At 54.1% G+C, this 66,245-nt stretch overlaps 3 protein-coding genes across 3 annotated transcripts; 1 reads left to right on the forward strand and 2 right to left on the reverse strand.

Annotated features, from left to right (window-relative positions):
- Positions 1-6,540: 6,540 nt before the first annotated feature.
- LOC135666209 (uncharacterized) lies at positions 6,541-14,468 on the reverse strand. Its single transcript, XM_065177779.1, has 2 exons — positions 12,929-14,468; positions 6,541-6,725 (listed from the first exon to the last, which is right to left on the reverse strand). Exons 1-2 carry the CDS (start codon positions 14,466-14,468, stop codon positions 6,541-6,543), a joined length of 1,725 nt encoding a protein of 574 aa, XP_065033851.1.
- An 11,297-nt stretch (positions 14,469-25,765) lies between these two features.
- LOC135666210 (uncharacterized) lies at positions 25,766-28,492 on the reverse strand. The gene is made up of 2 exons (XM_065177780.1): positions 26,649-28,492; positions 25,766-26,528 (listed from the first exon to the last, which is right to left on the reverse strand). Exons 1-2 carry the CDS (start codon positions 28,490-28,492, stop codon positions 25,766-25,768), a joined length of 2,607 nt encoding a protein of 868 aa, XP_065033852.1.
- A 5,380-nt stretch (positions 28,493-33,872) lies between these two features.
- On the forward strand, positions 33,873-41,470 carry LOC135666161 (uncharacterized). The gene is made up of 4 exons (XM_065177734.1): positions 33,873-34,327; positions 34,629-34,760; positions 35,079-35,138; positions 41,320-41,470. Exons 1-4 carry the CDS (start codon positions 34,139-34,141, stop codon positions 41,329-41,331), a joined length of 393 nt encoding a protein of 130 aa, XP_065033806.1. The 5' UTR covers positions 33,873-34,138; the 3' UTR covers positions 41,332-41,470.
- The last annotated feature ends 24,775 nt before the right edge of the window (positions 41,471-66,245 follow it).

Raw genomic sequence — 66,245 nt, forward strand, 5'->3', positions numbered from 1 at the left:
TATATCTACATCGCATGCAAATATATATACATATCTAGTATGTGTATAAGCAATCACACCAGATGATCATGGACCACAACCTAATATGATTAGCCCGAGCCAGTAGGCCTAATCACTCACATCAAGATCTATGTGTGCAACGGTGCATCTCCATGCCTTGTGATCGTCCATCTCGTCCTCGTCGGTTCCGTCGACATCTTGATGCATCTCCATGCATCACGATCGTCCGTCTCGTGGGTCCCGCTATGGCATCCACGCTCCCGCTGCGCCTCCTCATGTGATTACAACTTAATCATAGGCACGCAGGCCCGACAATAAAACGAGAAATATAATGGAGGTTCGCAGACCTCAATAGTAATAATCACAAGTACACACATCACACGGTCCATGATCATCCGTCCACACATCATACATCACATGTATAAATAATCATCATCATGTAGGACTACTAGATAATAATAAAAATAATAATCAACTAAACCTTTTAATTAATTAATATTTTCTGAAATCAGGGATATATAGGGAATTTTTCAATTCCCTAAGGGTATTTTCATAATTTGGACAAAAGACAGAAATTGGAATTTCTCAAATTCCGAGGGGTAAAACTGTCTTTTGCCCAGAAAACCCTAATACCCTTTGCCCTTTTTTGTTGCTGCCGCCGCCGCCACCCTGCCGGCGGCGGCCTGTGCGGCGGGGCGAGGGCACTGCCCTCGCCTGCAGGCGGCACGCCCGCTGGCGGCGATGCCGTTGCGGGTGGGCGCCCCCTTCGGGCACCGCTGCCTCCGCAGACGGTGCTGTACCGCCGGGCGGCCGCCCCTGTGGGGGGTTTCGCCCGCGGGAGCAGCGGCGGCAGGCGCCGCTTCCTTTCGGCGGCAGGCGCCGCTTCCCTGCGGCGCCTCTGCCCGTGGGTTGCCAGCCCCGCCAGCAGCAAGCCTGCTGCAAGCAGACCGCCGGCCGGCTGCTGCAGGCACAGCGCTTGCGCATGCGCCGGCGCTGTGCTGCCTGGCTGCGGCTGCAGCTGCGGCTGCCGCAGCAGGTGGCTGCAGGTATGCAGATCGAGGGCAGCAACTGTAGCTGCCCTTCCTCGCTTTTGCGTCAACGATTTTGACGTCAATATTCTTCCTAAACACAACATACGCAGTTCAAAACCAATCATTCGCACGAACAACCTGGCTCTGATACCACTGTTGGGAAATCATAGGGGGGGCGACATCATATGCGCAGCGGAAGAACAAGAAAACAAAAATCCCCGATTCCCAAAAGGATGTTCATCGTCGTGCGAAGATTGGTGCGCAAAATCCGCAAAAACACAAAACTGCGTATAGAGATTGTGTTACCTAGGGAGATCGTATATCCCTGTTTCCTTGCAGATCCTTAGGAGAGGGTGAAGGAGGTCAAGCGTCCTCCTCTCTAGCGGTGATCCACACAGCAGGGTTGCGACGACGCTCCTCAAAACTCCAGGCCTACTCTGAGGTGGAGAGGGAGAGGAGAATAGGAAGGGCAAGCAAAGACTCTAGCCTATGAGGCTGTGAATCCCTCCTATTTATAGAGATCCCGTGTCAAAACCCTAATGGGTCCTTCCCTAGTGGGTATTGGATCTGCATCCAATAAGACAAGGGCTCCGTCGGATATCTCATATCCGAACCTCTACTCATCGCAATGCCTACCATATGTGTGTGACCCTCTAGGCCCAATATCGAGCTGGCCGTGAGTCATACCTGTCAGAACTCCTTCTGACTGAGTGAATTATTATCTCTGTAATAATTCACTCGACTCATCGACTACGGAAGTACTAGGCCACTACGCCGTAGTCCCCAGACGATACAGGGGAATCCAATCCATTGGACCTGTCTGTCCTCAGTTACCATGTACCTATAGTCCCTCATCCATCTAATATCCCAGAGACCGTATATCGAGCATGGTGCTGTCAGACCCATACGGTTTCTACTCGAGTCTCGCTCTAATCGGATTCTCCCGGAGAACTCTTTCTCTCTCAACCCGAATGACCCTGGCCAGGGATTTGTCTGAGCAAGAGCACATAGGATATTCCTCTCATGACGCCGAGAGTGGATGATCCTCTATTGACACTCAATAGCCCTCGTAAGGTCGACTACCACTCCCAATGACCAGCTGTACTAGATCTGGGGACAGCCAAACCTATAAGTCTGGTATCAAAGAGTGGAGCACTCATACAGGACATCCTTGGTGTCTCAAGTCTAAGGACCAGATACACCACTAGGACTACGGAATCGCTGTCTGACAATAAGGCATCATCAACCATCCAGCATTCCGTAAGCTGATCAATCAGTGAACTCATTCTCCAATGAGCACCTGTACTGTATCCCTAGTGTCCCTACACGAGCAGCTATGAGACCAGCTGCATCCATCATATGGACGGGTATACAGCACACCAGTCTATCCGGTTATCACGATGTCCCTCTCGAGTAACCTATGACTGGGATTATTTAGGATATGTGTTTAAAGGTGAATCGATCTCATTATCGTGATCTCATCACGATCCGATTCCCATTGCACAAATCCAAGGACATCACAATATATATGCATTTATGCAATAGTTATAAAGTGATATACGCCAAAATATAATAAGCAAAAAGATTCTGTATCAAGTCACACGTGCCATCACTCACGTGATTGGCTTGCTGGGCACCTATGACTAACAGATCTGGTTGTATCCTGAATAGGCGTCCATGAAAGAGAGGCGCGCGTGCCCTGCTGTCGCGTCGACCAGCTGGTCGATCTTCGGGAGGGGGTAGCAGTCTTTAGGACACGCATCATTGAGACTGGTGTAGTCAACGCATATCCTCCAGCTTCCATTGTGTTTTTTCACGAGAACTACATTGGACAACCACTGAGGATACTTGGCCTCTTCTATGAAGCTTGCCGCCAAGAGTCGGTCCACCTCTTCTTGTATGACATGTTGCCGGTCAGGTGCGTGGCGCCGGGGCTTTTGCTTTACCGGACGGGCGTCATGTGGGATATTGAGATGATGCTCCGCGACCTTGGGATCGACTCCCTTCATGTCCGATGGAGACCAGGCGAAGATGTCGGCATTCTCCCGCAGAAGACCGACGAGCTGTTCCCGTTCCCACTCGGGCAGCTCTGATCCGACCTTGACCGTCTGATCCGGCCGTGCTTCCCGTAAGGGGATGTCAACAGTGGACCCCCTCGGCTCTGGGTGAGGGGCCGGCTTTTTTGCCTCCCGGGGATCTTCTAGAGGCGCCTCTCCCCTGGTCCTTTTGCCCAATGAGACGGAGGTAAGGTAGCAGCGCCTGGACTCTTGGGGGCTTCCGGTGACTTCCCCGACTCCCTCCCGTGTCGGGAATTTGACGGTCCGGTAGTAGGTCGAGACGACGGCTCTGACCTTGTTGAGGGTCGGCCGACCAAGTATGGCGTTATAAGCGGTGGGAAGGTCGACCACTAGAAAAGTGGTCATGGCAGTCTTTGATTTCGGCGGGGTCCCCAGAGTCAGAGGTAGGGTAATGGCTCCCAGAGGTGATATCGAATCTCCCGTGAAGCCGGTGAGCGCCGAGCACATCGGGCTTAAATTTTCCCTGGCTAGGCCCAGCTTCTGGAAGGCGCCAAAGTAGAGTATGTCGGCCGAGCTCCCCGTGTCGACCATGATTCTTCTCACTCGCGCGTTGGCTACCCTGGCCGATATCACCAGGGCGTCGTCGTGGTGGGGCCGCTCAGTGGCTCCGGCTGGGAAGGTGATCTCGGGCTCAAGCTTGCTAGTCATAGGTGCCCAGCAAGCCAATCACGTGAGTGATGACACGTGTGACTTGATACAGAATCTTTTTGCTTATTATATTTTGGCGTATATCACTTTATAACTATTGCATAAATGCATATATATTGTGATATCCTTGGATTTGTGCAATGGGAATCGGATCGTGATGAGATCACGATAATGAGATCGATTCACCTTTAAACACATATCCTAAATAATCCCGGTCATAGGTTACTCGAGAGGGACATCGTGATAACCGGATAGACTGGTGTGCTGTATACCCGTCCATATGATGGATGCAGCTGGTCTCATAGCTGCTCGTGTAGGGACACTAGGGATACAGTACAGGTGCTCATTGGAGAATGAGTTCACTGATTGATCCGCTTACGGAATGCTGGATGGTTGATGATGCCTTATTGTCAGACAGCGATTCCGTAGTCCTAGTGGTGTATCTTGTCCTTAGACTTGAGACACCAAGGATGTCCTATATGAGTGCTCCACTCTTTGATACCAGACTTATAGGTTTGGTTGTTCCCAGATCTAGTATAGCTGGTCATTGGGAGTGGTAGTCGACCTTACGAGGGCTATTGAGTGTCGACAGAGGATCATCCACTCTCGGCATCATGAGAGGAATATCCCATGTGTTCATGCTCAGATAAATCCCTGGCCAGGGTCATTCGGGTTGAGAGAGAAAGAGTTCTCCGAGAGAATCCGATTAGAGCGAGACTCGAGTAGAAACCGTATGGGTCTGACAACACCATGCTCGATATACGGTCTCTAGGATATTAGATGGATGAGGGACTATAGGTATATGGTAACTGAGGACAGACAGGTCCAATGGATTGGATTCCCCTGTATCGTCTGGGGACTACGGCGTAGTGGCCTAGTACGTCCGTAGTCGATGAGTCAAGTGAATTATTACAGAGATAATAATTCACTCAGTCAGAAGGAGTTCTGACAGGTATGACTCACTGCCAGCTCGATATTGGGCCTAGAGGGTCACACACATATGGTAGGCATTGCGATGAGTAGAGGTTCGGATATGAGGTTCGGATATGAGATATCCGACGGAGCCCTTGTCTTATTGGATGCAGATCCAATACCCACTAGGGAAGGACCCATTAGGGTTTGACACGGGATCTCTATAAATAGGAGGGATTCACAGCCTCATAGGCTAGAGTCTTTGCTTGCCCTTTCTATTCTCCTCTCCCTCTCCACCTCAGAATAGGCCTGGAGTTTTGAGGAGGGTCGTCGCTCCTCTCCCTCTCCACCTCAGAGTAGGCCTGGAGTTTTGAGGAGGGTCGTCGCTAGAGAGGAGGAACGCTTGACCTCCTTCACCCTCTCCTAAGGATCTTCAAGGAAACAGGGATATACGATCTCCCTAGGTAACACAATCTCTATACGCAGTTTTGTGTTTTGTGGATTTTTGCACACCAATCTTCGCACGATGACGAACATCTTTTTGGGAATCGGGGATTTTTGTTTTCTTGTTCTTCCGCTGCGCATGTGATGTCGCCCCCAATAATTTCCCAACAGTGGTATCAGAGCCAGGTTGTTCGTGCGAATGATTGGTTTTGAACTGCGTGTGTTGTGTTTAGGAAGAATATTGACGTCAAAATCGTTGACGCAAAAGCGAGGAAGGGCAGCAACAGTTGCTGCCCTCGATCTGCATGCCTGCAGCCACCTGCAGCGGTAGCCGCAGCCGCAGCCAGGCAGCACAGCGCCGGTGCATGCGCAAGCGCTGTGCCTGCAGCAACCGGACGGCGGTCTGCTTGCAGCAGGCTTGCTGCTGGCGGGGCTGGCAGCCCACGGGCAGAGGCGCCGCCGCTGCTCCCGCGGGCGAAACCCCCCCACAGGGGCGACCGCCCGGCGGTACAGCACCGCCTGCGGAGGCAGCGGCATCGCCGCCAGCGGGCGTGCCGCCTGCAGGCGAGGGCAGTGCCCTCGCCCCGCCGCACAGGCTGCCGCCGGCAGGGTGGCGGCGGCGGCAGCAGCGAAAGGGGGAAAGGGTATTAGGGTTTTCTGGGCAAAAGATAGTTTTGCCCCTCGGAATTTGAGAAATTCCAGTTTCTGTCTTTTATCCAAATTATGAAAATACCCTTAGGAATTGAGAAATTCCCTACATGTCCCTGATTTCAGAAAAATATTAATTAATTAAAAGGTTTAGTTGATTATTATTTTTATTATTATCTAGTAGTCTTACATGATGATGATTATTTATACATGTGATGTATGATGTGTGTACTTGTGATTATTATTATTGAGGTCTGCGAACCTCCATTATATTTCTCGTTTATTGTCGGGCCTGTGTGCCTATGATTAAGTTGTAATCACATGAGGAGGCGCAGCGGGAGCGTGGATGCGATAGCGGGACCCACGAGACGGACGATCGTGATGCATGGAGATGCATCAAGATGTCGACGGAACCGACGAGGACGAGATGGACGATCACAGGGCATGGAGATGCACCGTTGCACACATAGATCTTGATGTGAGTGATTAGGCCTACTGGCTCGGGCCTAATCATATTAGGTTGTGGTCCATGATCATCTGGTGTGATTGCTTATACACATACTAGATATGTATATATATTTGCATGCGATGTAGATATATATTAAATATGTATATGTGTGACATGTCATATTAGGAGACTAAATTATAGAAACATCGCTCGATAATATTAAGTCGGTAAACGTGAGGCAATTAGATTGACCCACGTGGCCTTCCATCGTTATGAGTAGGAACCTGTTAAGGGAAAAAATGGCAAACAGTCTCAGCTGCTCCAAATGACATCATGCACCTCGGAATTGATCAAAACGCTGACCGAGGCACACTAATATCCTGCAAAAGCCAGGTCCAACACGCTGACCGAGGTACATCCTGCAAAAGCCAGGCCGAACACGCTGACCGAGGTCCAACACGCTGATCGAGGTACATCCTGCAAAAGGCAGGCCGAACACGCTGACCGAGGTGCATCCTGCAGAATACTCCCCTATAAATACCCTCTCATCCATTAGGAGAGGAGGAGGACACACTCACAAACCACACTTGTATGGAGGCATTTCGTCCTCCAAAACCCCCTCCACATCTTCCTCTAACTTGTTCGTCGGAGGGGTCGGGCCGAGCTTCCGACCCGACCTGTGTGCAGGAACGAAGACGAAGTGACCTCTTCCTGGCGCTGCTGCGGAGCTGCCGACCCGATCTACCGCCCCGAACGACCGATCCCGACCGGGAGACCCCGAGGGAGCTAAGCCCGAGATCCCCGACATTCCGAGCCCCAGAACCGAGCCGCGTCGGCCCCGAGGCCACGGCTTAAAAAGTTACTCACCGTAACAGAACCGATTCCCGGTGTAGGTTGAGTTGGTCGAGTCTCTCGAGACTCACCTATATCGCGATTCGCTATCTTGCTTACAACATAGAGATGTCACCGGTGACCTGAGGGCATGGTATGCTTGGTCGAGTCCCTCGAGGGTATATCATCAAATCAGACTCATCTTGTAACGAAGGTGTTGACTTAACCGAGCATCATGGTTGGTCGAGTCCCTCGAGGCCATGGTGATTCGGAGGCCGAACAGGACGGGAATCACAAGGAGTTGTGATCGGCAAGAGTTGCCTACCTTTTAGGCTTAGTGTGATTGGTCGAGTCCCTCGAGGTTACACTAAGACGCTGATTGGATCCTGATCCTCATTAGAAGTATGCCGGAGACTTCCGTTTCACATGCTTAGGGTGTCGCGTGACTCGTTAGTAAAATAGTGGGAGCATATTAAGATAGAAGTCCATATCTTGATAGTTTATTTCTTGCAAAATCTGCATGTTATTCATTTTTGCTACATCTTTATTTTCAGAAAATGTCGCTTTCAAATCCCTTACGTGGCATACTTGATGTCAACCGCCTCACTGGTCCAAATTATACGGATTGGCTCCGTAACTTGAGAATTGTTCTCACAGCGGAGAAAATCGTGTACGTCCTTGATACAGTGATGCCTACGCCCGAAGAAGGGGCAAGCGAGGATGAGATCGCTCGCTACGTGAAGTACATTGATGACTCCACTCTTGCTCAGTGCTATATGTTGGGCTCTATGACTCCAGAGTTACAGAGACAACATGAAAAGATGGATGCCAGATCCATTCTCCTACATGTCCGCAAATTGTTTGAGGAACAGGGAAGGACTCAGCGATATGAGATATCCAAGAGCCTCTTCCGCGCTAGGATGACTGAGGGGACATCGGTTCAGAACCATGTCCTAAAGATGATTGAGTGGATAGAGAAACTCACAGGTCTAGGAATGGTCCTAGAGGATAACTTGTGTGTGAACATTGTGCTTCAGTCCCTACCAGATTCCTTTTCACAGTTCATAATGAATTTTAATATGAACAAGCTTGAGGTGACTCTCCCAGAGCTCCTCAATATGTTGAGGGAGGCAGAGAGTACTATTAAGAAAGAGAAGCCAGTTCTCTACACTGGTGAGACCAAAAAGAAAAGGAAAGCAGAAAGGTCCCTTAAGAAGAGAAAGGGCAAGGGCAAACCAGGTAAAGCAAAGGTTGCTAAGAAAGACCCAACAAAGGACAAAGGCCAGTGATTCTACTGTGGTAAAGATGGGCACTGGAAGAGAAACTGCAAAGAGTACCTTGCAGAAAGGGCGAAACAAAAGCTTGATGAAGCTTCAGGTACATTCATGATCAGTCTCCATTTGTCAGACTCTTATGATAACACATGGGTATTGGATACCGGTAGTGCTTATCATATATGCAATTCGTTGCAGGTTCTGGCAAGGCCTAGGAGACTAGAGAGAGGCGAGATGGACCTCAAGATGGGTAATGGAGCAAAAGTTGCTGTATTAGCTGTTGGCGAGGTCGCCCTACATCTGCCTAGTGGAGCTTTTATTGCATTAGATGCATGTTATTTTGTTCCTTCTATTATCAAAAACATTATCTCCATTTCATGTTTAACAGTTAGTGGATATAAATTTGTTTTTGAGAACAATGGTTGTTCGATATTATTAGATGATAAGATCATCACGAAAGGAACATTGCATAATGGTTTATTTATGTTAGACACCACTCCACATATCATGAATGTAAATGTGTCCAAAAGGAAACGAGATGAGTTGAACAGTGCATACCTGTGGCATTGTAGGCTAGGTCACATCCATGAAAAAATGATTCAAAAGTTGCTAAATGATGGATATCTAGATCCATTCGACTATGTGTCTTATGCAACTTGTGAGCCTTGCATTCGTGGAAAACTGACCAAATCTCCATTTAGTAGAACTGGAGAGAGAGCCAATGAGTTGTTGGAACTCATACATAGTGATGTATGTGGACCCATGTCAACTCATGCCATTGGAGGTTACTCCTACTTCATTACATTTACTGATGATTTCTCAAGGTATGGATATGTGTACTTAATAAAGTACAAGTCCGAGGCTTTTGAGAAATTCAGAGAGTATAAGAATGAGGTGGAGAACCAGACTGGAAAGAATATCAAAACTCTTCGATCAGATCGAGGAGGTGAATACTTAAGTACAGAGTTTACTCAGTTCCTCAAGGACCATGGGATATTATCCCAATGGACACCTCCTTATACACCTCAGCTCAATGGTGTCTCTGAAAGGAAAAATCGTACGCTATTAGATATGGTACGGTCCATGATGAGTTTCGCTGACCTACCCATCTTATTCTGGGGATATGCCCTAGAAACCGCATCTTACCTTCTGAACAGAGTTCTAACTAAGTCGGTAGTGTCTACACCATATGAGATATGGAAAGGGAAGAAGCCTGATCTTAAGGTTGTTAAGATTTGGGGCTGCCCTGCCCACGTTAAAAGACACAACCCCGATAAGTTAGAATCAAGGACAGAGCGATGCATATTTGTGGGATACCCCAAGGAAACTTGTGGGTATTACTTCTATCATCTCGAGGACCAAAAGGTCTTTGTAGCTAAGAGAGCAGTGTTCCTTAAGAAGGAACACATTCTTGGCGGAGACAATGGGAGAATGATAGAGTTGAGCGAAGTTAGAGAACCAAGCTCAAGCACCACTCTACAGCCCGAGTCTGTTCAGGTACCTAATACACAAGTTTCAACTTTACGCAGGTCTGATAGAGTATCCCATCCTCCTGAGAGATATGTGGGACATATTAGAGCAGAGGATGTAGAGGATATTGATCCTCAGACCTATGAGGAGGCTATTATGAGTATAGACTCCGGGAAGTGGCAAGAAGCCATGAATTCTGAGATGGATTCTATGTACTCCAATAAGGTTTGGAACCTAGTTGATGCGCCCGAAGGTATTGTACCCATCGGTTGCAAATGGATCTTTAAGAAAAAGATCGGAGTAGATGGAAAGGTAGAGACCTATAAAGAAAGGCTAGTGGCTAAAGGGTATCGTCAAAAGGCAAGGTGTTGACTACGACGAAACCTTCTCACCCGTAGCAATGCTAAAATCCATCAGAATTCTATTGGCTATTGCAGCACACTATGATTATGAGATCTGGCAGATGGATGTGAAAACCGCATTCCTCAACGGGAACCTCGAGGAGGAGGTGTATATGATGCAACCTGAGGGATACGTGTCCAAGAACTGCCCAGATAAGGTGTGTAGGTTGCTTAGATCCATTTATGGACTAAAGCAAGCTTCCCGAAGTTGGAACATAAGATTTGATGAGGCAATCAGATCTTATGACTTCGTTAAGAACGAAGATGAGCCTTGTGTATACAGAAAGGTAAGTGGGAGCGCTATCACTTTTTTGGTGTTATATGTGGATGACATCCTCATCATTGGGAATGACATAGGAATGCTATCCATAGTAAATGCTTGGTTATCTAGAGACTTCTCCTTGAAGGACTTAGGGGAAGCATCATATATCTTGGGGATTAGAATCTATAGAGATAGATCCAAGAGGATGCTTGGCTTGTCCCAGTCCAGGTACATAGAAACCATTGTCAAAAGGTTTGGCATGGAAATTTCCAAAGGGCAAACATGAATATGATACCTTTTGCCTCAGCAATAGGGTCTATCATGTATGCCATGCTATGTACTAGGCCTGATATAGCGCATGCTCTGAGTGTCACGAGCAGGTATCAGGCGGATCCAGGCTTGGAGCACTGGAAAGCAGTAAAGTGTATCCTTAAGTACTTGAGAAGGACTAAGGATCTTTTACTAGTATATGGAGGTAATAGCCTTAAGGTTGAAGGCTTCACTGACTCAAGTTTTCAGTTTGATGTCGATGATAGCAAGTCGAATTCAGGGTATGTGTATACCTTGAATGGAGGAGCAGTGTGCTGGAAGAGTTCCAAGCAAGATACCACTGCTGACTCGACAATAGAGGCGGAGTACATTGCTGCATCGGATGCAACAAAAGAGGGAGTCTGGGTGAAGATGTTCATCACAGATTTGGGAGTCGTTACGAATAGCGAGAACTCGACTTCCTTATATTGCGACAACTATGGGGCGATTACTCAAATAAGGGAACCCGGGTCTCATCAGAAATGTTCTGAGGAGGTTCTAGCTTATAAGAGAGATCGTAACCCGAGGAGATGTAGCAGTGGAAAGAGTTCCATCCGAAGATAACATTGCAGATCCACTGACAAAGCCGTTGTCTCAGATTGTCTTTGAGCGTCACAGGGGTCTGATGGGGATCAGACACATAGGTGATTGGCTTTAGGTCAAGTGGGAGATTGCTAGTCATAGGTGCCCAGCAAGCCAATCACGTGAGTGATGGCACGTGTGACTTGATACAGAATCTTTTTGCTTATTATATTTTGGCGTATATCACTTTATAACTATTGCATAAATGCATATATATTGTGATATCATTGGATTTGTGCAATGGGAATCGGATCGTGATGAGATCACGATAATGAGATCGATTCACCTTTAAACACATATCCTAAATAATCCCGGTCATAGGTTACTCGAGAGGGACATCATGATAACCGGATAGACTGGTGTGCTGTATACCCGTCCATATGATGGATGCAGCTAGTCTCATAGCTGCTCGTATAGGGACACTAGGGATACAGTACAGGTGCTCATTGGAGAATGAGTTCACTGATTGATCCGCTTACGGAATGCTGGATGGTTGATGATGCCTTATTGTCAGACAGCGATTCCGTAGTTCTAGTGGTGTATCTGGTCCTTAGACTTGAGACACCAAGGATGTCCTGTATGAGTGCTCCACTCTTTGATACCAGACTTATAGGTTTGGCTGTTCCCAGATCTAGTACAGCTGGTCATTGGGAGTGGTAGTCGACCTTACGAGGGCTATTGAGTGTTGACAGAGGATCATCCACTCTCGGCATCATGAGAGGAATATCCCATGTGTTCTTGCTCAGATAAATCCCTGGCCAGGGTCATTCGGGTTGAGAGAGAAAGAGTTCTCCGGGAGAATCCGATTAGAGCGAGACTCGAGTAGAAACCGTATGGGTCTGACAGCACCATGCTCGATATACGGTCTTTGGGATATTAGATGGATGAGGGACTATAGGTATATGGTAACTGAGGATAGACAGGTCCAATGGATTGGATTCCCCTGTATCGTCTGGGGACTACAGCGTAGTGGCCTAGTACGTCCGTAGTCGATGAGTCAAGTGAATTATTACAGAGATAATAATTCACTCAGTCAGAAGGAGTTCTGACAGGTATGACTCACGGCCAGCTCGATATTGGGCCTAGAGGGTCACACACATATGGTAGGCATTGCGATGAGTAGAGGTTCGGATATGAGATATCCGATGGAGCCCTTGTCTTATTGGATGCAGATCCCATACCCACTAGGGAAGGACCCATTAGGGTTTGACACGGGATCTCTATAAATAGGAGGGATTCACAGCCTCATAGGCTAGAGTCTTTACTTGCCCTTCCTATTCTCCTCTCCCTCTCCACCTCAGAGTAGGCCTGGAGTTTTGAGGAGGGTCGTCACAACCCTGCTGTGTGGATCACCGCTAGAGAGGAGGACGCTTGACCTCCTTCACCCTCTCCTAAGGATCTGCAAGGAAATAGGGATATACGATCTCCCTAGGTAACACAATCTCTATACGCAGTTTTGTGTTTTGTGGATTTTTGCGCACCAATCTTCGCACGACGACGAACATCTTTTTGGGAATCGGGGATTTTTGTTTTCTTGTTCTTCCGCTGCGCATGTGATGTCGTCCCCAATAATTTCCCAACAAGGCTCACGCCCCGAGGCTTCGTCGGGGGCGGTCCGGGCATAGGCCTTCCTGCCCGACATAGAACTTCCTCCGGATGCGGGGCCCCCGGCTATGACATCGATGTGTCGCTCAACAGGGCCCTCCGGACGAGGAGACTGCTCTTTGCTCGACCGGAGGTACTGGCCGAGATGGCCTCTGAGGATGAGCTCCTCGATTTGTCTTTTTAGCTCGTAACACTGCTCCGTGTCGTGCCCGTGCTGTCGATGAAATCGGCAGTACTTTGAGCGGTCTGCGAGCTCCCGCGGGTTCTTCATCGGGTGGGGGTCCCTGAGCAGCCCCTTCCCCCTTTCGTGTAGGAATATCTCCGTCCGGGAGGAGTTCAAGGCGGGAAGAGGAGGCCTTGGGTCAGGCCTGTCCAACTTTCGCCGGGAGGTGGTGGGTTGCTGGTGTCGGGGCGGCTCCGACTTGACCTTTCTGTGCTCTTCTCGCTTTCCCACCATCCAGGTTTCTGCGGCGATGAACTGGCTGGCCCGTTGGAGCATCTCAGGGACCGCGACGGGGGGCCTTTCCACGAGCGACCAGAAGAACCTGGAGGGTCGTAGGCCGGTCATGAAGGCCTGCATCAAGAGAGAGGGGTGAGCATCCGATAGTCCACGGATTTGCGTCGTAAACCGGTTCACAAAGTGAGAAAGGGGCTCGTCCTCCTTCTGGTTGAGCCCCAAGAGCAACGCCATAGATGGCTTCGGTCGGGAGTACGCTAGGAAGTTAAGCTCAAAATCCTTGGCGAGCTGGTCGAAGGAGGCGATGGTCCCTGGCTTCAGGCCGCTGTACCATGCGCGGGCTGGTCCTCGCAAGGTCGTCGGGAACGCCCGGCACATCAGGGCGTCTGAAGTCCCGAACAGCGCCATCTGGGCCCGAAAAGCGGCCACATGGTCCGCGGGGTCGGTTGCGCCGTCATACGCGTCCAGGGCAGGGAGGCGGAAGTGCGGCGGGATCGCCTGATCCTGTATCTCGGGGGTGAACGGAGATCCTTGGTGTCCGTCCGTCCCGGGTTCTCCTTTTGACTTACGAACCTCCTGTTGTACCTCGTCCAGCCTTTGACTGACGAGGCGCAGTTGGGCCCGTAGGGCGTTCGTCGAGTCAGCGGTCGGGGCCTCGGGCTCGGGGTGGCTCACCGTGTCCTCGGCTTCCCTGCTCCCCGGTCGGGTTGTGGGGTTTCGAGGCGAGCCCGGAAGTTCTGGGGGTGGTGCGTGGGTCCGGGCGAGAGTCTCCTGTTGCTGCGAGGGCCTCGCCGCACGCGGAGGGGTTCGTTGGGAGATAATGGTCTGCACCATGCTTGTCAGAGTTCGGACCTGGTGGGCGAGGTCATGAAAGGCCTCGGGCGACACTTGCGAGGAGTTGGCGGGTGCGCCGCCAGGGGGTGACAAGCCCGGGTTGTTGAACAGTCGCCAGTAGCGTTCTGACACCGCTGCGGGGCGTTCGTCGTGGGTCTCGTCACGCCGTTCCCCTAAGGCGGGGAGCTCCGCATTTGAGGATCCGCCGGGGTAAATTTGCTGATCGCTTGACATTTGGACGCCGGCCCTCCTTCTAGCGCCAATCTGTTACGGTAAATAACGTTCTGGCCGCGACTTTGGGGTTGACGCGGCTGGTTCAGGGCCCCAAATGCCTGGGATCGGTCGTGTCTCCCTTTGTAGGGCTTGAGATGGCGGATGCAGAGGGTCTTGCTTGAGAGCTCCGCCTTGACGAATCGGGTTGACGGTGGTCGGGTACCTGCACACAGGTCGGGTCGGTATCTCGGCCCGACCCCTCCGACGATCAAGTTAGTGGGAAGGAGTATTGTATTGGGTTCGAGATCCCCCTTGTGCTGGGAGCCGGGGGGGGTATTTATAAGGGGGGTTGATGTTACCTGATGGGCCATCCTGCCAGAGCATGACCGTACCTCTGACGGCGTCTGTCGCCGCCGTGGGCGTTGCGTGGAGAGCCGAGCTGCCGTAGGGTATGGGGGGTGTCAGCTGGCGCCTTTGACTGCCTCGGCCGGCCGTGATGGGTCAACCGAGGAGGTCGTTCGGGTACGGCGGGTATGAGTGCGTGTCGTGTCGTCGTTAATGCTATTTCTGGGGCAGCGCGTCGTACTGGGCGTCCGACGTGGGGGGGGTGTATTACGTCAAATCCGGGGGTTATGTCAAGTCAGTTTTTTACCCTTATCAGGCAGCGTCGCAGGCCACGCCGTCCCACGCGGAGCAACAGTCCGTGGCCGAGTCCCAGGAGCGGAGGAGGCCGGAGGGGTCGGCGGTGATGCCGGCCTTGAAGGTGAGAAGGGCCGAACGGTCGTGGGGGTGACATCCCTGCGACCACTGCAGCAACAGGGTGGAGCAGAGGAAGAGGAAGACGAGGCACAGCGGCTGCATGTTATCCATCTCTTACGTGAAAGAATCGACGAGGGTCGACAGATGTTCTCCCCAGTCGAAGAACTTGTGCAATGAAAAGGCGGTGAATCAAACTGGAGTAAAAAAGCATTCGTTACTGCCATGAAAGTGGCAGCAGAGGGTCTCTTAAGAGACCATTTCCTCGCAGTTTCTACTTTCTTTAATGGGCTCTCAGGTCGGCAGAAATGTGGAGATGCAGCAGCAAATTAGGCGTGGAAATGGAGTCTGCTGCTGCAGTCATGAACGGTCTCCAAGGAAACTGGGGTGAGGCCCCATGAAGCTTGCCTGGGTTCAGACGCCCCATGATGGAAGTGGCGCTGCTGACTTTAATGGGACCAGAGAAGAAAGAATAGGGGCGTCTCTCTGTCCCAATGGAGTATTTTATATCTCCTTCCTTCTCACCTAATGAGCTGTCGGAGTCGATGGGCTTCACTTGCCTTCGCCTGCCTTTCCAGGGTGTGTACTTGTGATGGCGCACGAGGCTGTCAACCACTCACCACAGCAAACTGCAGGTTGGGGGAACCTCAACTCATTGTATCATCTGGCTGTTTCTACAAGGCTTTGATACTGATTAGATATCGTTGCACACAGGCATTTAGGAAGCGAACGATTTCTTCTGTTACAAGGCAAAGGAGAGGAATGGCAGACGGCTAGCGCCCACAGGTCAGAGGCTAGATGCAGAAATCAAGGTAATGCGTGCTTTGATATGCACGAAAGCAATTCAATTCGAGTGATATGAACTATAAATATGGTTGGTCATTTGACAGTGATCCTCTCTTTGACCGAATAGATTCCCTGTGCCATCTCAGTAACACTGATCTATTATTTCTCGATTGCGCCAGTTCTATAATGCCTGTTGTTACGGTGAGTAACTTTTTAAGCCGTGACCTCGGGGCCGACGCGGCTCGGTTCTGGGGCTCGGAATGTCGGGGATCTCGGGCTTAGCTCCCTCGGGGTCTCCCGGTCGGGATCGGTCGTTCGGGGCGGTAGATCGGGTCGGCAGCTCCGCAGCAGCGCCAGGAAGAGGTCACTTCGTCTTCGTTCCTGCACACAGGTCGGGTCGGAAGCTCGGCCCGACCCCTCCGACGAACAAGTTAGAGGAAGATGTGAAGGGGGTTTTGGAGGACGAAATGCCTCCATACAAGTGTGGTTTGTGAGTGTGTCCTCCCCCTCTCCTAATGGATGAGAGGGTATTTATAGGGGAGTATTCTGCAGGATGCACCTCGGTCAGCGTGTTCGGCCTGCCTTTTGCAGGATGTACCTCGATCAGCGTGTTGGACCTCGGTCAGCGTGTTCGGCCTGGCTTTTGCAGGATGTACCTCGGTCAGCGTGTTGGACCTGGCTTTTGCAGGATATTAGTGTGCCTCGGTCAGCGTTTTGATCAATTCCGAGGTGCATGATGTCATTTGGAGCAGCTGAGACTGTTTGCCATTTTTTCCCTTAACATATTCCCCCCCGGAAAGAAGCTATGCGTCGGTCGTTGTAACGGGAGTCCGAGGCATAGCTTCAGCTTTAGGCGGGTTGGCCGCGTGGGCGCAGTCCCGGGGAGCTGGAGGTCGAGGAGCACGACGCAGGCGGGTGAACCGCGCGGGTGTGTCCTGAGAGCTGGAGGTCGAGGAGCACGACGTAGGCGGGTGAACCGCGCGGGTGTGTCCTGAGAGCTGGAGGTCGAGGAACACGACGCATGCGGGAAAACCGCGCAGGTGTGTCTTGGGTGGCGTAAAGCCGTCGAGCCGAGGAGCGGCCGGGTGTGTCTTGGGTGGCGTAAATCCAAAGAGCCGAGGAGCGGCGAGGTGTGTCTTGGGTGGCGTAAAGCCGAAGGGCCGAGGAACGGCCGAGCATGTCTTGGGTGGCGTAAAGCCGAAGGGCCGAGGAACGGCCGAGCACGTCTTGGGTGGCGTAAAGCCGAAGAGCCGAGGAGTGGCGAGGTGTGTCTTGGGTGGCGTAAAGCCGAAGAGCCGAAGAGCGGCCGAGCATGTCTTGGGTGGCGTAAAGCCGAAGAGCCGAGGAGCGGCCAGGTATGTCTTGGGTGGCCTAAAGCCGAAGGGCCGAGGAACGGCCGAGCATGTCTTGGGTGGCGTAAAGCCGAAGGGCCGAGGAGCGGCGAGGTATGTCTTGGGTGGCGTAAAGCCGAAGAGCACGACGCAGGTGGGCAGGCCGCGCAGGCGTAGTCTCGGGTGGCGTAAAGCCGAAGAGCCGAGGAGCATGACGCAGGCAGGCAGGCCGCGCAGGCGTGGTCTCGGGTGATGTAAAGCCGAAGAGCCGAGGAGCACGACGCGGGCAGGCAGGCCGCGCAGGCGTGGTCTCGGGTGGCGTAAAGCCGAAGAGCCGAGGAGCATGACGCGGGCAGGCAGGCCGCGCAGGCGTGGTCTCGGGTGGCGTAAAGCCGAGGAGCACGACGCAGGCGGGCAGGCCGCGCAGGCGTGGTCTCGGGAGGCGTAAAGCCGAAGAGCCGAGGAGCACGACGCATGCGGGCAGACCGCGCAGGCGTGGTTGCGAGGGCCATGCGGCCGAGTGACACGGCGCCGGACGAGGTGATAGGCTCAGCCGAGAGACAACTTAAGCGGGGAGGTCGCACTGAGGTGAACTCGACGGCGAAGGGCCGAGAAGCTCGGCGCAGGTAGGCTGCAGCCGAGTGACACTGCTCAGAGGGGCAGGCCGCTCTGAGGGGAGCTCGGGAGAGTGTGGCCGAGGGGTTCGACGCAGAAGGGCCGACCGCGCAAGCGTGTCTCTGGAACATGGGGCCAAGGAACACGACGCAGGCGGGCAGGCCGTGCAGGTCTGTCTCGGGAACATGGGGCCAAGGAACACGACGCAGGCGGGCTAGGGCCGCGCAGGTGTGGTCTCGGGTGGCGTAAAGCCGAAGAGCCGAGGAGCACGACGCAGGCGGGCAGGCCGCGCAGGCGTGTTCGCGAGGGCCATGCGGCCGAGTAGCACTACGTGCGTCGGGCTGATCGCGCAGGCGTGGTCACGAGGGCCATGCAGCCGAGTAGCATGACGCAAGCCGTGGAGGTAGGCTGGGGTCGAGCGACAACTCAGTCGGGCAAGCCGTGCTGAGGTGGACTTGACAGTGCATGGCCGAGGGGCTCGGCGCAGGAGTGTCGACCGCGCAAGCATGTCTCGGGAACATGGGGCCAGGGAGCACGACGCAGGCGGGCAGACCGCGCAGGTCTGTCTCGGGAACATGGGGCCAAGGAACACGGCGCAGGCGGGCTGGAGCCGCGCAGGTGTGGTCTCGGGTGGCGTAAAGTCGAAGAGCCGAGGAGCAGGCGCGGGCTGGCCGCGCATGGGGCAGAGGCAGTAAGCTGCGCTGTCAGGCGAGCAGCTGAGGCGTGCTGTCGCGCATGGGGCCCAAGGGTCAAGGCAGCGGGCTGCACCGTCAGCCGAGCAGCTGACGCGGGCTGGCCACGCATGAGGCCGAGGAGCCGAGGCAGCGCATGAGGTCGGCTCGGGTAGAGGAGGTCTTGGACAGGCTGTGGCCGAGGGAGTCTCGGGCCGAGAGGTTACTCAGGCGGGCAAGCTGCGCAAGGGGCCGAGGGGCCGAGGCAGCGCATGAGGTCGGCTCGAGTAGAGGAGGTCTCGGACAGGCTGTGGCCGAGGGAGTCTCGGGCCGAGAGGTTACTCAGGCGGGCAAGCTGCGCAAGGGGCCGAGGAGCCGAGGCAGCGTGCAGCGTGTTTGCTGCGCATGGTGCCGAGGGGCCGAGGCAGCGTGTTGCTGCGCACGGGGCCGAGGGGCCGAGGCAGCGGGCTACTTGCTGCGCATGAGGCCGAGGAGCCGAGGCAGCGCATGAGGTCGGCTCGGGTAGAGGAGGTCTCGGACAGGCTGTGGCCGAGGAAGTCTCGGGCCGAGAGGTTACTCAGGCGGGCAAGCTGGGGCCGAGGAGCCGAGGCGCGCGGGTTGGTCACGCGCGTGGGGCCGACGCGGGCGGGTTGGTCGCGCGCGTGGGGCCGAGGGGTCGAGGAACCGAGGCGCGCGGGGTGCCGACGCGGGCGGGCTGTTCGCGCGCGGGGTGCCGACCCGGGCGGGCTATTCGCGCGCGGGGTGCCGACCCGGGCGGGATGGCCGCGCGTGTGTCAGCCGAGGAGCTCTCGGGCATACCGCGCAAGTGCGCCTCGGGCATTATGCGACCGAGGTGGCAGGCCGCTCTGAGGTGAACTCGACAGCGTATGGCCGAGAAGCTCGGCGCAGGCGGGCGGACCGTGCTTGGGGCCGAAGGCCGAGGCAGCGTGCAGCGTGTTGGCTGCGCATGTGGCCGAGGGGCCAAGGCAGCGGGCTGCTTGCTGCGCTTGGGGCCGAGGGGCCGAGGAAGCGTGTTGCTGCGCACGGGGCCGAGGCGCCGAGGCAGCAGGCTGCTAGCGCGGGCTGGCCGCGCATGGGACTGAGGCAGCAGGTTGCGCCGTCAGCCGAGGAGCTGAGGCAGCGTGTTGCCGCGCACGGTGCCGAGGGGCCGAGGCAGCGTATTGGCTGCGCACGGGGCCGAAGGGCCGAGCGGCGCCGAGAGGCCGAGGTAGCGTGGGGCCGAGGCAGCAAGCTGCGCTGGCTGGTCGCGCGCGGGGCGCGGAAGCGGGCGGGCTGTTCGCGCGCGGGGTGCCGACGCGGGCGGGCTGGTCGCGCGCGTGGGGCCGACGCGGGCGGTTCGGCCGCGCGCGTGGGACCGAGGGGTCCAGGCGCGAGGGGCCGAGGCAGCAAGCTGCGCTGGCTGGTCGCGCGCGGGGCGCCGACGCGGGCGGGTTGTTCGCGCGCGGGGTGTCGACGCGGGCGGGCTGGTCGCGCGCGTGGGGCCGACGCGGGCGGTTCGACCGCGCGCGTGGGACCGAGGGGTCCAGGCGCGAGGGGCCGAGGCAGCAAGCTGCGCTGGCTGGTCGCGCGCGGGGCGCCGACGCGGGCGGGCTGTTCGCGCGCGGGGTGCCGACTTGGGCGGGCTGGCCGCGCGCGTGGGGCCGAGGCAGCTCGGCGCAGGCAGAGACCAGCCCCAGAAGTCGCTGCTTCTGGTGCAGGTCGGTTGCAGCGGAGCAACCAAAGAGAAAGCTAACGTACCGTCATTCCGGGCCCTCCTTCTAGCGCCAAAATGTTACGGTGAGTAACTTTTTAAGCCGTGGCCTCGGGGCCGACGCGGCTCGGTTCTGGGGCTCGGAATGTCGGGGATCTCGGGCTTAGCTCCCTCGGGGTCTCCCGGTCGGGATCGGTCGTTCGGGGCGGTAGATCGGGTCGGCAGCTCCGCAGCAGCGCCAGGAAGAGGTCACTTCGTCTTCGTTCCTGCACACAGGTCGGGTCGGAAGCTCGGCCCGACCCCTCCGACGAACAAGTTAGAGGAAGATGTGGAGGGGGTTTTGGAGGACGAAATGCCTCCATACAAGTGTGGTTTGTGAGTGTGTCCTCCCCCTCTCCTAATGGATGAGAGGGTATTTATAGGGGAGTATTCTGCAGGATGCACCTCGGTCAGCGTGTTCGGCCTGCCTTTTGCAGGATGTACCTCGATCAGCGTGTTGGACCTCGGTCAGCGTGTTCGGCCTGGCTTTTGCAGGATGTACCTCGGTCAGCGTGTTGGACCTGGCTTTTGCAGGATATTAGTGTGCCTCGGTCAACGTTTTGATCAATTCCGAGGTGCATGATGTCATTTGGAGCAGCTGAGACTGTTTGCCATTTTTTCCCTTAACACCTGTCATCATGGAACTGCGTTTCTAGGGATTCACTTGTAAGATATCAAGTAGATACTGTTAGTGTAAACACCTTTTTTTCTATTTAGTGTAAACACCCTTTTTCTTAGCCGTGACCCGGGAGGTCGTCTCGGCTCGTTCGGGGGTCCGAATGGTGGGGATCTCCCTGGGGCGGTACTCGTCTCCACCGGGATGGTCGGGTGCGGCCTCGGACTCGGGGCGATGCGGCGACTCTTCCCAAGCGGGGATCACCGGCGCGTCCCGGTCGGGAGACCTCGGCTTGATACCTGCACAATGGTCGGGTGCGCTCGACCCGACCCCTCCGACGATCAAGTTAGAGAGATGCAGTGGCGGTTGTTTTTTTTGGGGGAATTCAGCCCTTCCCTTTCCCTTCGGGCTTGAGGACGTTTATAGGGGAACCCGGCATTCTCGGCTGCGCCATCCCGTCGGTCGGGGCCGTATCTCTGATGGCGTCCGATATCGCTGAAGACGTTGCGTATGGGAGCGGGGGATCGCAGGGTATGGGCGAGCTTCAACCGCTACCCACTTCCGTCTCGTCCTACTGTGCTGGGTCAACTGAAGGGGCTGCGGGCTCCGTGAGGCTAACGTCCGGACGCAGTCTGTTGCCCTTGTTGCTTTCCCTGGGGCGCCGCGCCTGTCCACGTGCGGGGGAAGTCGCCGGGGGCGGGGTTTACCATTTTTTGCCATATCATATCCCCCCCCCAAAGGAAGCCATGACTCGGCATCGGTCGGTGGGGATTCGAGGCATGGCTTTTGATCGGTAAGTGACGGTTCTTTTCGTGGGTCCCGACTGGGACTCATGTTCGGGGCGAGCAGGCCGCGCTGCGTAGGTGCTTCGGTCGGGGAGCACGTCTCGGGCGGGCTGGCCGCGCCGAGGAGGTGGTCTCGGGGGACATGCGGTCGAGGGGCAAGTCTCGGGCGGGCTGGCCATGCCGAGGAGGTGGTCTCAGGGAGCATGCGGCCGCGGAGCACGTCTCGGGCGGGCTGGCCGCGCCGAGGAGGTGGTCTCGGGAAACATGTGGCCGAGGAGCACGTCTCGGGCGGACTGGCCGCGCCGAGGAAGTGGTCTCGGGAAGCATGTGGCCGAGGAGCACGTCTCGGGCGGGCTGGCCGCGCCGAGGAGGTGGTCTCGGGAAGCATGTGGCCGAGGAGCACGTCTCGGGCGGGCTGGCCGCGCCGAGGAAGTGGTCTCGGGAAGCATGTGGCCGAGGAGCACGTCTCGGGCGGGCTGGCCGCGCCGAGGAGGTGGTCTCGGGAAACATGTGGCCGAGGAGCACGTCTCGGGCGGACTGGCCGCGCCGAGGAGGTGGTCTCGGGGGCATGCGGCCGAGGAGCACGTCTCGGGCGGGCTGGCCGCGCCGAGGAGGTGGTCTCGGGAAACATGTGGCCGAGGAGCACGTCTCGGACGGGCTGGCTGCGCCGAGGAGGTGGTCTCGGGAAACATGTGGCCGAGGAGCACGTCTCGGGCGGGCTGGCCGCGCCGAGGAGGTGGTCTCGGGAATCATGCGGCTGAGGAGCACGTCTCGGGCGGGCTGGCCGCGCCGAGGAGGTGGTCTCGGGAAACATGTGGCCGAGGAGCACGTCTCGGGTGGGCTGGCCGCGCCGAGGAGGTGGTCTCGGGAAACATGTGGCCGAGGAGCACGTCTCGGGCGGGCTGGCCGCGCCGAGGAGGTGGTCTCGGGAAGCATGTGACCGAGGAGCACGTCTCGGGCGGGCTGGCCGCGCCGAGGAGGTGGTCTCGGGAAGCATGTGACCGAGGAGCACGTCTCGGGCGGGCTGGCCGCGCCGAGGAGGTGGTCTCGGGAAACATGTGGCCGAGGAGCACGTCTCGGGCGGGCTGGCCGCGCCGAGGAGGTGGTCTCGGGAAACATGTGGCCGAGGAGCACGTCTCGGGCGGGCTGGCCGCGCCGAGGAGGTGGTCTCGGGAATCATGCGGCTGAGGAGCACGTCTCGGGCGGGCTGGCCGCGCCGAGGAGGTGGTCTCGGGAAACATGCGGCCGAGGAGCACGTCTCGGGCGGGCTGGCCGCGCCGAGGAGGTGGTCTCGGGAAACATGTGGCCGAGGAGCACGTCTCGGGCGGGCTGGCCGCGCCGAGGAGGTGGTCTCGGGAAGCATGTGACCGAGGAGCACGTCTCGGGCGGGCTGGCCGCGCCGAGGAGGTGGTCTCGGGAAGCATGTGACCGAGGAGCACGTCTCGGGTGGGCTGGCCGTGCCGAGGAGGTGGTCTCGGGAAACGTGAGACACGATCGTCGTTCTCCTTAGGCGTTGAGAAGTCGTAGTGGCCGTTTTCCACGTCGTTTCTTGCAGCGGCTTTGGGTCCGTATTTATGATGGGGTGTCCGTTGGTCTTCCCTGATGCGAGCGGGTGTGCGGATGAGCTGTCGGCCGCTAGGGGGAGACGAAGGGACGTCTCTTTCGGCGGGTTTTTCCTTACATAAATGGCGTATCCTGTCCGTTCTTGACTTCTGCTGCTGAGTCTTGGACCTCGTTGTTTCTCTCTGCCATCGCTCCTTCCCCTCTCCCACGCTACCATCCCACAGTCGCTCCCTCGTCGTTTCTCTTGTTCGTTCCAAAAGCCGGTAAGGAATGTCCTTCTCACCTGTCTCTTCGCCTTCGTCCCTTGACAGAGTCCGGGAGAGCATGCCTCCGTCTTCCCCCGACGAGGAGGCGGCGCGAGCCCTTGAGGCTCTAATGTGGCCGCACGACCTCGACTCGGTGGTGAGCGGGTCGTCGCTGGAAAAGCTCCGGGAGCGTTATTACATCCCGGAGGAGTTCGTCCTGGCTGCCCCTGATCCGGGGCAGCGGTCATACGACCCGATTCCCCGAGGTTTTGCGCTGACCCAAGATGCCCTAGAGGCTGGGTTGCGCCTTCCCCTTCACGCCCTCATTGTTTCCTGCCTATCTCTCTGGCGGATTTCTCCTTCCCAGGTGACGCCTAACTCATGGCGGTACCTGGTAGCGTTCTTGGGGGAGTGTTATTATGCTAACATCACCCCTACCCGAAACCTCTTTCTTTCATGTTTCCGCCTTCTCAAGGGGCCGGGGGGCTATTTCGTGTCGGCCCGGGCTGGCTTTCGCGTCGGGGGAGCCCCTTCGAGTAATAAAGGGTGGAAGGGGCGTTTTTTTTACATCAGCTGGCCGAGGGATTGGGGCTTCGGGGTTCGGTGGGCGGTGAGGGTGATAGATAACACCGTCCCGGATTTGAACGACGAGGAGTGTCGGGATTTGAAGAGGCTTCGGGCAATCCTTCCCGGCTCTCAGGCCATCCGAGCTATGACCGAGAAGTGGCTAGCCGAGGCGGGTCTTAGCCCGGCTTTCGGGGGTATGTTTATAGAGGGTGTTCTCCACGTTTTATTTGTTTCTACAGTTTGTGACGGTTTCGCTTGTCTTTTTCGCAGGGATGAAGCTCCTGTCCCTCCGTGGTAGTCGCTCTTCGTCGGCTTCTTCCCCGCGCCAGTTCGCTGCTTCCCCCCCGCGTTCCCCGGCCGACCCGGTGCCCGGTTCGGCGGGTGCCCCATTGGAGATCCCTGCGGGACGTCCGTCCAAGAAGGCGAGGACGACGGATCCGGGGAAAACCAAGGCGGGGACCGCTCCTCCAATAGTTGTGGGTGCCAAGCGGACCACTCGGGAGGAGGGGCCTTCCCGATTTGAAGGGCCTAGCCAGGGGGCGGCCGGGAAAAGGGCGAACCTGCCCACGGTGGATGATCTGTGCGGGCTACGCGCGGGAGCCGACGAGCCCCTATGGGCAGCGGTGATGGGCGAGCTTCCGACAGGGGAGGCTTCCGACCCGCTGGTCGCCCGATGGAAGGGGCTGTCCCGAGGGGACCGGGTATGGGCCGGGGGAGATTCCTCGGCCGCCTTCCTTCGAGGCGTGCTCCACCCTGACCTGGCTCGGGACCTGTACACTCTGCCCTCGGAGACCATGCTCAGCAAGGCGGGGAGGTTCCTGACGTTGGTAAGCATTTTGCTAACTCCGGGTATCCCTGTGACTGTGCGCTGACCCTTATTTTCTTGTGGCAGGGCCTCCATTATTCGACGGCGCTGATGGACCGAGTGCGCGACGCTGGCCAGATAATCTGGGACCTCAGCGAGCGCAACTCCGAGTTGTGTCGTCAGCTAGAGGAGATTCACGCTGGGTCTGGCCCCGAGGCGGTAGCGGTTGCGGAAAAACGCGCGACCTGTTCTGAGGAAGAAGTGGCGCGTTTACGAGCAGAGCTCGAGCGGTCGGGCGATTCGGTCAAGGAGCTCCAGGAGTCCCTTCGTTTGGATCGGGCCGAGCTCCGCCAGTCGAAGTCAGAGGCGCTTGGTCTCTCCAAGAGGGCGGAGAAGGCCGAGGCTGAAGCCCGCGCTGCTTCCGAGGCGTTGGCTGAGGAGGTTCGCCTCCGCCCGTCGAAGGACAAGGAGGCGATCGAAGCTTACAAGAAGTCCGAGAACTTTGAGCTCGGACTGACCAGAATGGGGCGAGTATCCTACGAGTATGGATACAGGATCGCCCTGGGTCGCTTCGGTTCGTGCCCTCCCGGCTCCGAGGTGGAAAGGGATCCGTTCGCCTCTCACCCCGTGGACCTGGAGGTGGATATGCCGGAGGACGTGCCGTTTGACGACCGCCCGAAGACTCCGGGTGAGGAGTGAGGGTCGTTTTTTGTACGTCGGGTCGAGGGTGCGAGGGTTTTGTGCATGGGTTTTGGCTTCTGTATCCCCTCCTTTTTAATAAGATGATCTTTTCCTCCGATCTTCTGTGTTTGCGTGTTGTCTGTTTCTTCAGACGAAATATTTCCTAAGGTTCTGTATGTTCCAAGTCCGGGGCACGGGGTCGCCATCCATTGTGGCGAGCCTGAATGTCCCCGGTCGGGATACTCCGATGACCCGATAGGGTCCCTCCCACTTTGGGGCCAGTTTCCCCCTTACTTGGGTGGGGTGGCTGACCTCGATTTTGCGCAGGACCAAGTCCTCTAATTTTATCGACCGGGGTCGCACGTTCCGGTTGTAGACCCTCGCTACGGCTCTTTTGTAAGAAAGGGCTTTTTGGTGTGCGTCGGCCCGTCTTTCCTCGAGCAGGTCCAGGTTTGATCGGAGCCCTTCGCCCGAGGCTTCTTCGCTGTAGTCTGCCGTCCGCGGAGTCGGGACGGCTACCTCGGGTGGTAACACGGCCTCGGTCCCGAACGTGAGGCTATAGGGAGACTCCCCAGTCGGGGTCTTGGGGGTAGTGCGAAGCGCCCACAGGACGCTCGGGAGCTCGTCGATCCAAGCCGATCGGGTAGCGGATACCCTTCTCTTGAGTCCGTCGACGATGGCCCGGTTGGTAACTTCAGCTAGCCCATTCGCCTGGGGGTAAGCCACCGAGCTGAACCTCAGTTGAATTTTGTGCTTGGCGCAAAACTCTTGGAATTTCCTGCCGGCGAACTGCGGTCCATTGTCGGCGACGATGGACTGGGGCAGGCCGAAACGGGTTATGAGGTTTCTCCATACGAACCTTTTCACTTGCGACTCCGTGATGGTCGCTAGGGGCTCGGCTTCGACCCATCTGGTAAAGTAGTCCACTCCCACGATGATGTACTTCCGCTGGCCGGAGGCGGGCGGGAGAGGCCCGAGTATGTCCAGTCCCCATTGCGCGAATGGCCAGGCACAGTCGACGGGGGTGAACAGGACCGCCGGTCGTCGGGTGGTACGGGCGTGCTCCTGGCATGAGCTGCATCGCCGCACGAGAGCTTTTGCGTCCTGGCGCATGGTCGGCCAGTAGTACCCCTGTCGGAGTACCTTGTGCGCCAGGGCTCGCTCGCCTATGTGTTCCCCGCAAGCCCCTTCGTGCATGTCGGACAGAACCGTCCTGGCTTCGCTCGGCTCTAGGCAGCGCAACAGGGGGCGCGAGAAAGACCGTTTGTACAGCCGTCCTCCTTCCTCGGTGTACCACGCCTGCGTTCGACGCAAGCGCCGAGCTGTAGTCGTATCGTCGGGCAGGGTCCCGTCCTGCTTGAAGCGTAACATCTCCTGTACCCAAGTGGCCGGCGCGCCGTGAGCGACGGTGGCGACGACCTCTATGGCTCGGCGGGGGAGTTCTTCGGTCTCGGGTTGAGCCCAGGGGGACGGGCCGGACGCCAGTTTAGCCAGGGTGTCGGCTCGCTGGTTCTCGCTCCTGGGAACATTCGACAGTTCAAAATGGGCAAACTTGGCGGCCAGGCTTCTTACCTGCGCTAGGTATTTTGCCATAGTCGGGTCCCGGGCCTCGTATTCGCCATCGAGCTGCCTAGCCACCAGCTGCGAGTCGGTGATGACGCGTATGTCGGTCACCTGCATTTCCCGTGCCAACTGGAGCCCCGCCAGGAGAGCCTCGTATTCTGCCTCGTTGTTGGTGGCTCTGAACCCGAAGCGGAAGGAGCGCTCGATCGAGCGGCCGTCAGGTGTTGTCAGAACCAGACCCGCGCCGGCGCCCTTCGCGTTGGCCGAGCCATCTACGTGGAGGGTCCAGGTATCGCGCAGTGGCTCGAGTTCTTCGCCGGTATTCGGCGTCAGCTCCGCAATGAAGTCTGCCACGGCTTGGGCTTTGATGGCGGTCCGAGGTATGTATTGTATGTCGTGCTCGCCGAGCTCCACTGCCCATTTGAGGAGACGCCCTGCAACATCGAATTTGGACAGGATAAGCCGAAGCGGCTGATCGGTTATTACCTCTATCGGGTGGGCCTGGAAGTAGGGGCGGAGTTTCCGCGCCGACAGGACGAGCGCCAGCGCCAACTTTTCGATTGGCGGGTAGCGTTCTTCTGGCCCGCTCAGTATGTGGCTGACGTAGTAGACCGGTAGTTGGTCGCCGGAAATTTCTTTGACTAGAACCGAGCTGACCGAGTGCCGAGAGACGGCAAGGTAGAGACTCAGCTTCTCCCCTGGGGAGACCGAAGCGAGTCGAGGGAGGCCGGCCAGGTGTAGCTTCATCTGCTCGAAGGCCGTCTCGCATTCCGCCGTCCATTGGAAGTTCTTCGGATCCTTCAGGGCCCGGAAAAAAGAGTGGCAGCGATCTCCCGATCGGGAGAGGAAGCGCGATAAAGCGACTAGCCTCCCGTTGAGGCGCTGCAGGTCTCTGATCGTCCGTGGAGGCCGCATGTCGATGAGGGCCTGTATCTTTTCCGGGTTGGCGTCAATCCCTCTTTCGTGTACGATGAATCCGAGGAATTTTCCCGAGGTCACACCGAAGGCGCACTTGGTGGGGTTGAGGCGCAGGCCGAACCTCCGCAGAGTGTCGAATGTCTCCGCCAGGTCGGAGGGATGAGCCTCCGCCGTTCGGCTCTTTACGATCATGTCGTCGACATATACCTCCATGTTTCGTCCGATCTGGTGGGCGAACATCTTGTTCACCGTCCTCTGGTAGGTTGCCCCGGCGTTTTTTAACCCGAACGGCATAACTCTGTAAAAGTATATCCCTTGCTCGGTGAGGAAGGCTGTATGTTTTTGATCTTCGGGTGCCATCCTGATCTGGTTGTACCCGGAGAAGGCGTCCATAAACGAGAGTCGGGCGTGGCCGGCCGTGGCGTCGACCAGCTGGTCGATCTTTGGCAGGGGGTAGCAATCTTTTGGGCAAGCATTGTTGAGACTGGTGTAGTCAACGCACATTCGCCAGCTTCCATTAGGTTTTTTGACAAGGACTACGTTGGAGAGCCACTGTGGGTACCTCGCCTCTTCTATGAAACCGGCCGCCAGAAGCCGGTTTACTTCTTCTCGGATGGCTAGCTGCCGATCCGGGGCCTGCCGCCTGGGCCTCTGTTTCACCGGCCGGGCGTCGGACGAGATGTTCAGGTGGTGCAGTGCGACTTCCGGGTGGACTCCTGTTAGGTCGGCTGGCGTCCAAGCGAAGATGTCGGCGTTGACTCGCAGAAGGCCGACGAGCTACTGTCGTTCTTTTTCGGGGAGTTCCGACCCGATTTTGACTGTTTGATCGGGCCTTCCTTCGACCAGCGGCAAGTCGACGGTGGATTCCTTCGGCTCGGGGCGGGGGGTTGGTTTTTTTTCCTCCCGGGGGTCTTCCAGCGGGGATTGGATCCTTGCTCTCTTGTTTAATGACACAGCGGTCAAGTAGCAGCGCCTGGACTCCCAGGAGTTCCCCGCCACTTCCCCGACCCCATCGTGGGTCGGGAACTTGAGGGTTTGATAGTAAGTTGAGATGACGGCTCGGGTCTTGTTGAGGGTTGGCCGTCCTAGGATGGCGTTGTATGCCGTGGGGAGGTCATCACCGTTTTTGCCTTCGGGAAGGCTCCCAAAGTTAGGGGCAGGGTGATGACCCCTAGTGACGAGATCGAGGCGCCGGTGAACCCCGTGAGTGTTGAGCATACCGGCTTCATGTTCTCCTTTACCAGGCCGAGCTTTTGGAAGGCGTCCCAATAAAGTATATCGGCCGAGCTTCCAGTGTCGACCATGATTCTTCTTACTTGCGCGTTGGCGATTCTGGCTGATATCACCAGTGCGTCATCATGCTCGGCTAGTTCAGATCCCTCGGTCGGGAAGGTGACTTCGGGACCTTTTTCGGGTTTGGAGCCCTCAGCCCGGGAGGCCCTGGCGTATGCCCTTCCACCTGCCGCGGAATTCCCTCCGGACGCCGGCCCGCCGGTTATGACATCTATGTGTCGCTCGATGGGGCCCTCCGGGCGTGGCGAGAGCTCCTTGTCTGGTTGGAGGTACGAACCGAGGTGTCCTCGGTGGATGAGCTCCTCAATTTGCCTTTTTAATTCCCGACACTCCTCGGTGTCGTGACCGGGCTGTCGGTGGAAACGGCAGTATTTGGAGCGGTCCGCGAGCTCGCGCGGACTCCTCATCGGGTAGGGGTCTTTGAGAAGGCCTTTCTCCTTAATATGGAGAAATATCTCGGTCCGAGAGGAGTTAAGGCCCGGAAGAGGGGACCCAGGCACCGCATCGTTGAGGCCGCCGGCCCTGCGCCGGGAGGTGGCGGGCTGTTGCTGTTGGGACTGCTCGGGCTTGACCCTTTTGCGCTCGTCACGCTTGCCGACCATCCATGCCTCGGCAGCGATGTACTGGTTCGCACGCTGCAACATTTCGGGTACCGAAGTAGGGGGTCGCTCCACTAGAGACCAAAAGAATCGGGTAGGGCGCAGGCCCATCATGAATGCCTGCATCATTAAAGAAGGGTGAGCATCAGATAGGCCGCGGATTTGTGTGGTGAAGCGGTTCACAAAGTGAAAAAGGGGCTCATCCTCCCTCTGGTTGAGCCCGAGGAGCATCGCCACCGATGGTTTCGGCTTGGCATGAGCCAGGAAGTTAAGCTCGAAATCCCTGGCCAGCTGGTCGAAAGAGGCGATGGTCGCGGTCTTCAGATTGCTGTACCACGCTCGGGCTGGGCCCCGCAGGGTCGTCGGGAACGCCCTGCACATCAGGGCATCGGACGTCCCGTATAGCGCCATTTGGGCGCGGAAAGCAGCCACGTGGTCCGCCGGATCGGTGGCACCTTCATAAGCATCTAGTGACGGGAGCCGAAAATGCGGCGGAATGGCCTGCTCTTGAATCTCGGGGATGAAGGGGGACCCCTGGTGTTGTTCGGCCCCCGGGTCTCCCCCGGTCCGGCGAACCTCGCGCTGCACCTCGTCCAGCCGGCGGCCTACGAGGCGTAGCTGGGCCCACAGTTCCTCCGCTGAGCCTGAAAGTGGGGCTACGGGCGTCGGGTGCGCCGCTGGTTCCTCCGCTTCTCGGCTCCCGGGTCGGGTCGATCGGCGCGGAGGGGAAATGGGAGACTCGGGGAGCGGTGCGGCGTTTTGAGCGCCGGCGGGCCGTTGCCGCGGTGGGGGTAGGGTTGAGTGTGAAGACGCCGGGGGAGAGACCAGCGGGATGATGGTCTGCATCACTCCCGTAAGCGCCCGAACCTGGTGCGTGAGGTCGTAGAGGGCTTCGGGTGGCACGGGTGACGGGCCACCGGGATTGGCGACGGGAGGCGATAGGCCCGGATCGTTGAATAATCGCCAATAGCGCTCCGAGGTCGCGGCGGGGCGCTCGTCCCGAATTCCCTCCTGTTGGGGGCGTTCCTCCGTCGCGTCGGTCGTGTGCGACCGGATGGCTGGGGGTTCGTCAGAGTGAGCCTGCGGATCGCTTGACATTCGGACCGGCCCTCCTTCTAGCGCCATTATGTTAGTGTAAACACCTTTTTTTCTATTTAGTGTAAACACCCTTTTTCTTAGCCGTGACCCGGGAGGTCGTCTCGGCTCGTTCGGGGGTCCGAATGGCGGGGATCTCCCTGGGGCGGTACTCGTCTCCACCGGGATGGTCGGGTGCGGCCTCGGACTCGGGGCGATGCGGCGACTCTTCCCAAGCGGGGATCACCGGCGCGTCCCGGTCGGGAGACCTCGGCTTGATACCTGCACAATGGTCGGGTGCGCTCGACCCGACCCCTCCGACGATCAAGTTAGAGAGATGCAGTGGCGGTTGTTTTTTTTTGGGGAATTCAGCCCTTCCCTTTCCCTTCGGGCTTGAGGACGTTTATAGGGGAACCCGGCATTCTCGGCTGCGCCATCCCGTCGGTCGGGGCCGTATCTCTGATGGCGTCCGATATCGCTGAAGACGTTGCGTATGGGAGCGGGGGATCGCAGGGTATGGGCGAGCTTCAACCGCTACCCACTTCCGTCTCGTCCTACTGTGCTGGGTCAACTGAAGGGGCTGCGGGCTCCGTGAGGCTAACGTCCGGACGCAGTCTGTTGCCCTTGTTGCTTTCCCTGGGGCGCCGCGCCTGTCCACGTGCGGGGGAAGTCGCCGGGGGCGGGGTTTACCATTTTTTACCATATCAGATACTACACTACATTCTGAGCCACACGCACACCAACCAGCTTAGCATTCAGTGGATGAATTTTTCGACAAGAAAGTATTTAGTTTTAATTCTATTCATACATATTCCATGTCCAACTCTGAGTAAAGAAATGCTGAAAGTTTTGTCAATGTGTAGGTTTAGAAAGAATGCTAGGGTGGTGGCCTCAGGTGTAGCTACGAACCTGAACAAAGTGGGGAACTAAATAAAGGAAAACATTGATGATATTTTGTATCCTTCTCGCAAGCCACCCAAGTAAAACCTTCTATTGACTAACAACTCAGGTGCGATTGTTTGAACTTTGTTTCTTTCTATTCCATCTTTAATAAGCTCAATTCTACCTAGATGCTGCATATGAGTTTGGCCATTGCTGATAGTAACCACAAGGCCAATGTAAGCAGCGCTGGAGCACTTAGCACTCGAGTTTAAAGTTTTGTCATCTGTTGCATGTATTTTACTTTTCTAGTGATAACATGTAAAGTTTATCCATTGAAACTTCTTTATAATATGGACTTTATTAATGAGCATTATAAATTGGTGATAAGTTTAGAAATTTTAGGTCTGACACAAGAATAAATGTATTATGTACATTATCAGGGTTAAAATATTATTATGGATCTTGTCATAGGGATATATTCTGACATATTCTAAAATAATTTCTTATCAACACTAATAACAATAAAATTGTTTGTCGTAACAAAAATAATTCTTTATGATTATGTAAATTTAGATTTGTACTCTTGTTATATTTCTGCTTATCAATGATAATTTTTTATATTAAAAATATTTTTATATAAAATAATATCATTCAATAGTTTTTTTTAATCTAAGATATTGATTTAATAGTGGTATACAGGATTCACCTCAGAATCTTATTATATTTTTGAAGCTGCCCTCTTATTAGAAAAGTTAGAAAAGAAAAAAATATTTTCATTTGCCAATATTTAATAAAAGATAAAATAGGTATATTTAAGATAATATAAATATGTGTGAATAATTAGGAGAGAATCGGTGCCTATTATTGGGAAAGTTAGAAAAGAGAAAAAAGATTTATTCACCAATATTCAATAAAAGATAAAATTAGAAATATTTAAGATGATATAAGTATGGGCGACAATTGATGATAGTGAGGAGAAGTAGAGGATTGCTCAAGAAGTTTAAATTAAAAATAATAAATAAATAAATAAATTTAATGATAATAAAAGATGGAGATTGCTATTTTTTTTTTTTTTGCTATTGGTAATCACTTACTTTATATAATTATTTTTAAAACATAAAATATAATTTTACTAAATAGAACCCCTCAATTACCACTCATACTCTTATCTTTGGAGATTACTATTTGTAACTTTTTTTTTTTTTTGTTACTTACAACCTCACATTAAGAATTTTGAATATTTTAAAATTATCTCTTACATATGTTCCCTAACCATCTAGTGAAACGCTTTAATAAAAATTCTCGCAGAATCGAGAATGAAGTTTTCATTCTGATCATGTCATGTCAGATCATGAATTAGTAACCGTCTCCAATCTCGGAAAAAGTCATAATTGTTTCGAACTTTGAATGAGATATTTACATAATCCCCATGAATATGATCAATCCTTATTCCATGATATTTTCATAAGATATTTCTTATTTTTATGTAAACACCTAAGAGGACTTGGTTGATCATGATTTATGTTTCAATTAAGTCGAGAAGAAGAAAGGAAAGATGGGAAAGATAAATGAATTATATGAAAATTGTTGAAAAAGTGTTAGATTTAAGTGACGAGTTAAAAGTATTTACATCAATCTTACTAATATTAAAAATTATTAAAATCTGCTAAGATCCATATGTAGATAATTATTGTTTATATTTATAAGAGATGAGGGTAATATTTTTTACAATCCAATAAAATAAAATTTTATTAGATATGACCGCATTTTTTACAATTCATGTTGATAATTATTGTATTATGTTTATTAGATATGATCATAATATTTTATACAATCAATTAATTATAATAGAGAAATATGTTTTATTTTAATTAGTTTCTTTGTTCAACTGTGACAGCATTATTATTTTTTATTATAAGCTAAAAAAGGATGACAATAATATTATTAGACGTGTGATGCTATGAACATGAACTTATGATGCTTGCCTTGCCAACTCTCTGCTCCGCGGTCTTCGTCATCATAGCAATCGCGCCAAGGGGGCCTCGAAGCCAAATCAAACCCTTCTCTTCGCGGCCTAAGCAACAGGAAGAAGAAAGGCTGTCGATAGCGGGCGCGACAATATAATTCCTTTTTTCGTTTTCATCCCCCTCGATCTCGAATCGGACGGACGAGTTCTCACTTCGCGATCCAGATGTCTGCGGCGGCTATCACCTGCAGTAGAGGCGCCGCCGCGTTAGGGTTTCGTTGCTGGTCGCTGATGCGGCTGCCGGCGGCGCAAGTCGGGTGCCCTCGGTCCAATTTGTCGCTGCTGCAGCGCTTCTCTTCGCAACTCGTCAAGAGCAACGGGAGTAGGGCTTGCCTTATCGACACGCTCGCTCTGGTACTGCGCTACCTTGTCGGTGTTTGATTGATGGGAGGGGGTCTCGGTTGCGCTACAGGTGTTTGTGTTTTTGCTTGTGTAGGTCAGGAGGTTGGAGAAGGAAGGGGCCCCGTCGAAGCAAGCGGAGGCCGCATCGACCATCACGGAGGTTTTGAATGAGAGCTTGGAGAGTGTCGCCCAGTCCTTTGTGTCCAAGCCCGAGATGCAGAGGGTCTGACCTTTTTTTATGTTTCTTGAGTATTATTAGGTTTTGTTGCTTTGTAGTTCACATTTGCTGACATTTGTGTTTTTGCTTGTGTAGGTCAGGAGGTTGGAGAAGGAAGGGGTCCCGTCGAAGCAAGCAGAGGCCATCACATCGACCATCACGGAGGTTTTGAATGAGAGCTTGGAGAGCGTCGCCCAGTCCTTTGTGTCCAAGCCCGAGATGCAGAAGGTTTGACCTCTTTTTATGTTTCTTGAGTATTATTAGGTTTTGTTGCTTTGTAGTTCACATTTGCTGACATTTGTGTTTTTGCTTGTGTAGGTCTGGAGGTTGGAGAAGGAAGGGGTCCCGTCGAAGCAAGCAGAGGCCATCACATCGACCATCACGGAGGTTTTGAATGAGAGCTTGGAGAGTGTCGCCCAGTCCTTTGTGTCCAAGCCCGAGATGCAGAGGGTTTGACCTCTTTTTATGTTTCTTGAGTATTATTAGGTTTTGTTGCTTTGTAGTTCACATTTGCTGACATTTTGTTGTGTGTGATGTTTAACACAGAGTGAGATGATTCAAGATTCTAATATCTGGAAATTCAAGTTGGAAATGAAGGGCTCGCAGGTTTGCTCCACTTGATTGCATCTCACCCACTATTCAGTTGTATCACAAAGAAGTACGTCGGGCAGTAGGGCAATAGCACTATATGCTTTCAATCCTTGGTCGTGCGGCACCCTTGCGTGTCCGTCCGCAAAAGTCAGCCTCCCCGAAGCCTCCCATAATCCGTTAGGACCCACAAAAGAGAAAACGGGTTAGAGTAAACGCCTCACTCGGGATCCACAAGTAAACATTTCCGAAAAACACTTCATAGACAATTCAAATTACAAATAGACTTTACAAGCTTAGAACAGTTGCACAACAAAGGGATAAAATGGTACATTACAGACCGAATAATCTCTCACACGTGTCCACATGACACAACCTTTATTTACAAGCCTAAAGAGGCCACCAAACCCAACTAAAATGGGACTATTAGGTCTTTGGTTGTCTCTCTATATGCTGTGCAAAGCATAAACAAATAAAAAGACACGGACATACATAAGCATTATATCAAACATCCTGTTTCGAAGTTTGTCCGTGACAATCTCCCCCACTCATCCCTTCGACGTCCTCGTCGAAGCCTTTGTGGACACTACAACTCCTCGCCTATGTTGAGGTTTCAATCTTCCGCTCTAGCTGCAATGCGCCTCTTGGCTCCCAGTTGCTCTCCGTTGTTGTTGTTGAGTAGTCGAACTTTTGATATGATATGCTGTTTCAACTTGCCAATGACTTTGACTCTGGTGTGGGGTTGGCTGAGTTGTGTTGATCCTTGTTGATTCCTACGGATCCTTCAGATGAAGGAAAAGACCATCCTTACTATGCGCTAGTCTCTCAAATGCCTCATGCTGCTTGAACTGGGTGGATGCTTATTGGAGCTTTAACGAGCATCGCCTCCAAACTTTCTGAAGTTTTGGGTCCCTTCCTCCATAAAATTTGTCCATTGACTCTTCATTAACTTAGTTGTCACTTCCAAGTATATTCGCATCACTTCTGCTTTCGATGACATTCTGTTGGGAAATGAAGCGGATAATCTGTTCTTAGTAGTACTGATCACCGTTGGTAAGGATTTGACAACTATTGTCTTCCGTTATCTTCGAAGGGTCTTTGAACCTGTGCAGAGCTCCTCTGCTGGATAGATAAGAGAATTGGAGTACTCGGTTTCGCCCATTCTCTTAAGAGTTGAGAAGGCAAAGGTTACTTGACTTCGCCCACCTCCTCAACTGTTGTACTTCATGCATCGAGCTGGTTACTAGCCTTCGCATGTTCTTTGCTCACACGTCTGAAGCACTCAAAGTGTTTGCACTCCTTGCATTGAGTTAACTACTGTGACTCACCTTCTCAATACCATCGAACTTCTAGAATATAGGAAGTTTTCACCCCCAACATGGAGTAAGTCTCTAATAGTTTTGGTCGCCTCTGGGATTGTATCATCTTCTCCATCAACCCTGCCGCCTACTCCACTGAGTAGCAAAGGTACAGTACCGCGTATTGCCTGCTTCGTTCCTTAGTCTTGCACTCTTATATGACCCGAAGTCCTTTACTTTCGGCTATCTCGATGAGAAGCTCATTGACACCGGTCTTACGAAGTTCCTTGGCCTCTGCCCTTCAGCCTTATCTCGGTACTTGGAGTTTGCCTCTGCATGCTCTACCTTCTCGGCCCCTTTCACGGCCAAGCGCTCTCCCTCCATGAGAGCAAGGGATCAATGACTTTCACGGAAGTCCCGCCTCTGCGATACCATGGCGCTACCATGCCCGTGGCCCTACTATCCGTCGCCTCGCATCTGCATCCATTTTCTTCACGATCAGTAGATATGTTTATGTGGTTTTTCACCGAGTCCACCTCCATTCTAACTGATACTTGATTTTTGGTAGCTAAGTCCCTCTGGACTCATCGTCGCTTCCTCGCCCCTTTCGACTCCCTGCTTCAACACTTCTGTGTTCTCCAAGCAGATCCCTTTTGGTTGATGGAAAGACAGACTGCAACTCTCATGCATGGCTTCTGCCATCATGTTGTAGGATTTGCACCGATTATGTTCTCCTTAGCTTCCTTGGTAGCAACGTTCGCTTACTCGACCTTGTCCTTTGGCTTGTCGGGCTCCCTTAAGTGAATATGACTCTGGAGCAGTCCAACTCTCCAGTTGTTTCGATCATACCTCTGCATGATCAAGTCCCCCCAATGGGACTCACTGGTACTTGCATTCGAACTTTTCCCTTGGTGGTACACAGCCTCCATATGCTGATGACCATCCGATTCAAAATTCGATGCACGCACGGAAGACCTGCCTCTACGGTACCATGGCCTTCACTCCTTGTATCCATATCTCTTCTTACCGTCGTGTTGTTCACCGAAGTGGAGCTCCCAGTAGCTCCCGATCATACCTCCGTATGATAAAGTCCCTCACGGGACTGTGTCGTGTGAATCGCATTGCCACGAACTGCTTCCACCACGATCCGCTGCACCATGTCGCCTCCTGGTGACATCTCCATTGCATTCTGATCATTGTGGGATGAACATGAATTGTGAACCCTCTATGTGTAGCCTCTGCCAATACATCGCAGGGTCTCCACTTTCGTTTTTGTTCGCTCCTTTGACAATCGACCTTCATCCACTCGCTCTTGGGTCACACTTAGTTGAAGCATCGCTCTAGGACAATCCATCGCCTAGTAGCTCCCGAAGTCCACCAACTTCGCTATAATTAGTGCACCATTGTCTGGATTCTGGGCCTCTGCCCCTACAAGCACAATCTCCGCTGCACATCGCTTCCTTCAAGTAACTTGAATGGCATCACTGTGGCATATTCTTCAAGACTACCTGCCTCCGCATCCTCTTGCCCCGTGCCAAGGCATTCTGAACCCAACTTCGCCTCCGCAAGTTGAGTTGCCTTAGTTCCTCCATCAAATGCTTCTCTGAGATAAGGTGCATGTGCCCATAAACTTTTTTCGTCTTTGGCACCATACAAGATGAGTCCGCTCCGTCAGAATGAATGACCTATGGAACAACATAATCCTACTCTTGCCTTTGCAAGAGTTCATGTCCTTGACCTCTGTCCAAGGAAAGCTTTGTGCCTCCGCTCCATGTTCCATCTTTTATGCCGGCTCACTTCATACGGCTTGGGTACTTCGCCAAGTTACACCCAAGTTGCTCCGCTCCTCGTTTTGCATTGAGTTGATGGTGGCCCTCACGCCCACCATTCCTCGGGTCAGCCCTTCCTTGAGTCTGATCATCATATCTACTCCCAAGTGTGCTTTCATTTATGTTGCTTTAGATCGCTCTCTCACTTGATCTCGCAATGCATCCACCAATGCATTCTCTTAAGTGAGATCATTCAACGACTCCTCATCGCTCGCTCGATCCATTGAGCTTCGTGGAGTTGTTGTTTTTGAGGTACTCCTCCTCAACATGTGCGATCTGTTGCACATGATTCTCCCTCCGGATAACCGAGATCTATCCCTCCTAAATAACTGTCATATTGTAGCAACATCTCTCTTCGTTTCGGAGACCACCATCCCCTTAGACTACTCCGATTTGCTGAACAAACTGTGCATTGTTCCGCCTCCTGCAAACGCACTTGCTAGATTGCGACTCTACGTCAATACAGCCCCCGCTGCATCACTCAAGCCCTAGCAACATGCTGAACTTGCTGCACACTTTAGCCTTCCACGGACGTATCCTTCACATGCCGAAGAGAAAGTTTCAATGCTCCTTGGCACCGAGTTTCGGTCGCCTTGGGATGGCCACGAACATTCCATCATCCGCATGCAAGCCCTTACATGAGCACCGAATTCTTTGAGTTAGCAATTCCTCTCACCTCTGTGAGCTTTGCACAGCTCTTTCGATCGCTGAGCAACTCTTTCCACCTTGCATTGTCTCATCCTTTACCAAGCGCCTCACTTGCCTTGAGCACCATCAAGTGTTGTTGTCAACGTTGAGCCGTAGCTCGAACTCAGCCATTCGAACCTTTGTGCGCTTCACATTCTTCCCAGCTTGCTTGTCCTCGTGGTGCCTCTTGCGCGAAGGGTTTGTCATTCCTCCGAATGCCAGTCTCAGATGCTCGCTCCTCCGAGCGACTCCTTTTTCCTACATCTCCATGCCCGTTTTCTCCCAAACGGTCGCGCGTGTGCTGACTGCCCTCAACGCAACCCCACTTGGTCCCCCAGATTTGTATGTCAGGTGTTTATATGGGTGCTTGTCCCGGTCTGATACCATCTGTCACAGACTTAGCTAGTTTTGCCTAAGTCGTGCGGCACCCTTGCGTGTCCGTCCGCAAAGGTCAGTCTCCCCGAAACCTCCCATGATCCATTAGGACCCACAAAAGAGAAAACGGGTTAGAGTAAACGCCTCACTCGGAATCCACAAGCAAACATTTCCGAAAAACACTTCATATACAATGCAAATTACAAATAGACTTTATAAGCTCAGAACAATTGCACAACAAAAGGGTAAAATGGTTCATTACAGATCGAATAATCTCTCACACGTGTCTACATGACACAACCTTTATTTACAAGCCTAAAGAGGCCACCAAACCCAACTAAAATGAGACTATTAAACCTTTGGTTGTCCATCTATATGCTGTGCAAAGCATAAACAAATAGAAAGACACGGACATACGTAAGCATTACATCAAACATCCTGTTTCGAAGTTTGTCCGTGACACACCGTTCAATTGTATCACAAAGAAGTACGTCGGGCTGTAGGGCAATAGCACTATATGCTTTCAATCCTTGGAAGCAAGGTAATAGATGATGAAAATGAGCGGGCTCATCAGAAATACTTTTTTTATTTTTATTTTCCGTAGTGTGTCATTGTTAAAATGCTTTTCCGTCAGTGTCAGAGATTATGTGCATACTTGTAGTTGTAGAGAGCTTTTAATTAGCTAAAAATTATACAGGGATAAAGGAATCTAAGGTTAGCACTAGAATTATCATTAGGCATTTTCAAAAGATGGCAATTTTAACTACTTTTTAAATATCTGAATCTGGTTAATTCTTCAAAAAAATTCAACATGAGCGGAGAATAGAAGTTGATATTCCTAATCGGTTGGCAAGTTTCCATGGCCTATCCGGAAACATGAGCGGAGAAAAGAAAAGACAATGAGTCTGTAATGGGGAAGCCCATGTCAGTTTTCTATTTCCCCTTTATTTGATTCCTATAACTTCACTTTTTCTTGTTTTGCTACATTTCAATTCTCATATATCCGGAAATATCACAGGAGACCTTTTTCATATCAGTTTAAGTAATTGAATGCTCACTATATATTAGTTATTTGTATTGTGAATTGACAAACTGGGCATGAGTTTTCGGTACATCCACTGTGAGAATAGTTTAAAATGAGTCTAGAAACTTCAATCTATGTTTAAGTTATTGATTTAGTTTGGATAGATTTGATCACAAGTCTGTGTGGTAGCATCAACAAGCATCTTTTTTGTTAGTATAGCAAATATTGCACCCACAAGTGTTTCTAGCTATGTTTATGGCAGACTTCCAGAACTGCTAATATTGCAAATGACGCATAATGCATGAAAAATTTATGGCAGACTTCCAGAACTGATACTTTTCTAGCTTGAAAAAATTGAACAATTAGTGTGTATTTTTTCCACTGCCATTTCCACCAATGTCAGTAGCTTTGCTGCTACCGATATTTGTTAAGAAGTTGTTTTACTAAACACTTATTTGATCAGATAATCACTTTGAAGTTAACAGACCTTTTATGATTAGACATATCGCATGCATTTGCAATCATTTCCATGAATATTCTTCCCAAAGGAACTTTTCAGAAATTTTTGATGAAGACACCCTAAAGTACTTGTGAACATGTTGAACTTTATCATGCCATATTTGAAATTAGCAGTTTCAACAAGCTTGGTCATCAAAGCATGGAATTTTAAGCCATAAATGGTAGAGGTGTTCAAATTGTAGGTAACAAAAAACCAGAGTTCATGTTGATTTGAATTCTGATTTATCATCATGACGTTCTGGTCTGAGTGTTGCTAGATCACTGTGCTAATGTTGATCCAATGTTTCATTTGAGTTTGTTCATTTTTTATCACCTTTGTTATGCCTGGAACAAACAAATAGGACTACCATCAGTAGCATCGATCAATGATTATGTATGTGCTTATTGCAAGTAGCTTTCATTTTTATTGTACTGTACCGGATGAATGTAGTAGCTTTACTTTTAACTTCTTTTTTCTAATTGTTTAGGTGCATATGTGACGAGTTACGTGACGAGTTAGCGAAACAAAGTGCAGAAACCACAGAACTTATTACCAAACTCGACAGGGTAAGTTTCCTAGATCAAGGAGAAAAAAAATTACTGATAATTCTGTCCGTAGTTTTTGGTTTAGTATGTCTATATTTGGTGTATCTTTGTAAATTTTCCAGGAAATCCTTGCATTAAGGGCACAGTTAGACGCAGCAAAACACGATGCCATAAAGTTGTGCATTGGTATTCTTGTTTCTATGTCGTTCAAAGCAGCAGCCTTTCTTCGACGGTTTCTCTAATGCAAAAGCAACGCTGTCAACCAGTTAAACACTAGAGTGACATTAAAATTCAGATTTGTCACGATATGACATGATAAATAGGATTTTTGTTTGAATGATCGTAAACTGAACTTAAGTGAAAAAAAAGCTTAAATATCGTATCAATATATAATTGAAACTTAATACCATGATAAATATTTTGAGTCGATGTAGACCATGATATATGATTTTGAATTAAACGGTTCTTCTTAACAATCTCACGACTTCTGCCGCTCTTAAACATCGGATGGAGATTGAAGATTAGTGCAAAACCTAATCAAATTTACTTGTGATGAAAATAAAAACATAAAGAATATTCATTTTATCGAGGTCCTCTTATATAAACATAGATTTAGATTTGGTACACATATTTGTAAATATATTATTAGAAAAATATTGTGCAAGCCATAAATGGTAGAGGTGTTCAAATTGAACCTAACCAAGTGTTAGTGTAAACAATTTTAAGCCGTGGCCTCGGGGCCGATGCGGTTTGGTTCGAGTCCGAATGATCGTGGGTCGCGTTGGATGACCCTGGGGGCTACCGAGGCGATCGCGCTTGGGTGGTCCGAGCGTCGACGGGTCGCTGTTTCCTTCGGGAAGGGGGCTCGGCTCCTGGGCGTTTGGTGGAGGGCTCCGCCTTCGTACCTGCACACATGTCGGGTCGGGAGAGTGCGGCCCGACCCCTCCGACGATCAAGTTAGTCGAGGTATAGTGGGATGTTTGTCTCATCTTCCTCCCTCTTATTTCCTTCTGCTTAGTGCGAGGATTTTATAAGGAAGGTTACCGTTGCTTGATGTGCTCGCTCGCCGGGAGCGGGACCGTACTCCTGGTAGCATCTGATAGCAGCGATGGCATAGCGTGTTGGACTTGGCTTTTGCAGGATGTTAATGTGCCTCGATCGACGTTCTGATAAGTTCCGAGGCGCGTGACATCATTTGGAGCAGTTGACGTTGTCCTGAGACTGATCGCCATTTTTACCCTCATCATATTCCCCCCCCCCCCCCCGAAAGAAGCTATGCGTCGGTCGTTATAACGGGGGTCTGAGGCATGGCTTCAGCTTTCTGTATTCGTTCTTATCGTGCGGTTGCCGATCCGTTACCTGGGGTATGAACCAAGTTTAGAGAGTAAGGCGGGCTAGGCGTGCCGCGGTAGTCTCGAGCGACGTGCAGTCGAGGTACATGCTCGCGCAAGCAGGCTGCGCAGAGATGGGACTCGGGCTGCTTGGAGCCGAGGAGCATGACGCAGGCGAGTTGGCCGCGCAGGTGTGGTCTCGGGCGGCATGGAGTCGAGGAGCACGACGCAGGCGGGCTGGCCGCGCAGGTGTGGTCTCGGGCGGCATGGAGCCGAGGAGCACGACTCAGGCGATCCACGCTTAGGTAGTGGTCTCGGGCAGATGAAGCCGAGGAGCACGACTCAAGCGATCCACGCTGTGGTAGTGGGCTCGAGCAGATGAAGCCGAGGAGCGCGACTCAAGCGGGCAGGCCGCGCAGAGGTCGCGGTCTCGGGCAACAAGCAGCCGAGGAGCACGACTTAGGCGATCCACGCTGAGGTAGTGGTTTTGGGCAGATGAGGCCGAGGAGCGCGACTTAGGCGGGCAAGCCGCGCAGAGGTCACGGTCTCGGGCAACAAGCAGCCGAGGGGCGCGACTCAGGCAGGCAAGCCACGTAGAGGTCGTGGTCTCGGGCAGCAAGCAGCCGAGGAGCACGACTCAAGCGATCCACGCTTAGGTAGTGGTCTCGGGCAGATGAAGCCGAGGAGCGCGACTCAGGCGGGCAGGCCGCGTAGAGGTCGCGGTCTCAGGCAACAAGCAACCGAGGAGCACGACTCAGGCGATCCAAACTGAGGTAGTGGTCTCGGGCAGATGAAGCATAGGAGCGTGACTCAGGCAGGCAGGTCGCGGTCTAGGGCAACAAGCAGCCGAGGAGCACGACTCAGGCGATCCACGCTGAGGTAGTGGTTTCGGGCAGATGAAGCCGAGGAGCGCGACTCAGGCGGGCAAGCCACGTAGAGGTCGCGATCTCGGGCAACAAGCAGCCGAGGAGCACGACTCAGGCGGGCAGGCCTCGCAGAGGTCGCGGTCTCGGGCAACAAGCAGCCGAGGAGCATGACTCAAGCGATCCACGCTGAGGTAGTGGTTTCGGGCAGATGAAGCCGAGGAGCGCGACTCAGGTGGGCAAGCCACGCAGAGGTCGCGGTCTCGGGCAACAAGCAGCCGAGGGGCGCGACTCAAGCGGGCAAGCCGCGCAGAGGTCGCGGTCTCGGGCAGCAAGCAGTCGAGGAGCACGACTCAGGCGATCCACGTTGAGGTAGTGGTCTCAGGCATATGAAGCCAAGGAGCGCGACTCAGGCGGGCAGGCCGCGCAAAGGTCGCGGTCTCGGGCAACAAGCAGCCGAGGAGCACGACTCAAGCGATCCACGCTGAGGTAGGGGTTTCGAGCAGATGAAGCCGAGGAGCGCGACTCAGGTGGACAAGTCGTGCAGAGGTTGCGGTCTCGGGCAACAAGCAGTCGAGGGGCGCGACTCAGGCGGGCAAGCCGCGCAGAGGTCGCGGTCTCGGGCAGCAAGCAGTCGAGGAGCACGACTCAGGCGATCCACGCTGAGGTAGTGGTCCCGGGCAGATGAAGTCGAGGAGCGCGACTCAAGTGGGCAGGCCACGCAAAGGTTGCAGTCTCGGGCAACAAGCAACCGGGGAGCACGACTCAAGCGATCCATGCTGAGGTAGTGGTCTCGGGCAGATGCAGCCGAGGAGCGCGACTCAGACGGGCAGGCTGCGCAGAGGTGGCCTCGGACTTGATGCGGCCGAGGAGCTTAACTCGGGAGGCAGCCTCAGACTGGTTGCGGTCAAGGAGCTTAACTCGGAAGGAGGCCTCGGACCGGCTATGGCCAAGGAGCTTAGCTCAGGCGGGTAGGCCGCGCAGAGGCGACCTCGGGCCGGTTGTGGCCGAGGAGCTTGGCTCAGCGTCTGATAGAAGCGGTAGCGTAGCGTGTTGGACTTGGCTTTTGCAGGATGTTAATGTGCCTCGGTCGACGTTCTGATCAGTTCCGAGGCGCGTGACGTCATTTGGAGCAGTTGACGTTGTCCTGAGACTGATCGCCATTTTTACCCTCATCATATTCCCCCCCCGAAAGAAGCTATGCGTTGGTTGTTATAACGGGGGTCTGAGGCATGGCTTCAGCTTTCTGTATTTGTTCTTATCGTGCGGTTGCCGATCCGTTACCTGGGGTATGACCCAAGTTTAGAGAGTAAGGCGGGCTAGGCGTGCCGCGGTAGTCTCGAGCGACGTGCAGTCGAGGTACATGCTCGGGCAAGCAGGCTGCGCAGAGATGGGACTCGGGCTGCTTGGAGCCGAGGAGCATGACGCAGGCGAGTTGGCCGCGCAGGTGTGGTCTCAGGCGTTATGGAGTCGAGGAGCACGACACAGGCGGGCTGGCCGCGCAGGTGTGGTCTCGGGCGGCATGGAGCCGAGGAGCACGACTCAAGCGATCCACGCTTAGGTAGTGGTCTCGGGCAGATGAAGCCGAGGAGCCCGACTCAGGCGGGCAGGCCGCGCAAAGGTCGCGGTCTCGGGCAACAAGCAGCCGAGGAGCACGACTCAAGTGATCCACGCTGAGGTAGTGGTTTCGGGCAGATGAAGCCGAGGAGCACGACTCGGGCGATCCACGCTGCGGTAGTGGGCTCAGGCAGATGAAGCCAAGGAGCGCGACTCAAGCGGGCAGGCCGCGCAGAGGTCGCGGTCTCGGGCAACAAGCAGGCGAGGAGCACAACTCAGGCAATCCACGCTGAGGTAGTGGTTTCGGGCAGATGAGGCCGAGGAGCGCGACTCAGGCGGGCAAGCCGCGCAGAGGTCATGGTCTCTGGCAACAAGCAGCCGAGGGGCACGACTCAGGTGGGCAAGCCACGCAGAAGTCGTGGTCTCGGGCAGCAAGCAGCCGAGGAGCACGACTCAAGCGATCCACGCTTAGATAGTGGTCTCGGGCAGATGAAGCCGAGGAGCGCGACTCAAGCGGGCAGGCCGCGCAGAGGTCGCGGTCTCGGGCAACAAGCAGCCGAGGAGCACGACTCAGGCGATCCACACTGAGGTAGTGGTCTCGGGCAGATGAAGCAGAGGAGTGTGACTCAGGCGGGCAGGTCGCGTTCTCGGGCAACAAGCAACCGAGGAGCACGACTCAGGCGATCCATGCTGAGGTAGTGGTTTCGGGCAGATGAAGCCGAGGAGCGCGACTCAGGTGGGCAAGCCACGCACAGGTCGCGGTCTCGGGCAACAAGCAGCCGAGGAGCACGACTCAGGCGATCCACGCTGAGGGAGTGGTCTCAGGCATATGAAGCCGAGGAGCGCGACTCAGGCGGGCAGGCCGCGCAGAGGTCGCGGTCTCGGGCAACAAGCAGCCGAGGAACACGACTCAAGCGATCCACGCTGAGGTAGTGGTTTCGGGCAGATGAAGCCGAGGAGCGCGACTCAGGTGGGCAAGCCGCGCAGAGGTCGCGGTCTCGGGCAACAAGTAGCCGAGGGGCGCGACTCAGGCGGGCAAGCCGCGCAGAGGTCGCGGTCTCGGGCAGCAAGCAGTCGAGGAGCACGACTCAGGTGATCCACGCTGAGGTAGTGGTCCCGGGCAGATGAAGCCGAGGAGCGTGACTCAAGTGGGCAGGCCACGTAAAGGTCGCAGTCTCGGGCAATAAGCAACTGAGGAGCACGACTCAAGCGATCCACGCTGAGGTAGTGGTCCCGGGCAGATGAAGCCGAGGAGCGTGACTCAAGTGGGCAGGCCGCGTAAAGGTCGCAGTCTCGGGCAATAAGCAACTGAGGAGCACGACTCAAGCGATCCACGCTGAGGTAGTGGTCTCGGGCAGATGCAGCCGAGGAACGCGACTCAGACGGGCAGGCTGCGCAGAGGTGGCCTCGGACTTGATGCGGCCGAGGAGCTTAACTCGGGAGGCGCCCTCGGACCGGTTGCAGTCGAGGAGCTTAACTCGGGATGAGGCCTCGGACCGGCTATGGCCGAGGAGCTTAGCTCAGGCGGGTAGGCCGCGTAGAGGTGACCTCGGGCCGGTTGTGGCCGAGGAGCTTGGCTCAAGAGGAGGCCTCATTTATGGTGGGGTGGCGCTTGGCCTGATCCTCTTGTGCTTCTCCCGCCTCCCGACCATCCAGGCTTCCGCCGCGATGTATTGGTTGGCCCGTTGGAGCATCATCGGTACCGCGGTGGTGGGTTGCTCCAGGAGGGACCAGAAGAACCTGGAAGGTCGCATGGCTATCATAAATGGCTGTATTAACAGGGAGGGATGAGCTTTCGGCAACCCCCAGATTTATGTGGTAAAGCGATTCACAAAATTGGAGAGGGGCTCACCCTCCCTTTGGTTGAGTCCGAGGAGCAGCACAACGGACGGCTTCGGGTGGGCGTAAGCCAGGAAGCTGAACTCGAAGTCACTGACGAGTTGATCAAAGGAGGTGATCGTCCAGGTCTTCAGGCCGCTGTACCATGTGCGAGCTGATCCTCTTAGAGTTGTGTGGGGAACGCTCTGCACATCAAAGCATCAGAGGTCCCATACAGCACCGTCTAGGCACGGAAAGTGGCCACGTGATCCGCTAGGTCGGTGGAGCCGTCATATGCGTCCAGAGAGGGGAGCTGGAAGTTCGGGGGGACTATCTGACCTTGAATCTCGGGCGTGAACGGAGACCCCTATTGTGCGTTCACACCGAGCTCCCCCCTTGACCAACGAACCTCCTGCTGCACTTTGTCGTGTCGCTGACTAACGAAGCGTAACTGGGCTCGCAGGGAGTCCGTTGAATCCGAAGACAATGCCTCGGGTTCCGGGCAACCTCTCGGGTTTGTCGTCGCTCGATCCCCGAGCAAGGCCGATCGGTCCCGAGGCGAAGTCGGGACCTCCGGAGGTAGCGTGTGGGCCTGGACAGGCAGCGCTTGTTGTCGCACTGGTTAGATCGCAGGCGGGTGCTCCGGACGAGCGACTAGTGGGATGATGGTTTGCACCATGCCTGTCAAAGCCCGGACTTGATAGGCGAGGTCCTGTAAGGCCTCGGACGACATCGATGATGGGTCGGTAGGGGGACCCTCGGGTGGCGACAAGCTCGGGTCGTTAAATGACCGCCAAAAGCGTTCTGAGGTCGTGGCGGGGTGTTCATCTCAAGGTTCTCCTTACGGGGCGCGCTCCCCCGGAGCCCCGATCGGGTGTGACCCCTCAGTTGTGGCTTCGTCCAAGTCGATCTGCCGATCCCTCGACATTCGGGCCCTCCTTCTAGCGGAGGCCGAGGAGCACGACGCAGGCGGGCTGGACGCGCACGTGTGTCTCGGGAGCAGGAAGCCGAGGAGCACGACGCAGGCGGGCTGGCCATGCTGGTGAGGTCTCGAGCATCGAGCGATCGAGTAACACGGTGAAGGCCAAGGGATATGGTGAAGGCGGGCAGGCCGCGCTGAGGTGGAACTCGGCAGTCTACGTCCGAGGGACACGGCTCGTGTCGAAGCTATGACCCAGGCCGAGGGATGCATCTCAGGTGGGAAGGCCGCGTTGAGATAGAACTCGGCAGTCTACGATCGAGGGATATGGCTCAACCCGAAGGATGTGGCTCGGGCTGTGGGATCCAGTTCAAGCGGGAAGGCCGCGCTGAGGTAGGACTCGGCGGTCTGCGACCGAGCAATATGGCTCAAGCCGAAAGATACGGCTCGAGGAGCACGACGCAGGCGGGTAAACCGCGCAGGTGTGTCTCGGGAGCAGGAAGCCGAGGAGCACGACGCAGGCGGGCTGGCAACGCACGTGTGTCTCGGGAGCAGGAAGCCGAGGATCATGACGCAGTCGGGCTGGCTGCGCACGTGTGTCTCGGGAGCAGGAAGCCGAGGAGCACGACGTAGGCGGGCTGGTTGGCCGCGCTGGTGGTCTCGGGCATTACGCGGCCGAGGAGCACGACGCAAGCGGGCTGGCTGGCCGCGCTGGTGGTCTTGAGCATTACGCGGCCGAGGGGCACGGCGCAGGCGGGCAAACCACGCAGGTGTGGTCTCTGGCATCGTGCGACCGAGTAGCACGACGCAGGCGAGCAGGCCGCGCAGGTGTGGCCTTGGGCATCGAGCGACCGAGTAGCACAACGTAGGCGGATAGGCCACGCTGGTGAGGTCTCGGGCATCGAGCGATCGAGTAGCACGACGCAGGCGGGCAAACCACGCAGGTGTGTCTCGGGAGCAGGAAGCCGAGGAGCACGACGTAGGCGGGCTGGCCGCGCACGTGTGTCTCAGGAGCAAGAAGCCGAGGAGCACGACGCAGGCGGGCTGGCCGCGCTGGTGGTCTCGGGCATTACGCGGCCGAGGAGCACGACGCGGGCGGGCAAACCACGCAGGTGTGGTCTCGGGCATAATGCGACCGAGTAGCACGACGCAGGCGGGCAGGGTGCGCAGGTGTGGCCTTGGGCATCGAGCGACCGAGTAGCACCATGTAGGCGGACAGGCCACGCTGGTGAGGTCTTGGGCATCGAGCGACCGAGTAGCATGACGCAGGCGGGCAAACCACGCAGGTGGAACTCAGCTGTCTACGTCCGAGGGACACGGCTCGGGTGATCACCCGACATTCCGAGCCCTCCTTCTAGCGCCAAAATGTTGTGGTAAACAACTGTAAGCCGTGGCCTCGGGGGCCGACGCGGCTTTGTTCGGGCTCGGTCGACGAGGGGATCTCTCCTAGGTGGGCTTCGACGAACCGTCTGGGTGGTCGCGTGCTGGTGTCGTCGGGTCCTCATGGAGGCGGCTCCACGCCGGGAGCCCAGCGGGAGGTCGGGCGTCTTCATACCTGCATGGAGGTCGGGTCGGAAGCTCGGCCTGACCCCTCCGACGACCAAGTTAAAGGAAGCGGAGAGGGTTTTAGGTGGAGAAGTAGAAGTTCCAGTCCCCTTTTTCCATTCAGAAGGTAAGGGTATTTATAGGTAAGCTTACTGTTCCCTGATGTGCCCGCTTGCAAGGGGCAGGCTGGTAGCGTCTGACATTGCTATTGACGTTACGTGGAGAACCGAAATGTCGTAGGGTATGGGCGAGGGTCGGTCGTCGTCCTCCTCTACCTCGGTCAAGCGCGTGGGGTCAAGCAACGATGAAGTCGTTGTCTGAGAGCGGATAACGTCAGCGCATGTCGAGTCAGCATTATTGCCCTCCTCGGACAGAATGGCGCCCAGGTGAGGCGTTGAATTCTGTTTTTTTTATTCTTTAATTTTTGTTTTATTAACTTTTTAAATTTCTATACAAGTTCAAATTCATCACCACTTCAGCTTATGCTCAAGTGGTTTTCTTGTGTTCTATGTCTCAAATCGTTCATGTTCTTTGAAAGGTTGTTTTGTTCATCATGTTCATCATGTGTATTGTACACCATTTTCATATGTCATTAACGAATCAATTAGTTCTTTAAGTGGTAAGTTGTTTAGATTTTTAGCTTCTTTTATCATAGTTACTTTTGAATTCCAATTTTTAGAAAGAGAATGTAAAATCTTGTTTACAAGTTCAAAATCCGAAAAACTTCTACCAATTGTTTTTAAAACATTGATGACATACGTAAAACGGGTGTACATGTCAACAACGGTTTCTTTTGGTTTCATTCAAAAGAGTTCAAAATCGTGCATTAAAAGATTGATTTTTGAAACCTTAACACTTCTTGGTGTGTGGTTTCAAGAAAAAGTGTTAAATATTGAAAGTAGTTTCGCACAAAGAAACCCGATTAAACTATGTTTTATATAAGACGTAAAATAGAGCATTCATAGTCGGGTGAGGTTTGCGAACGCGAAGGGGATGCAACCGGTGAGTTGGTTGGAGTCGAGGAGGAGGTGTTCGAGAGGCGGCCGAGGGCGGGTGGAATGGGGCCGGCGAGCTGCTTGAGGTTGCTGAGATCGAGCAACCGGAGGGAGAAGAGGTCGCCGAGGGCAAGCGAGAGCCTCCCGGCAATGGAGGCGTCGGAGATGAAGTCGGGCCCGGCGGAGAGGCCAGGGCGGGAGACGTTGACGACGCGGCCAGTGGCAGCGTCGCAGGCCACGCCGTCCCACGCGGAGCAACAGTCCGTGGCCGAGTCCCAGGAGCGGAGGAGGCCGGAGGGGTCGGCACGCTGCCATTTTTGTCCCTATCATATGCCCCCCCCGAAAGGAGCTATGCGTCGGTTTTTGCATGTAGGGAGTCCGATGCATGGCTTCTTACTTCAGGTAGGCTGTTCATGCGGATCCGAGGGGCATGGCGCAGACGAGCCGGTCGCGCGAACGCATCTCGAGCAGCACGAGGTCGAGGTGCGCAACTTAGTCAGGAAGCCGAGCAGAGTTGGACTCGGGGGCAATGGAGCCGAGGAGCACAGCGCAGGCGGGGTGACCGCGCAGGTGTGGTTTCGGGAGTTGTAGAGCCGAGGGCCGCGAGGGCGAGGAGCACGGAGCATGTGTGGTTTCGGACGCATTTCGGGGAGAACGGAGCCGCGAGGGCGAGGAGCACGACGCAGGCGGGCTAGCCGCGCAGGCGTGTCCTGGGTGGCGCAGAGTCGAAGAGCAGAGGAGCACGACGCAGGCGGGCTAGCCGCGCAGGCGTGTCCTGGGTGGCGTAGAGCCGAAGAGCCGAGGAGCGACCAAGTATGTCTTGGGTGGCGTAAAGCCGAAGAGCCGAGGAGCGGCCAAGTATGTCTTGGGGGGCGTAAAGCCGAAGAGCCGAGGAGCGCGATGCAAGCGGGTAAACCGCGCAGGTATGTCTTGGGTTGCGTAAAGCCGAAGGGCCGAGGAGCGCGACGCAGGCGGGTAAACCGTGCAGGTATGTCTTGGGTGCAGGGGCCGAGGAGTTCGACGCAAGCGGGTGAACCGCGCAGGTGTGTCCCGAGAGCCGGGGGGCCGAGGAGCACGACGCAGGCGGGTGAACCATGTAGGTGTGTCTCGGGAGCAGGGGCCGAGGAGCACGACGCAGGCGGGGTGACCGCGCAGGTGTGATATCGGGAGGCGTAAGGCCGAAGGCCGAGGAGCACAACGCAGGCGGGGTGACCACGCAGGTGTGATCTCGGGAGGCCTAAGGCCGAGGGCCGAGGGCCGAGGAGCACAACGCAGGCGGGGTGACCGTGCAGGTGTGGTCTCGGGAGGCGTAAAGCCTAGGGCCGAGGGCCGAGGAGCACAACGCAGGCGGGTGAACCGTGCTGGTGTGATCTCGGGAGGCGTAAGGCCGAGGGCCGAGGAGCACAACGCAGGCGGGGTGACTGCGCAGGTGTGACTGCGCAGGCGGGGTGATTGCGACCGGGTAGCACGACGCAGGCGGGCAGGACGCGAGGACACGGTCTCGGGCACCACGCGGCCGAGGAACACGACAGGAGGTCGGGCCGCGCCGAGGTGGATCTCGGCAACGAGCGGCAGAGGTGCTCGGTGCAGGCAGGCAGCGACCGAGGGGCGAGACCCAGGTGGGTGGGCCGCCCTAATGTCACGAACGGTCGTCGCGCAACCGCAACAACTCCGTTCAACGAACCGTTCGTCGCTCACCCCTGCATGTACAACTGCTTGACAGCATGTTTTGTCTTAGTTTTGGGTCATTTTGCTTGTAAATATGTAAGTTCGAACAAGCTCCAGTGTTGCAAAGCGATCGCTCACCGAACCGAGCAAAACAACCCCAAAACAGCCCAAAACAGCCCGTTTTCGCGTGCCGCGGGAGGTGAGCGGAGAACTGCCTCCGCTCACCAAAACGTCAGCCATCTCAGCCCCCAGGAACCCCCCGGGTGGCACATGGCTGGATGGGGCTTCGGTTATATACCGGGCGTTGAACTCTCTTTCGCAAGTTCGCACGTGACCCCTACGGGAACTTGTCTTCGCGCCCGGGACCAGGTGAGTGGCTGTTTGTGGGCTTGCAGCTGTTCGTTCATCCTTGAAAGCCTTGTTTTCTCCTTCCCCCTCTTTTCTCTTGTGCACACAAGGTGTTCGATGAATTGCTTGTAAAGCTTCCCCTTTCGCGAGACTTCGGGACTTGTCCGTTGCTCGTTCTTTCGATCTAACTTTCTTTCTCTTTTACAGGTCCTTCGGGACCTGTGAGAGGTTACAAAGTGGCTGATCCTTGCGGAGCAAGATCGCAAGGGCGAAGCGCGACTTAGGCAACGCAAGCTAAGTTCGCGTCTTTGCCACAAGGGCGACTCGCGACTTAGGCAACGCAAGCTAAGTTCGCGTCTTTGGCCGCAAGGGTGCCTCACGCCTTAGGCAATTCCAGCTAAGGTCGTGACATTGTGGTATCAGAGCGGGCAAGCTCTTCGATCGAACAGCGAACGAACTTCGCAACTTCGCCATGGCAAAGCATCGTGGCGAATCAAGCAAGACGGGGCAAACCGGATCCTTGCCCCAAGCAGCCGCAGGTGGGCTGCATGTGCACACTCGCTCGCATGCTGTTGGAGCCGCTCAAGAGGAGCGCGGCAGCGAACAGGACGAGCAAGAAGTTGGCAACTCTCCGCGAGCGGAGGAAGCACAATCTGGTGCGCTAACTGGGAAGAAGAGTCATAAGGAGAGACTCACGACGGCGGAGACCCGCCTGGATGTTCTGGAAGCGAGCTTGGAGGAACTTTACCATGACCAACAAAGACTTGTTGGGGTAGAGAGCTCGCAAGAGGAAGCGGAGTCTAGGATCGACAGGGTCGAGGCCCTAGTCGATCGACTGTCTGACGACACCAAAGACTCCGTGCAACACTTACAAGATGTTGTGGCGGAACTCACTGCAAAGGTGGCCATGCTTACAAGAACACTGAATGCAGGAGGAGGCAACACCCGCGCGGCACCGCCACAAAATTTGAGGGCACCTGAGCCTCATGGATATGGAGGGGCCAGAGATGCCAAGGAGCTCGAGAACTTTCTGTTCGACATGGAGCAATACTTCCGAGCTACGAGGCCCGATTCTGAAGATACCAAAGTTTCTATAGCAACAATGTATCTGAACGGAGATGCGAAACTTTGGTGGCGAACTCGTTGGGAGGAGATCCAACAAGGTCGGTGTCGAGTCGACACATGGGCGGACTTGAAGCGGGAGTTGAGAACTCAGTTCCTACCGGAGAACACAGAGTTCGTCGCAAGAAGGAAGTTGAGACAACTCCGCCAAAGTACCACCATCCGAGACTATATGAAGCAGTTTTCTGCACTAATGCTGGACATACAGGACATGTCAGAGAAGGACAAGTTGTTCAGCTTCCTTGATGGTTTGAAACTATGGGCTCAATAGGAGCTGAATCGAAGGAATATTACCGATGTGGTCGGGGCAATTGCAGCTGCAGAAAGGCTCACCGACTTTGTTTCCTCTGAAGACCCAGCGAGAAGGAAACAATCTTCAAGCAATCGCCCTCAAAAACATTCTCGAGGGAAGGAGCTCGGGGGCGAACAGAAGAAGAGGAGCTCCCAAAAAGGGCCGAACTCGAAAGGCAAGGCCTCAAAACCTGGAGGATGCTTTTTGTGCGGAGGACCGCACATGGTAAGGGAGTGCCCACAGAAACAGGCACTCAACGCTTTGACGGCTTCCATCCACCCTCCCCGATCGGACAAGGGCAAAACTGTTGCTCTTAGTTCGAGCAGTTCAGAATCCAGCAGCGACGATGAGGAGTCGCAAGGACCCCGAATGGGAGCAATGCGTTTGTTGAATGCTATGCGGGGTCAAGTGGGGGAGAACAACAAGACAAAGCAATAGAAAGCAGGGGGTAGTGAGTTGATGTATGTAGACATCAAGCTGAACGGCCAAACGACCCGTGCAATGGTGGATACGGGCGCTACCCACAACTTCATAGCCGATCGTGAAGCACAGCGACTTGGGTTGATCTTGGAGAAGAGCCCAAGCCGAATGAAAGCAGTGAACTCGGAGGCCAAGCGAATCTCCGGGTTGGCGAAGGGAGTTCCCATCAAAATCGGGACTTGGAGCGGGAACACCAACATGATGGCCGTGCCACTGGACGACTTCCAAGTGATTCTTGGAATGGAGTTTATGCACGCGGCAAAGTTGGTGCCGATGTCGTTCCTGAACTCCCTATGTATGATGGGAGGCGATGACCCCTGCGTGGTTCCCGTCTCTCGGAGAGGAACTAAGGAGCTCCAACACATTTCGGCGTTACAATTGAAGAAAGGGGTGCGAAAAGGCGAGTTGACATTCGTGGCTGCTATGAAGCTAGAGCCACTCAACGAGGAGGCCATTCAAGAACCTGCTGTGGTGGCGAACGTCCTGAAAGAGTTCAAAGACGTCATGCCACCCGAGTTGCCGAAGACTCTTCCACCACGCAGAGGCGTGGATCACAGTATCGAGCTGGAGCCAGGAGTAAAGCCTCCAGCAAGACCACCCTACCGCATGCCTCCACCAGAGTTGGCAGAACTCAGAAAGCAGTTGGGTGAACTGCTAAGCGGTGGTCTCATCCGCAGCTCTAAAGCACCTTTCGGAGCTCCAGTTCTCTTCCAGAAGAAACAAGATGGGAGCCTCCGATTATGCGTCGACTACCGAGCCCTCAACAAAGTAACAGTGAAGAACAAGTATCCCATCCCGCTCATTGCAGACTTGTTCGATCAATTGGGCAAGGCAAAGTATTTCTCAAAACTCGACCTTCGGTCGGGGTATTGGCAGGTGCGCATTGCTGAAGGCGACGAAGCAAAGACTACCTGTGTGACCAGGTATGGAGCGTTTGAGTTCTTGGTGATGCCTTTCGGCTTGACCAACGCTCCGGCCACATTCTGTACTCTCATGAACCAACTATTCAAGGAGTATTTGGATAAGTTCGTGGTCGTCTACTTGGACGATATCGTCGTCTACAGCCAAACGCTCGAGGAGCACGTCAAGCACCTTCGGACGATTTTCAAGGTTCTCAGGGAGAACACTCTGTTCGTAAAAAGGGAGAAATGCTACTTTGCTCAGACTGAGATCCTATTCTTGGGGCATCGAATCGGTGATGGCTCCATTCGGATGGATAAGTCGAAGGTGCAAGCAGTTGCGGAATGACGAACTCCAAAGAAGGTGCCAGAGTTGAGATCCTTCCTTGGTTTCGTCAACTACTATCGACGCTTCATTGCGGGATATTCGAAGCGGGCAACCCCACTGACGGAGTTGCTGAAGAAGGAGCAGCCTTGGAAGTGGTCTGACAAATGTGAGAGAGCATTCCAAGATCTGAAGGCTGCTGTTCTAGAAGAACCAGTGCTCAAATTGCCAAACTATGGAGAGCCCTTTGAAGTCCATACAGATGCTTCGGACTTCACTATTGGGGGAGTACTCATGCAGGAAGGTCATCCGGTGGCCTATGAGAGCCGCAAACTCAACGAGACCGAGAGGCGGTATCCAGTGCATGAGAAGGAGATGACAGCAGTGATCCACTGTCTGCGAGTTTGGCGACACTACCTCCTCGGGTCGCGATTTGTGCTGAGGACAGACAACATCGCCCTGAGCTATTTCCAAACTCAGAAGAAGCTCTCCCCAAAGCAGGCACGATGGCAGGACTTCCTGGCTGAATTTGATATGGCGATGGAGTACAAGCCTGGGAAGGTGAATGTCGTGGTCGATGCGTTGAGTCGGAAGGTGGAATGCGTGAATGCTGCACAACTGGAGGGCAGAGGCCAAGCAAGTCAATTGCACTCCAACTTCCTCTCCCGGATCAAGAATGGACTGTATAGTGATCCCCAGGCAGTTATCCTGATGCAGCTCATCAAAGAAGGCAAGGCACGACGATTTGGGTCCAGGAGGGACTTGTTTACACGAAAGGGAATAGGGTCTATGTTCCCAGAGTGGACAATTTAAGGCGTGAACTCTTAAAAGAGTGTCACGATTCCCTTTGGGCTGGACACCCGGGCATTCACAGAACGTTGGCTCTCGTGGAGAGGGCCTTCTACTAGCCGAAGATGGGGATTGATGTGGAGGAATACGTTCGAACATGCCTTACTTGCCAACAAGACAAGGTGGAGCAACGGAAGCCGGTGGGACTTTTGGAGCCGTTGCCCGTACCAGAAAGGCCGTGGGAGAGCATTTCCTTGGACTTCATATCAAGCTTGCCACCTGTAGGGGGACTTGGATCGATACTCGTGGTGGTCGATCGGTTTTCAAAGTATGCAACTTTCATTGCTGCTCCCCTACACTGTTCAGCAGAAGAGGCGGCTAGACTGATGATGAAGAATGTAGTGAAGTATTGGGGAGTCCCGCACAATATCATTAGTGATCGAGACGCTCGGTTCCTGGGACGATTCTGGACCGAGCTCTTCAAATTGTTGGGGTCAAAGTTATACTTCTCTACAAGCCTCCACCCCCAGACGGATGGCCAGACTGAAAGAATAAATTCGTTCTTGGAGCAATATCTTCGGCACTACGTGAGTGCCAATCAACGAGATTGGGTGAAGCTGTTGGACATTGCCCAATTCTCCTACAACTTGCAGCGGAGCTCTGCATCCAACAAGAGTCCCTTCGAGATTATCACAGGACAACAACCGTCGACTCCGCACTCTATGGCAATTGGGTATACTGGGAGCAGTCCATCAGCCAATCATTTCGCAAAGGAGTGGCATCGAAATTCAGATATTGCGCGGGCTTACTTGGAGAAGGCGGCAAAACGGATGAAGAAGTGGGCAGACTTGGGAAGGCGACCACAGGAGTTCAAAGTTGGCGATTTGGTGTTGGTAAAGCTCCAACCAGCATCACTCCAATTCTTCAGGAAGAGAGTCCACAAAGGATTGGTGCGTACGTATGAAGGGCCCTTCCCTATTATCAGTAGGGTAGGCAATGTGTCTTACAAGTTGCAGCTGCCGGCGTGGTTCAAAATTCACAACGTTCTTCACGCCAGCAACCTAAAAGCCTACCACTCGGATCCGCAAGATGCTTCCAGAAGTGTTCCCACTCGGCTACCTCCCATCACGACCTCCTACAAGAAGCGAGTGGAAACCATTTTGGCGGATCGCAAGATGAAGCTACCCAACGGAGCGGAGCAAACAGAGTACTTGGTGAAGTGGCGAAAGCTACCCCGAACTGAAGCCAGTTGGGAGCCTGAAGACGCCCTGCGACATGAAGAGGAAGTCATCAACAACTACCAACAAGCGTCGACGAGGGCGTCGACAGTTTAAGTGGGGGAGAATATCACGAACGGTCGTCGCGCAACCACAACAACTCCGTTCAACGAACCGTTCGTCGCTCACCCCTGCATGTATAGCTGCTTGACAGCAAGTTTTGTCTTAGTTTTGGGTCATTTTGCTTGTAAATATGTAAGTTTGAACAAGCTGCAGTGTTGCAAAGCGATCGCTCACCGAACCGAGCAAAACAACCCCAAAACAGCTCAAAACGGCCCGTTTTCGCGTGCCGCGGGAGGTGAGCGGAGAACTGCCTTCGCTCACCAAAAGGTCAGCCATCTCAGCCCCCAGGAACTCCCCGGGTGGCACATGGCTGGATGGGGCTTCGGTTATATACCGGGCGTTGAACTCTCTTTCGCAAGTTCGCACGTGACCCCTACGGGAACTTGTCTTCGCGCCCGGGACCAGGTGAGCGGCTGTTTGTGGGCTTGCAGCTGTTCGTTCATCCTTGAAAGCCTTGTTTTCTCCTTCCCCCTCTTTTCTCTTGTGCACACAAGGTGTTCGACGAATTGCTTGTAAAGCTTCCCTTTTCGCGAGCCTTCGGGACTTGTCTGTTGCTCGTTCTTTCGATCTAACTTTCTTTCTCTTTTACAGGTCCTTCGGGACCTGCGAGAGGTTACAAAGTGGCTGATCCTTGCGGAGCAAGATCGCAAGGGCGAAGCGCGACTTAGGCAACGCAAGCTAAGTTCGCGTCTTTGCCACAAGGGTGACTCGCGACTTAGGCAACGCAAGCTAAGTTCGCGTCTTTGGCCGCAAGGGTGCCTCACGCCTTAGGCAATTCCAGCTAAGGTCGTGACACTAAGGCAGACTCGGCGGTGAACATGGCCGAGGAGTCCGGCGCGGACGGGTTGGCCGTGCAGACGTGTCTCGGGGTTTATGGAGCCGAGGGGCACGACGCGGGCGTACTGGCGGCGCTGGTCTATCTCGGGAACATGGAGCCAAGGAGCACGACGCAGGCGGGGTGACCGCGCAGGCGTGGTCGCGAGGGCCATTCAAGAACCTGCTGTGGTGGCGAACGTCCTGAAAGAGTTCAAAGACGTCATGCCACCCGAGTTGCCGAAGACTCTTCCACCACGCAGAGGCGTGGATCACAGTATCGAGCTGGAGCCAGGAGTAAAGCCTCCAGCAAGACCACCCTACCGCATGCCTCCACCAGAGTTGGCAGAACTCAGAAAGCAGTTGGGTGAACTGCTAAGCGGTGGTCTCATCCGCAGCTCTAAAGCACCTTTCGGAGCTCCAGTTCTCTTCCAGAAGAAACAAGATGGGAGCCTCCGATTATGCGTCGACTACCGATCCCTCAACAAAGTAACAATGAAGAACAAGTATCCCATCCCGCTCATTGCGGACTTGTTCGATCAATTGGGCAAGGCAAAGTATTTCTCAAAACTCGACCTTCGGTCGGGGTATTGGCAGGTGCGCATTGCAGAAGGCGACGAAGCAAAGACTACCTGTGTGACCAGGTATGGAGCGTTTGAGTTTTTGGTGATGCCTTTCGGCTTGACCAACGCTCCGGCCACATTCTGTACTCTCATGAACCAACTATTCAAGAAGTATTTGGATAAGTTTGTGGTCGTCTACTTGGATGATATCGCCGTCTACAGTCAAACGCTCGAGGAGCACGTCAAGCACCTTCGGACGATTTTCAAGGTTCTCAGGGAGAACACTCTGTTCGTAAAAAGGAAGAAATGCTACTTTGCTAAGACTGAGATCCTATTCTTGGGGCATCGAATCGGTGATGGCTCCATTCGGATGGACAAGTCGAAGGTGCAAGCAGTTGCGGAATGGCGAACTCCAAAGAAGGTGCCAGAGTTGAGATCCTTCCTTGGTTTCGTCAACTACTATCGACGCTTCATTGCGGGATATTCGAAGTGGGCAACCCCACTGACGGAGTTGCTGAAGAAGGAGCAGCCTTGGAAGTGGTCTGACAAATGTGAGAGAGCATTCCAAGATCTGAAGGCTGCTGTTCTAGAAGAACCAGTGCTCAAATTGCCAAACTATGGAGAGCCCTTTGAAGTCCATACAGATGCTTCGGACTTCACTATTGGGGGAGTACTCATGCAGGAAGGTCATCCGGTGGCCTACGAGAGCCGCAAACTCAACGAGACCGAGAGGCGGTATCCAGTGCATGAGAAGGAGATGACAGCAGTGATCCACTGTCTGCGAGTTTGGCGACACTACCTCCTCGGGTCGCGATTTGTGCTGAGGACAGACAACATCGCCCTGAGCTATTTCCAAACTCAGAAGAAGCTCTCCCCAAAGCAGGCACGGTGGCAGGACTTCCTGGCTGAATTTGATATGGCGATGGAGTACAAGCCTGGGAAGGCGAATGTCGTGGCCGATGCGCTGAGTCGGAAGGTGGAATGCGTGAATGCTGCACAACTGGAGGGCAGAGGCCAAGCAAGTCAATTGCACTCCAACTTCCTCTCCCGGATCAAGAATGGACTGTATAGTGATCCCCAGGCAGTTATCCTGATGCAGCTCATCAAAGAAGGCAAGGCACGACGATTTTGGGTCCAGGAGGGACTTGTTTACACGAAAGGGAATAGGGTCTATGTTCCCAGAGTGGACAATTTAAGGCGTGAACTCTTAAAAGAGTGTCACGATTCCCTTTGGGCTGGACACCCGGGCATTCACAGAACGTTGGCTCTCGTGGAGAGGGCCTTCTACTGGCCGAAGATGGGGATTGATGTGGAGGAATACGTTCGAACATGCCTTACTTGCCAACAAGACAAGGTGGAGCAACGGAAGCCGGTGGGACTTTTGGAGCCGTTGCCCGTACCAGAAAGGCCGTGGGAGAGCATTTCCTTGGACTTTATATCAAGCTTGCCACCTGTAGGGGGACTTGGATCGATACTCGTGGTGGTCAATCGATTTTCAAAGTATGCAACTTTCATTGCTGCTCCCCTACACTGTTCAGCAGAAGAGGCGGCCAGACTGATGATGAAGAATGTAGTGAAGTATTGGGGAGTCCCGCACAATATCATTAGTGATCGAGACGCTCGGTTCCTGGGACGATTCTGGACCGAGCTCTTCAAATTGTTGGGGTCAAAGTTATACTTCTCTACAAGCCTCCACCCCCAGACGGATGGCCAGACTGAAAGAATAAATTCGCTCTTGGAGCAATATCTTCGGCACTACGTGAGTGCCAATCAACGAGATTGGGTGAAGCTGTTGGACATTGCCCAATTCTCCTACAACTTGCAGCGGAGCTCTACATCCAACAAGAGCCCCTTCGAGATTATCACAGGACAACAACCGTCGACTCCGCACTCTATGACAATTGGGTATACTGGGAGCAGTCCATCAGCCTATCATTTCGCAAAGGAGTGGCATCGAAATTCAGATATTGTGCGAGCTTACTTGGAGAAGGCGGCAAAACGGATGAAGAAGTGGGCAGACTTGGGAAGGCGACCACAGGAGTTCAAAGTTGGCGATTTGGTGTTGGTAAAGCTCCAACCAGCATCACTCCAATTCTTCAGGAAGAGAGTCCACAAAGGATTGGTGCATAAGTATGAAGGGCCCTTCCCTATTATCAGCAGGGTAGGCAATGTGTCTTACAAGTTGCAGCTGCCGGCGTGGTTCAAAATTCACAACGTTCTTCACGCCAGCAACCTAAAAGCCTACCACTCGGATCCGCAAGATGCTTCCAGAAGTGTTCCCACTCGGCTACCTCCCATCACGACCTCCTACGAGAAGCGAGTGGAAACCATTATGGCGGATCGCAAGATGAAGCTACCCAACGGAGCGGAGCAAACAGAGTACTTGGTGAAGTGGCGAAAGCTACCCCGAACTGAAGCCAGTTGGGAGCCTGAAGATGCCCTGTGACATGAAGAGGAAGTCATCAACAACTACCAACAAGCGTCGACGAGGGCGTCGACAGTTTAAGTGGGGGAGAATGTCACGAACGGTCGTCGCGCAACCGCAACAACTCCGTTCAACGAACCGTTCGTCGCTCACCCTTGCATGTACAGCTGCTTGACAGCACGTTTTGTCTTAGTTTTGGGTCATTTTGCTTGTAAAAATGTAAGTTCGAACAAGCTGCAGTGTTGCAAAGCGATCGCTCACCGAACCGAGCAAAACAACCCCAAAACAGCCCAAAACGGCCCGTTTTCGCGTGCCGCGGGAGGTGAGCGGAGAACTGCCTCCGCTCACCAAAACGTCAGCCATCTCAGCCCCCAGGAACCCCCCGGGTGGCACATGGCTGGATGGGGCTTCGGTTATATACCGGGCGTTGAACTCTCTTTCGCAAGTTCGCACGTGACCCCTACGGGAACTTGTCTTCGCGCCCGGGACCAGGTGAGCGGCTGTTTGTGGGCTTGCAACTGTTCGTTCATCCTTGAAAGCCTTGTTTTCTCCTTCCCCCTCTTTTCTCTTGTGCACACAAGGTGTTCGACGAATTGCTTGTAAAGCTTCCCTTTTCGCGAGACTTCGGGACTTGTCCGTTGCTCGTTCTTTCGATCTAACTTTCTTTCTCTTTTACAGGTCCTTCGGGACCTGCGAGAGGTTACAAAGTGGCTGATCCTTGCGGAGCAAGATCGCAAGGGCGAAGCGCGACTTAGGCAACGCAAGCTAAGTTCGCGTCTTTGCCACAAGGGTGACTCGCGACTTCGGCAACGAAAGCTAAGTTCGCGTCTTTGGCCGCAAGGGTGCCTCACGCCTTAGGCAATTCCAGCTAAGGTCGTGACATTGTGGTATCAGAGCGGGCAAGCTCTTCGATCGAACAGCGAACGAACTTCGCAACTTCGCCATGGCAAAGCATCGTGGCGAATCAAGCAAGACGGGGCAAACCGGACCCTTGCCCCAAGCAGCCGCAGGTGGGCTGCATGTGCACACTCGCTCGCATGCTGTTGGAGCCGCTCAAGAGGAGCGCGGCAGCGAACAGGACGAGCGAGAAGTTGGCAACTCTCCGCGAGCGGAGGAAGCACAATCTGGTGCGCTAACTGGGAAGAAGAGTCATAAGGAGAGACTCACGACGGCGGAGACCCGCCTGGATGTTCTGGAAGCGAGCTTGGAGGAACTTTACCATGACCAACAAAGACTTGTTGGGGTAGAGAGCTCGCAAGAGGAAGCGGAGTCTAGGATCGACAAGGTCGAGGCCCTAGTCGATCGACTGTCTGACGACACCAAAGACTCCGTGCAACACTTACAAGATGTTGTGGCGGAACTCACTGCAAAGGTGGCCATGCTTACAAGAACACTGAATGCAGGAGGAGGCAACACCCGCGCGGCACCGCCACAAAATTTGAGGGCACCTGAGCCTCATGGATATGGAGGGGCCAGAGATGCCTAGGAGCTCGAGAACTTTCTGTTCGACATGGAGCAATACTTCCGAGCTACGAGGCCCGATTCTGAAGATACCAAAGTTTCTATAGCAACAATGTATCTGAACAGAGATGCGAAACTTTGGTGGCGAACTCGTTGGGAGGAGATCCAACAAGGTCGGTGTCGAGTCGACACATGGGCGGACTTGAAGCGGGAGTTGAGAACTCAGTTCCTACCGGAGAACACAGAGTTCGTCGCAAGAAGGAAGTTGAGACAACTCCGCCAAAGTACCACCATCCGAGACTATATGAAGCAGTTTTCTGCACTAATGCTGGACATACAGGACATGTCAGAGAAGGACAAGTTGTTCAGCTTCCTTGATGGTTTGAAACCATGGGCTCAACAGGAGCTGAATCGAAGGAATATTACCGATGTGGTCGGGGCAATTGCAGCTGCAGAAAGGCTCACCGACTTTGTTTCCTCTGAAGACCCAGCGAGAAGGAAACAATCTTCAAGCAATCGCCCTCAAAAACATTCTCGAGGGAAGGAGCTCGGGGGCGAACAGAAGAAGAGGAGCTCCCAAAAAGGGCCGAACTCGAAAGGCAAGGCCTCAAAACCTGGAGGATGCTTTTTGTGCGGAGGACCGCACATGGTAAGGGAGTGCCCACAGAAACAGGCACTCAACGCTTTGACGGCTTCCATCCACCCTCCCCGATCGGACAAGGGCAAAACTGTTGCTCTTAGTTCGAGCAATTCAGAATCCAGCAGCGACGATGAGGAGTCGCAAGGACCCCGAATGGGAGCAATGCGTTTGTTGAATGCTATGCGGGGTCAAGTGGGGGAGAACAACAAGACAAAGCAACAGAAAGCAGGGGGTAGTGAGTTGATGTATGTAGACATCAAGCTGAACGGCCAAACGACCCGTGCAATGGTGGATACGGGCGCTACCCACAACTTCATAGCCGATCGTGAAGCACAGCGACTTGGGTTGATCTTGGAGAAGAGCCCAAGCCGAATGAAAGCAGTGAACTCGGAGGCCAAGCGAATCTCCGGGTTGGCGAAGGGAGTTCCCATCAAAATCGGGACTTGGAGCGGGAACACCAACATGATGGCCGTGCCACTGGACGACTTCCAAGTGATTCTTGGAATGGAGTTTATGCACGCGGCAAAGTTGGTGCCGATGCCGTTCCTGAACTCCCTATGTATGATGGGAGGCGATGACCCCTACGTGGTTCCCGTCTCTCGGAGAGGAACTAAGGAGCTCCAACACATTTCGGCGTTACAATTGAAGAAAGGGGTGCGAAAAGGCGAGTTGACATTCGTGGCTGCTATGAAGCTAGAGCCACTCAACGAGGAGGCCATTCAAGAACCTGCTGTGGTGGCGAACGTCCTGAAAGAGTTCAAAGACGTCATGCCACCCGAGTTGCCGAAGACTCTTCCACCACGCAGAGGCGTGGATCACAGTATCGAGCTGGAGCCAGGAGTAAAGCCTCCAGCAAGACCACCCTACCGCATGCCTCCACCAGAGTTGGCAGAACTCAGAAAGCAGTTGGGTGAACTGCTAAGCGGTGGTCTCATCCGCAGCTCTAAAGCACCTTTCGGAGCTCCAGTTCTCTTCCAGAAGAAACAAGATGGGAGCCTCCGATTATGCGTCGACTACCGAGCCCTCAACAAAGTAACAGTGAAGAACAAGTATCCCATCCCGCTCATTGCAGACTTGTTCGATCAATTGGGCAAGGCAAAGTATTTCTCAAAACTCGACCTTCGGTCGGGGTATTGGCAGGTGCGCATTGCTGAAGGCGACGAAGCAAAGACTACCTGTGTGACCAGGTATGGAGCGTTTGAGTTCTTGGTGATGCCTTTCGGCTTGACCAACGCTCCGGCCACATTCTGTACTCTCATGAACCAACTATTCAAGGAGTATTTGGATAAGTTCGTGGTCGTCTACTTGGACGATATCGTCGTCTACAGCCAAACGCTCGAGGAGCACGTCAAGCACCTTCGGACGATTTTCAAGGTTCTCAGGGAGAACACTCTGTTCGTAAAAAGGGAGAAATGCTACTTTGCTCAGACTGAGATCCTATTCTTGGGGCATCGAATCGGTGATGGCTCCATTCGGATGGATAAGTCGAAGGTGCAAGCAGTTGCGGAATGGCGAACTCCAAAGAAGGTGCCAGAGTTGAGATCCTTCCTTGGTTTCGTCAACTACTATCGACGCTTCATTGCAGGATATTCGAAGCGGGCAACCCCACTGACGGAGTTGCTGAAGAAGGAGCAGCCTTGGAAGTGGTCTGACAAATGTGAGAGAGCATTCCAAGATCTGAAGGCTGCTGTTCTAGAAGAACCAGTGCTCAAATTGCCAAACTATGGAGAGCCCTTTGAAGTCCATACAGATGCTTCGGACTTCACTATTGGGGGAGTACTCATGCAGGAAGGTCATCCGGTGGCCTACGAGAGCCGCAAACTCAACGAGACCGAGATGCGGTATCCAGTGCATGAGAAGGAGATGACAGCAGTGATCCACTGTCTGCGAGTTTGGCGACACTACCTCCTCGGGTCGCGATTTGTGCTGAGGATAGACAACATCACCCTGAGCTATTTCCAAACTCAGAAGAAGCTCTCCCCAAAGCAGGCACGGTGGGTCCAGGCGCGTGGGGCCGAGGCACGCGCTGTGGTCGCGCGCGTGGCCGAGGAGCCGAGACCAGCCCCAGAAGTCGCTGCTACTGGTGCAGGTCGGCTGCAGTGGAGCAACCCAAGAGAAGTCTAACGTACCGTCATTCCGGGCCCTCCTTCTAGCGCCAATCTGTTACGGTGAGTAACTTTTTAAGCCGTGGCCTCGGGGCCGACGCGGCTCGGTTCTGGGTCCGGATGTCGAGGATCTCGGGAGACATCCCTCGGGGTCTTCTGGCGGTCGAGCGCTGTGGTTCGGGGCGGTAGATCGGGTCGGCAGCTCCGCAGTAGCACCGGGAAGAGACCACCTCGCCTTCGTTCCTGCACACAGGTCGGGTCGGAGGCTCGGCCCGACCCCTCCGACGATCAAGTTAGAGAAAGATGTGGAGGGGGTTTAGGAGGAGGAGAAAACCCCCGTGTGTTGAGTGTGTGATCCCCCCTTTTGCTTATGACTCAGGGGTATTTATAGAGGAGGTTTGATGTTACCAGACGTAGCTGTCTGTAGGGCAGGACTGCACCTTTGGTGGCGTCTGACATTGCCACTGGGGCTGCGTGGGAGGCCGAGCTGCCGTAGGGTATGGGCGAGCCTCGGTCAACGTGCTCCTTTGCCTCGGTCGAGCGCACGGAGTCAAAGCTGAGGTGGTTGGC

The sequence above is a fragment of the Musa acuminata genome, unplaced genomic scaffold (assembly GCF_036884655.1).
Source record: "Musa acuminata AAA Group cultivar baxijiao unplaced genomic scaffold, Cavendish_Baxijiao_AAA HiC_scaffold_1077, whole genome shotgun sequence".
NCBI lineage: Eukaryota > Viridiplantae > Streptophyta > Magnoliopsida > Zingiberales > Musaceae > Musa > Musa acuminata.

What these genes read in the sequence shown, in the direction of transcription:
- LOC135666209 (XM_065177779.1), bottom strand. Translation starts at nt 14,468, where the DNA reads ATGTCAAGCGATCAGCAAATTTACCCCGGCGGATCCTCAAATGCGGAG. An exon ending in CCCCGACGAAGCCTCGGGGC is followed by an intron (nt 6,726 to 12,928) that starts GTGAGCCTTGTT and finishes AGTATTCTGCAG; the next exon opens with GATGCACCTCGGTCAGCGTG.
- LOC135666210 (XM_065177780.1), bottom strand. Translation starts at nt 28,492, where the DNA reads ATGGACGCCTTCTCCGGGTACAACCAGATCAGGATGGCACCCGAAGAT. An exon ending in ACCCGACGACCGGCGGTCCT is followed by an intron (nt 26,529 to 26,648) that starts GTTCACCCCCGT and finishes CTACTTTACCAG; the next exon opens with ATGGGTCGAAGCCGAGCCCC.
- LOC135666161 (XM_065177734.1), top strand. Translation starts at nt 34,139, where the DNA reads ATGTCTGCGGCGGCTATCACCTGCAGTAGAGGCGCCGCCGCGTTAGGG. An exon ending in TTATCGACACGCTCGCTCTG is followed by an intron (nt 34,328 to 34,628) that starts GTACTGCGCTAC and finishes TTGCTTGTGTAG; the next exon opens with GTCAGGAGGTTGGAGAAGGA. An exon ending in CCAAGCCCGAGATGCAGAAG is followed by an intron (nt 34,761 to 35,078) that starts GTTTGACCTCTT and finishes TGTTTAACACAG; the next exon opens with AGTGAGATGATTCAAGATTC.